The sequence below is a fragment of the Pongo abelii genome, chromosome 11 (genome assembly GCF_028885655.2).
Source record: "Pongo abelii isolate AG06213 chromosome 11, NHGRI_mPonAbe1-v2.0_pri, whole genome shotgun sequence".
In the NCBI taxonomy this organism is placed as follows: domain Eukaryota; kingdom Metazoa; phylum Chordata; class Mammalia; order Primates; family Hominidae; genus Pongo; species Pongo abelii.
Genome location: NC_071996.2, coordinates 140,597,795 through 140,669,883, shown reverse-complemented (window position 1 = coordinate 140,669,883; position 72,089 = coordinate 140,597,795). Strand labels below are relative to the sequence as shown.

General features: G+C 40.4%; 1 protein-coding gene and 1 pseudogene across 5 annotated transcripts; one reads left to right on the top strand and one right to left on the bottom strand.

Annotated features, from left to right (window-relative positions):
* Window positions 1-29,647: 29,647 nt before the first annotated feature.
* On the bottom strand, window positions 29,648-50,291 carry COPS8 (COP9 signalosome subunit 8). Of its 5 annotated transcripts, XM_009238271.4 has the most exons (9): window positions 49,744-49,826; window positions 48,993-49,057; window positions 48,598-48,668; window positions 47,154-47,202; window positions 45,823-45,955; window positions 41,640-41,747; window positions 39,950-40,012; window positions 38,959-39,006; window positions 37,140-38,177 (listed from the first exon to the last, which is right to left on the bottom strand). In XM_009238271.4, coding segments are annotated over exons 3-9 (483 nt in total). In that variant the 5' UTR covers window positions 48,600-48,668; window positions 48,993-49,057; window positions 49,744-49,826; the 3' UTR covers window positions 37,140-38,097.
* A 13,337-nt stretch (window positions 50,292-63,628) lies between these two features.
* Window positions 63,629-72,089, top strand: part of LOC112132413 (uncharacterized) — a 22,150-nt pseudogene continuing 13,689 nt past the window's right edge.

Here is a 72,089-nt window from a genome sequence, read left to right as displayed (position 1 = left end):
GAGGCAGCTTCCTCCGCCTGTAAAAGAATACCTAAGCCGTGGGCTTCTTGGAGGACTCAATGACAGAACACTTGGAAGCATTCAGTAATGCCTTCACTAAACACCTTTTCCTAGTTTAGGGTGTGGGGTTTCTTCTTGCCCTCTGTTCTTCATTTTGTGTGTCCATCTCCCTGCCTTACCGTGGTAGATGAGAAACATCACCTCCCGGGCAATGAAATCGTTAGTCCTCCTGACCAAGGCAGAAATGACAGCTTCACCCAACTGGAAAATAGAACTTGAGACTTTTATAAACATCTCCGGAATTAACAAGGAATAACCCCTGACAAACAAGTAGGTGTGGTCCCCTGAAAAAAAAGACGGTTTTGTGGAGTCTCACAACCCACTCGGACCAGGTTGGCAGAGGAGGCAGGGCTGAGGGTGGGGAAGGGAGCAGGGCCAAGGTGACCACTGATTCTGTAGAACTGATGGAAATTGGGAGCAAGGTGAAACAGTCTTGTTTCAAAGCCTCTCCCTGAGAAAGTAGTTTGGGAGAAGGTAGAGGAAACAGAAGGAAGCATGTGTGTGTACATACACACATGTACACATGCACACAGACATACACGCACACAGACTCTCACAGACACACACATGCTAACACATCTGTTCATACTCTCACACGTGCACACAGGCACACATACTCTTACACTCATGTACGTAGGCTCTTACACATAAATTCTCACTGATTTTCATGCACACTTGCTCACGCAGACCCTTTGACACCCATATACATGCATACATATCTGCACACATAAATGCACATATGCACACACACACACTCATATGCACACGTACACCCATCACTCTCACAAACTCTTTCATGCACTATCACACAAGCATGTTCACTCACACTCACACACATCACATCACACAGATTCGCATGCACTCACATACTTGCGCATACATCACACACAGACATGCATTCACACACATCACATGCATACTCAGAATCATACACTCACAGACTCACTCGTGCATTCGCTCACACATCACATACACACTTAGACTCACATGCACTCACACACGCACTCACAAATATCACATGCACACTCAGACTTACAAGCACACACTGACACTCGCACATCATATGCACACTCAGACTCATGCATTCACACACTTGCATATCACATGCACACGCACAGACTCACATTCACTTGTTCACATATCACGTGCACACTCAGACATACATGCACACAATTACACTCACATATGCACACTCACAGACTCACATGCACTCACACTCGCCCACACACATCACATGCACACTCAGACTCATGTGTCTTCACATGCTTACACTCACAAACATCACATGCACACTAAGACAGGAACACAAACACATCACATGCACACAGACTCACATGCACTCGCAAACTAGCTTACACACAAACATTGCATGCACACTCAGACTCACAGGCACTCAAACACTGACACTTGCACATCACACGCACACTCAGACTCATGGGCTCCCACACACTTGCACATCACAGGCACATGCAGACTCACGTGCACACACACTCTCATTCACACAAATCACAGGCACACACGTACTCACACAATTACAATAACATATCACATGGACACTCACAGACTCACATGCATTCACAATCACTGACACATCACATGCACATTCACTTATGCACTCATACACTTGCTTACATTCACAAACCACTCATGCTCACGAACATGCACTCAGAAACTTGCTTACACTTACAAACATCACACTCACATGCACTCATTTAAACTCACACAACACATGCATACTCAGACGTACATGCAGTCACTTACACACACATCACATACACACGAACACTCATGCACTCACACACTTGCTCTCACACATACTGAAACATGTTCACTTAAACACACATCAAACACAGAGACTCACATGCACTTGCTCACACACATCACATGCACACTGACTCATGTACTCATACTTGCTTACACTCACACATCACCTGCAGACTCGTGCACTCATGCTCACTTACACACACACCACACACAATTCACACTTGCGCACACATATCACATGCAGTCACAGACTCACGTGCGGTCACAGAATTACTCATGCGCATTACATGCACAGACTCACATGCACTCACACACTCACTAAAACACATCACACACAGGCATGCACTCACACACATCACATGCACACACAGACTCATGCACCCACACACACTCTGCATGCACACTCAGACACATGCACTGTCACACAGGCTCATGCACTCACAGACACATCACATGCACACCCACATGCACTCACACACTCGCTTACATATATCACATGCACACTCACACACTCAGATGCACATGCACTCACAGTCATACACACACATCACATGCACACTGACATGCACTCACCCACTCATACACATCACACACACTGACTCACATGTGCTCACAACTTGCTTATATGTACATCACACCCACACTCAGACACATGCACTCGCTAGCTCACACACATCACAGACCCACATGTACTCACACACACAGATCACATTGACAGACTCACATGCACTCACATGCTTGCTCACACACATCACATGCACACTCAGATGCACATACACTCACACACATCACACCCTCAGACTCACATGCACTCACATACACACATCACATGCACTCACACAGATTACTTGCACACTCAGACACAGGCACTCACAGACATCACATGCACATTCAGACATGCATGCACTCACACAGTCACACTCAAACACATCACACACTCAGACTCATGCACTCACACTCACATCACATGCACACTCAGACACATGCACTCAGAAACTTGCTTCCACTCACATCACACACACTCGGACTCACATGCACTCACACTTGCACATCACATGCAGACTCATGTGCTTACACACATCACACAGACTCACACTCACACTTGCTCACATCACACAGACACATGCACTCAAAAAATTGCTTACACACATCACATGCACACTCACAGACTCGTGTACTCATGCTTGCTTACACTTACAAACCACATGCATTCACACATGCTCTAGCTCACACATCACAGACACATGCACTCACAAATTTGCTTACACTCACAAAAATCACATGCACACTCAGACTCCCATGCACTCACATGCACACTCCGACACATGCACTCACACACGCATCACATGCACACTCAGACACATGCACTCATGCTCACACATCACCTGCACACTCACATACGCATGCACTCACAAACTCACACGTGCATCACACACATGCATTCACAAACTTCCTTACACACCACATGCATACTCAGACTCACATGCACTCACACACTCGCTTACACACACACCCACTCAGATTCACATATACTCACACATTTGTTCACACATGCCATGCACACTCACATGCACTCACACTTAACACACAGACGCTCACATATATTCACTCATGTCACATGCACCCTCATGCTCACTCTCCCAAATATCACACTCACATGCACTCACACACTTGCTCACAGAGACTCACATGCACTCACAAACTTGCTTACACTCACAAATGTCACACACATGCACTCACACTCATCACACACATGCTCACAAACTTGCTTACACCCACACATGCACTCACAAATTTGTTCACACAAATCACACACAGACTCATGCACTCACACTTGCTCACACACATCAGACTCATATGCACTCACACACACACATCACATGCACACTCACAGACTCACATGCACTCACTCGCTCACAGCCTCCTCAGTTTTCATCCCTGAGGACGCCACCCCTGCTGCCCTGTGACTCAGAGGCTCAGAAGGAAGAGGCACCACATGACGGATCTGGCAAGGTCCCTCCCCCTCCCGCCACCCCATGCTGAATGAATCACAGCCTCCTGTTTATTTAACCACTTCAAGAAGCTGGGTTTCTTCCAGGGGCTTTCTCAGGCAGCAGGGGGCATGCAGGGGAAAGGGGTGGAAAGCAGGGTCCTCTCTACTAGTGACGTAGAGACGGGAATGCAGGGAGGGTGTGCAAGGAGCGTCCGTGGGGAGCTTGTGTCCCCGTGTTGTGCGTGGGACTTGGGCATACAGGGCCCATGTCGCAGCCCTCAGGGCCCCGATGGGGCCTCCTACATCCAGGACTGGAGAAGGGCTGCCACTCACACAGGAGTGTGAGGCTGCACTAAATAGGGGTCCTGGCCCCAAATAAAACAAGAAGCTAGTTCAAGCCTGGTGCCCACACAAACCCTTTATCTGCCTTAAAAGTGAAACTGAGGCCACGAGGCTTTCAGGTGGGCTTCAGCAGCTCCCAATGCTGATTCACACCTGCACCAGGCCTGCTGAGGGGGCTGCTGTCCCAGAGAGGGTGCAGCTTCGGGTTGTGCTTTAATGCACAGACAGCAAGGGTACAACAGGACGAAAAGATCCTGTAGGGAGAGAAAGAAGACAGGGGAGGGAAAGAAGATTTGATTCATGATTTCTGCCATGCAGTCAGTGCTTCCATACACAGATGTGTGAACAGGTATATGTACGTAGGTCTTGATTTATTTGAATATGAGCACATTTAGAATTTGGATGACACCAGAGTGGCTCAAGGCTTGCACTCCAAACTTGAAAGAAACAAATCTTTTTTTGGCTAGAAGAATTTAGCCAATTAAACAAAAACACCAGTTCTATTTTTTTTTCTTGTAATGCTGAATAAATCCATTTTGAGACTTGGGCATTTTTAATTTTCAATTTTCCCAAGTGCAGCAAATTTCTTTTCAGGGATTGACATTAAGGATATGTGGAGTGTCAGAATTCACATATGCAATGGTTCTTCAATTCTATTATGAAGCTAGAAAACAGATGAAGTACTTAGTGCCCCTCCCAATATTTGTCTAGACCAAACTAGACACAAAAAATGGCAACAAAATAATTCAATTAACCAATACTTTTGAACAATGGAAAAACCTTCAGTTATTTGTGTTTTTAATTACAGGATGGGTTTGTAAATGGCAAAGGTTCTGAATGTATTTTGAAGTTAATTCAATGATTAGTTTCTCCAATAAAACTTTTGCTCCCCTGGCAAAAGGAGTAGAGGGAGAAAGACGACCCTTGCCTTAGGGGTGACAAATGCTGGCATCTATGCACAGCCATTTGCTCTCATTGTCCCTGAGTTCTGGTTTCTCTTACCAATGTTTGCACATCTGAGTTACAGAGAGAAAGAAAGGAAAGTGCTGTGGCGGGAGCCGGGCTGTGATTTAGGCAGATCATATTCAGGTTGGTGTTAGCCAAATTCCATAAAATGCAGACCCCTGGAGATAGGAAAAGGAGCACGGATTCCCCGAACAACTGATTCAACACACCAGCTCTGTTTGCAAAGCATTTCTATGCCCATAAACAGACCTGTGGATCCAGCATCCCAGCACTTTTACTTAGATGGAAAAAGTCTATGCTCTCATTCCAAGCAGGCACCTCCCTTCTTTCCTGTCCTCTGAGAAGACACACAGACAAGGGTGCTCGGGTGACAGCACAGGAGGGGTCGGAGTGTGCGTGGCTGGCACGTAACCGTCAGTGACTCTGAAAGGATATCTCCTGTCCGAGCCTTCAGCCTTGCCAATGTGCATGGGGCAAGCCCAGGGACTCTGCCAGCCCCTGGTGAGGGTCTGTGGAGACAGGGCCAAGAAAGGGCTAGAATAGCCTCTCAGCCTCACTGCTGAGCCTTGGTATAAGCAAATGTAAGGGGCGTGTGGCTGGTCCTGTCGGAGCCAGCAGCCGGGGGACTCCAGGGGCCTTCCACAGCCAGGCCAAGCACCTGCCCAAAGTAGAAGACACAGAACAGCCTGCAAGTCTCCTCAGCAGGCAGAAAAGTTGCTCATGGGCCTCTTAGCAAAAGAGAAGATGCTCACCAAATGTGCTGTTTTGGCTGAAGATATGAAAGCAAACCCAGTGTACCTTTGGAGGGAGAATATAGCTTCAAGTAAATAGCCAGTAGCTTTCTAAATGTGCTCTCCACAGCTCTGGGTTTCCTGAAAGTCCAGGAATGAGGCAGGAGCTTGGAGGAAATGTTCTTTGGTTTTCTATGCATGCATTGGTCTCTGAAGGGGCAGAGCGGCTCTGTGGCGCAGGACCCAAGACCTTCGGATTGTGGGTGGGGAGAGCCTGAAAAACAATAGCACGGAGCTGGGCAGAGCTCCCCTGGCCCAGCTGCTGTCTCAGGTTGAACGTCTGAGACCTTGTGAAATGTTTTTAGGTAGCCAGATGGCCTTTGAAAGGATCTGGAGAAAAGGTCCCTTACATCAGTGTAAGGAAAACTCTGGGTTGAATTTTTCTACCATTATCCCTGAACTCTCAACAAAATTGTATTAAAATATGTAGACTGGTTTCTGCTGTACTATGTTGGATTTGGGAAACAGGAGATGAGGTAGATCAATGTATCTGCCAAGGCCAGGGTGATGGCAGGACCAATGTCACTGAGGGAGCACAGCTTCACGGAGGAGCATGGTTTCATGTCAGGACAGCAGGGCAGCAGGTGGTGCTCCAGACACCACTGGGAGACCTCTGTCGGGGTGCTGTGCTTACAGCAGGCTGGCTTAGTTAGAGCAGTTCAAGGTAGCTCTGGAGGCAAGAGTGATCTGTTATATACAAAATGTGTAGAGATGGAAGGGCAATTAAGATTAAGATGATGGCAGGCAAGATAGTTCAGATAGTGATTCTTTTGCTTTAAAGACATTTAAAACAATGGGTTTCCTTTCTAGATATCTTTCTTCCTACTCTAAGTTAAACACCAAAGAACAAATTCAACTGGAGAAGTGCACCATCAAAGCATGGCTGTCTCTTTTCAGACGTCTGGAACTGGTTGGGGAATCAGGGCTCTGGGGGAGTATGGATGGAAAATCATGCGAGGAGTCATCGGGTGTCTGAGGCTGTTTTTCTAAAACCATAAAGACTTGGGTTCCCAAAGATGGTTTTGGAAGTTGAAGTATAAACCAGCCAAGGCTGTTAGAAGCCATGCTTCAGAGACTAGAAGACACTGTAATTTTTCTGCATCATTTTATAAACATATGCACATTGATTTTTAGGTCTGTCATACACACAACAGGAGTCAGAGGACCTGATGTCCCCACACCAGAAAGCCAACTCTTCCCACTCTGAATGTCCCCACATTCTCGGGAACAAACCTGCAGCAACGACCCTAAATGGTTTATCTCAGAGGTTTATTTTGGAACCTGAAGACCAGAAACTAGTTCAGTCCCTGCTCATCTTTCTCACCCTGAAACCCTCTCCAGAGGAAGAAGAGCCCCCACTCATGTCATCCTCACACACTGAGGGAGGCTGGGTCGGGTCCATCCCTCCAAGATCCACTCCACCTGTGTCGACTCCTCCGGGAATATTTTTCACAAGAGCAGCAGCTGCTCCTGGGAGTACATTTTCTCCCAGACATACCAGTGAGGGTCACCTGCATGAGTGGAAGCAAGACCATGAGATGCAGAGGAGGCAACCAAAGGGCTGCCCTTTTTCTGCACTGGCTCCCTGGGCAGCCTGTGGTGCAGCCCTGCCCTCAGCAGCAGCTCCTGAGACATCGGACATTGCCTCTGTCACTTTCCAGAGTCCAGACTGATTATAGTTCAGGACTTCTCCCTTCTCTCCAATGCAAACAACACAAAGAAAAAACGAACTGACTTGCTATTAAGTAAGAAGGAGGGGTACAGATGTAGCTCCCAGAATCAAAGAAAGGGCTCTGCATGAGCTTCCAGTGCTGCTGTAACAGCTACTACAAATGCAGCAGCTTGACAATATCACATTTATTCACTTACAGTTCTAAAGGAGAGAATTCAAAAATCAGTCTCAATGGGCTAAAGTCAAGGTGCCAGCAGGGACATTTCCTTCTGGAGGCTTCAGGGGAGAATCAGCTTCTTTATCTACCATGGTTTCGAGAGGATGCCTGTATTCCTTGGCCCCTGGCCCCTTTTCTGTCTTTGAAGTGCATTGCTCTGACCTCTACTCTGCTCCCATCATCACGTGGCATTCTCATTTCTCTCTTCCTCCTCCTGCCACCTCTCATAAAGAACTCTGTGATTATGCAGATGACCCACCTGGATAGCCCAGGGTCTTCCTTTTTTTAAGACCCTATCATAGTCCATTTGTGCTGCTATAACAAAATGCCACTAACTAGGTAATTTATAAATAATAGAAATGTATTTCTCACAGTTCTGAAGACTGGGAAGTCCAAGATCAAGGTGCTGGCAGATTCGGTGTCTGGTAAGAACTCCCTCTTTGCTTCCAATATGGCATCTTGCTTCTGTATTCTCACTTGGCAGATGGTGGAAGGGAAAGAGGGACAAACACTGTGTCCTCAAGTGGCAGAAGAGATGGAAAGGCACTTTTGTAAGGGCATTGACCCATTCATGAGGGGCTCTGCTCCATGACTTAATCACCTCCTAAAGACCCCATCTCTTAATGTTGTCACATTGGTAATTAAGCTTCAACATATGACTGTTGAGGGGGCACATCCAGGCCATGGCAGATCCTTAACTTAATCACATCTGTAAAGTCTGTTTTGCCGTGTAAGGTCTCATAGTTACAGGTTCCAGGATTAGGATACGGACATCTTGGTGGGCCACTGTTCAGTTAACCATAGGTTCCGAGGTCAGAGATTTCAGGGACTGGACTCAGACACAGATCTCAGAGTCCCTGTTGGCAGGGGTCCTTCTGTTTGTCCCCAGTTTGCTGTTTCTCTGTGCGCGTTCATGATTTACACAGTTCTTGTACCCATTTCAGATTCTCCTGGCCTCATCTGTCCCTGCCGCCAAGATGGATTATCTGCAGGAACTTGGACCAACTCCACAGAACCTTCCTTATGTTCTGTTCATACTGCCCAGACCTGCCCTGGCTTCCCTGTTGCTCCTGAGGCAGAAGAGGCCTTTGGACTCACTCAGCCCCACATCTGTACAGTCCACAGATGCTGGGGAAATTAACATCACAAAGGGTTGACTTTAGATCAATGTGAGACAAGTATTTCAACTATGATTGCATATTTGTCAGTGCCTCTTTGTAATTCTGAGTTTTTTCCTTCATTTATTTCATAATATACTGTATGATAATGCGCATTTTAAATTCCCATGTCTTCCTGGCTAACATTTTTATTTAGTCCTGATGCCGTGGGCTTCTTTGCTGGGGATTATGGTGTCAGCATCCTTTTAGGGATCATTATTCTGCCTACCACAACTATGATTAACTTTTTGCCAACAATTTTGAGAATATAGGTGAAGTGTGTATTTTCTTGGGAAAAAGCTGGTTGCTTATTTTAATTGGTAATACAGTAACACTTCCTTTTTGCTGATTCTTGATCTGGGATGTATACATTTCTTCTTTTAATGTTCAAATTTTCTTGTCATTTCATGTTATGTGTTTCTGTTGTAAAGTGTATATATATTTGAATTTTGTTTTATCATCCAATATAAAAGTCTGTTTTGTGAGTTTAGTTTCTTTATATTTATTGAGTGCTCATTAGCTTTGATTACTTGATACTTCCTTAAGTTGTGATTTCTAATGGCCATGTTTCTTTTTCCACATTTTTTTCTTTCCTTCTTTTTTCCTTTTACTCCCTTAATGGTTTCAGAGTCACACACATTCTCTTGTCTACTGTATTATGTTCAGCATATTTGGTTCCTCTCTCTGCAGAGCTTCTGCTTCAGGAGGATTAGACTTACTGGCTCTATTGAGCCAGCCATAGCTGACTTTCTCTGGCCAATGAAACATCTGTGAAAGTGATGGTGTCACTTCCAAAGAGAAGCATCAAGAGCCAGCACATGGCTCCCTAGGTCTCTTCTCCCTCTGCTGAGTGGCACAGAGAGGCTGCTGGGTGGCCGGCATCCTAGAGTGATGCTGACAGAGAAGACAGCCTCTGCTGACCCCCAGTGGACAGGCAGCAGAAGCGTAAAAGAAGCATTTGCTAGTAGTGTAAAGCACCAAGATCTGCAGGCCATTTGTTAGCTCAGCGTGGCTTAGCTTATCCTGACTGGTATGGTAGTTCCCATAAGCAAGTAGGAGGATTTTAAATGCCTTTATTTCACAATCATCTTAGATTGCTAGTTTAGACCACTAAACTTTTAAATATAATTCAAGTGCTCTACAATGATTTTTCTGCTTCTAATAAATGTTTGACTATATTAAAATTGTTTATCAAAAATAAATTTGAAACTGTTCAATAAAAAGAGATTGATAGTTTAAATAAGGGTAGGGTTCTAGATTTACAGTGATTTTCATTCGTCCCTGAATCTCAAATATCTTTCCAACAGCTACCACTAATATTAACTGTTATGATTACTTATTGGCTGCTTCCTAAGAACCCATCATTTTGCTAAGAGCTCCACATGTTTTCTCATTTAATCCTCACAACAACTCAATTTAGCAACTGAGGAAACTATGACTTAGTGGCAGGTAAGGAACATACATATGAGCACAGCTAGTCAATATTAATAGCAGAGCAAGAACTCAAAGTCTGGGCTGCCTGATTGCAAAATCGTGTGCCATGCTGTTGTACCAATAAGCCCCTTCCACGGTACTCTACTGAAGAACAATGTGTGCCAATGCAAAGCAAATCTAGATCACAGTTGTTATTTCTATGATCACTCATCAAATATATACTTGCCTCTGTCTCCCATTATGAGTGGAGTCTACTTCCCTGCCCTGTGGGTTTTTCCCTTGTTCCTGTGCTTACAAAGAGCATGGGATGTCAGCAGTCTTGTGAGGGGAGGATTGGCACAGGGCTGTGAGGTTTAGCTTGCCCTCCAGTGCATGGCTGATCCACTGGGAGAAGAATGTGGCCAGACAGCTGTGGAGCAAAACTGAACCCAGAATTGAGCTCAGAGTCAAGTCCAGCTGAAGGTTAGGCTGAAGTTGAGCCATCCACATCCTGCCCCATCAGCCAAGCCATGGCTCTTGTGCTCACCCATGAGCATGAGAATAAAGCTTTTTGTTGTAAGCCATTGAGTTTTGCCTCCTTTACAAATGTTATTTTAATTTTTTAAGTAGCACAGCAATGATTATTCCTGTTCCCAAAATTTTTTGTCACATTTTAGATTACTTCTTTAGAAAGATGACTAAGAGAAAAAATCCTGGGCCCAGTGAATGGGATTCTTGAGGCATTTAATATGCTCATTTCATCTGAACGTTTGATACTAAGGATTTCAAGATGTCTCTGTTTTCTTTCTGAAACTTCATGTCTAATTGATCATTATTATCCATGGCCTCAGGCTCAAGGAAGCTCTCTGATCTCTTTCCTCTGTGTCAGTTCAGTGAGAGAACTAAGATCACTAAGGTCACTGGCTTTGCCTTGATGCATCCACCATGCCACTGCGGGAACCTGGGCAAGCAAACACCTCACTTCCGCCATTTACAAAATGGAGACACACAGCCCCACAGTTTTGCGAGGATGAAGTCACATATATTGAGAACACAGCAGTGTACTAAACTAAAATAAAGAACTTAATTCAAGCAACACATACACAGGCAAAAACCACCAGCTCTCAGAGTTGGAGTCTCTCTTCCCCTTCTGATGACAAAAGGACTAATGACCACAACCTACTGGTGCACATGGCATATTCACACCTGACTCCCAGCAGCTGCTGTCAGGGTGGACGTGAAGGCCAAAGGCTGGGGCTGAGAAATTTAGCATGTGGTTCTTTGAGAAATCTCACAAAAGCTTCTTTTATCACTTGAGGACACATCACCATCATCACCATCAGAGACGACCACTAGTTTTCATTAATGGCATTAATATATTAATATATTTCCCCACTTGCTTTACAAAAAATATGGAAGGTAGTTACCGAAAAACATTAAGGAGAAAGAGAATTAAGTACAAGAGCTGGGTGTGTGGGCAGTAAATAGAGGGAAAGGGGAGCTGGCAAGTTGAACAAGAAGGAAAATGAATGTCACGTGCCTGTGAACAGCTGCTGGGCTCTGTATTCAGTTTGAGCTCTCTACAAGCCAAGGCAAAATGATGGAAGTAACCAATTGTAAGATACACAGTATCCACAAGGCCCTCTCTTGACACCCATATCAGAGAGCAATTTCTCACTTAAAACATTACTTGGTGATACAGGGCACAGCCCTTTCCATATTTCAACAGAATACATGGGTCGTTTTCTCTGCTTCCTTCTCATACTGCCTCCCCAGAGGCACAGGCCCCAAGCAAGTGCACAGTGAGGGTTGAAATGGAGGACTGTAAATCCTCAGAGCTTCTGCCCCAAGCATCACGGTGCTCAAGAATCACTGGGGTCTTGTTAAACGCAGATTTGATTCAGTGTGTCTGGACTGGGTCTTCCAGGCGATGCCCAACTTGTGGTCCAGGAAGCACACTTTGAGAATATTTTTCACAACTGAACCTTTCATAAAACCTGGATACCAGAGTGCTTGGGGTTAATTTTCTGATGAGAGCTGGGTGGTCTCATATTCTATGAAGCAGTCAAAGGCGGGGCCACATGGTTTGAATGTGCAGGGCCAACCTAACGGTCTCTGATGATATTAACAGGCTGGACCAGGGCTGGAGCTTGCAGCTAAAGCCACTGCACTTCTCCAAGGAGAGGGGCCATAGCGCTGCTCACCCCCCAACCATTCCCTTATGCCAACACTGCAGGTGACCGGCTTTTATTCTTAGTCAATGTCCAGGATAATTTTGTTAGATTTTGTATATTTTAATTTTTGCTTAAATTTAGCAAACGTGGATTTGATCATCTAAACTAGTGAGTGACAAGTGTGTGACAAGCCCCTAAAATAACGCCTTGGCTGGGTCTTTTAAATAATTTTTGTTCTCTTCATCCTCACAAAATAACTAATGGGTACTACGCTTAATACCTGGGTGATGAAATAATCTGTACAAGAAACCCACATGACACAAGCTTACCTATGTAACAAACCTGTACATGTACCCCTCAACTTAAAATAAACGTTAAAAATTGTTCTTAATTATTAGGAATTCAGCCTCTAATTCCCCACAGGTTTTCTTCCTTGCCAAGTCTTAGTAAACTTATCCATTCCACTCATATGACAAAAGAACTGACGACTCAAGGGCCAAACAATTTAAACAGCAAGAACATGAAGAAAACCTCTCTTCAAAAATATCTAATAACTCAAGAGCACTTCTTCAGCCCTTAGAAAAGACTTATTTAAGCCTTTGCAGGGACTATGTTTCAGCCAGCAGTGATGGTGATCGGACATGCAAGGAATGAAGTGGTAGGAATGACCCTACACACCAAGTGAGTTATGGCAGCACATTGTAAACAAGACACCGGGTGACAGCGAGGAGTGAGAATCAAGCAGATGTTTGGCTCTGGCTAAGCACATGCTTTACACATCTCAACTCAAGAGGGTTTTCAAACACAGCGTCAACCCCACGTGTTTGGTTTTCCTTGTCAGAGCCCTCCTGCTATCTTGAGGAAGGGATGGGTGGAAATACAGAAAAGCTGCCCTGCACAGATTGCTGCATCTACATCCACAGCTCCAGTCACATGAAAGACACCAGACGCAGCATCAAAACATTTAGCCAAGATAATGTTGACAATGTAAGATAATGTTGAAAACTAAAGCTTCCTAATCTTTTGAAGTTGGTCCATATTAAATTGCCTCAGGCAAAGTTAAAGCAGTTGAGGCCACACTCCCATATTTCCATTTACATTCTTTGTGTTTTATGACAGAAATACATTGAAAATCCTGTTCACCAGTCTGCTAAAAATCAGGGTTATAAGGGGAGGCATCCAACAGGCTTAAGGCTCCCAAATGGATTTGGAATTTTTTGGACCTTACTCGATTGACCTCATTCACTGCCCAACCTCACAAACAACCTAATTCAGTTTTCAAACCATGTTATTTAACCGACACAGGATAGCCATGAAGAGGTTCTTATTACCTTATGCATTATTTTGCATTGGGCATTTTGCCCTTTGTCCTGAATTGCTCTTCTTAGAGATCAGGTGCAGGTGCACAATTAGGAGAACATTATTCAATCAAAACTGTTTTTGGCAATTCCTCTCATCATGTGACTCACAAGTTAAAAATGGTCCAGTTCCTCTTTCATTCAGAATGAAATCTTTTCCTGCAGCTCCACCCAGGAGAAAAAATCATGATTCACATTCAGGATGCACATATGCTGGTCAGGTGGGTGCACACAACATGCTCATTCAAGTCCACTCATTTCTTAAAAAGATGTCCAAGACACCTGGCTTCCCACTAGCTCAATTGACCCAGAAGAATGTCATCAATCATTTACATGAAATAAAATGTCCACCCTGGTTTTAGCTTGTCTTTAGATATTTGGATAAAACTACACAATCTTTTCCACTAATTTTGAAAGCTTCTTTTACTTAGAGAAGCAACAAATTCAGAGGAAGGTTACTACTTTGCTCAACCACAAATATGATGCAGATTACTCAAAGTTATTGACTCTAGCAAAATGGCAAACCCTTACCTTTCTCCAACTGCAGTGATAGCAAGCGTTCTCAGGTGAGAGGAAATCCAGGCATGGCATTTGTTAACAAGGAGGTACTTCACTTCATAGGCTGCTCAGCTAAGAGGCAATAGATGCCTTTCTTCCCCCTGCTTTTCAATGCAGAGTTTAATTGTGGGTTGTTGTAAAAATCCCCCAGACACACTAAAAGCTAGAAGACTCCTGGAAAACTGCTAATCTCTCCAGGAGGTGTATTCGCCCTTGCTGCTATCATTTGGGTGGATGGGGGCCGAAGGGATGGATGCTATCAGGTGGAATTATGTTCTTCCTGCTTTTGCTATAAAAGGTGGAGATGGGTAAGGGGAGGGGAGTCCTGGTAACTGTCCTAACTAACCAGTGCCTGAACATTCCTTCAAAACAGCCTTGATCAGTGGTTATTGAACTTGGCTTCAACGGTATCTGACTGATGGGATCCTCATGCTATCTGAGACCATCTAGACCACCACCAACTGATATGCACAAGTCATGTGACTACTGAGCACTTGGAATGTGGAAGTCCAAATTGGGCTATGCCACAAATGTAAAATACACATAGGATTTCAAAGATGTAGTATAAAGAAAAGAATGTAAAATATCTCATTAATATTTTTGTATTAATGACATGTTGAACTAATAATATTTTTGATTGGCTAAATAAGATTGTTGTTAAAATTAATTTTATCTGTTTTTCTTTTTCACCTTTTTACTGTGGCTACCAGAAAATTTAAAGTTACATATGTGAGGTGTGTCTTCTAACTCCGTTAGACAGTGCTGGTCTAGGCAGTTAAATAGCTCTTCTTTGTGTTGAGTCAAAACTGGCCTTTTTAACCTTCTTGATTTTGCCTTCTGAAGCAATAAACAAAATTCTTCCACATGACAGTTAGTCCAATATCTTAAGACAATCATCATCCCCACCAATCTTTTCTTCTCATGCTGAATAGCCTTTCCTTTTGCAAACACTCCTTCTATGACATGTGTTAAAAATTATTTATCCAAAACTTGGAAAATGTCAAAATGATTGTTATCTTTCTGAACAATTTCTTTAATAAGCCCAGTTGACCTTCATCGAGCTCTCTCAGGGAGTGTAACTTTGATTTTACAGGGCTGTAAAACATCTGGTTCCTTATCAGTTACGGGTAGTTGCTCCGAATTTAACTTGCAGAAAGTAGAGGGTGAGAAATGTTCTTATAACCTGAGATGAAAGGCAAAAATTCTGCAAATAGATTTCTGGGAATTATGTGAGGACATTAAACTGAGCTTCTTCTCATGCCCCTGCATCTAGCTGTTGGGGACCAAACTCCATATTGGTTGTGGCTCAGTTTAGTGCATATTCCACCTCTTGGAAGAAAGCATCCCAGCCCGTCATGCTAGTACAATTGCTGAGCCTTGAATAGGCCATTCCACCATTCTATTAAGCTAGATACTTCTGTGTAAGGAGAACTTAAAACCAATGAAATGGTCATGCACCCATTGTCACATCTCCCTGTTCATAAAATGGGTCTCTTGGACTGAGGTGATGCTCTGTAGGATTTATTGTTAATAGATGAGACTTTTGTATGTTCTTAGAAGGTGGTGCTGGAGAAGGCACTCACAGTGCATGTAAGGCAAACCCATACTTGGAGTAGGTGCCATTTCCAGTAAGGATGTGACGCTGTTCTTCCCATGGTAGAAGGGGCCAATATAACCAACTAATGGTATCTTCAGTGCTGCCAAGTGGTATCTAGTTTCTTTCTGGAACAGTCATAGTTGACGGCTTCACATCACTCTGCACTGACTCCAGGGCCACAGAGGAAGAAGCAAGATCAGCCTTGGTGATGGAGAACTCACGCTGCCTGGCCCATGTGTAAACACCATTCCTGCTACTATTATGTCTCTATTTATGGACACACTGTGCCAACACAGGGATGAGTGAAGACAGCCTGGCCCACAGGCAAAAGACAAGGTAACTTGTCCACTTGATAGATGACTTTTTCCTGTCTGGTGAGTGTTCTCTGGTGGGCATTAATGTGAAACACATAGATTTACTTACTGTGTGCCCACTCCTACAAGTCCATTCGTGATCTCTTTCCCAGACCTCTTTGTCTCCAATTTTCTGATCTTTCTCCTTTCAGGCCTCTGATCCACTAGCCTAGCCACTTGCCACTGTCTTAAAGTTCATTCTGTTGGCTGCTACTATCTCTGTTCAAAGTGAATGGCCAAATGCAGAGCTCAAAAATCTGTCCACTTGGAGTATTTTCCCTCACTGCTATCCTTTATGTCCACCACCGAGTGGGCTTGAAATACGGCAGCAGTGCATTTTTAGGCTTGTATCAATGTGTCAAGCTGACCTGTTTGTGAATCAGGCCTGGGTTTTTGCTTCCTCCATCAGCAAGTCAGAAGAAACCTCCGATAAAACTATACATGTGAGTTGAGAGATCGGTGTTGGTACAACAGAGGTAAGAGCTATGAAAGTCTAGGTCACCTGATTAGCTGTTTGTAATTGTACATGCTTGGATCTGCTATCAAATTTACCATTTTCACTGACCAATAAATTTCTGCTGTACCCACAAACTTTTAAATCTGAAAATAGCCAGTTACAGCCCACCCACTGAAATCCTAATTTTGTTTTTATTTTGGAGAAATTCTAGTTAATTCTTTTTCATATATGCCAGATATGTTTTGATGTCTCTTGCTCACTCTTCATATTTTAATGTCTTGACTTTTAAAAATATTTAAAAAAATTATTTAAACATAGATTTAAATAGTTTCGTAAAATAAACATGTTGTTAAACATGTTTTAACATACTTAAACATATAAAACATTTTCATTTTATAATTATAATTTCACACCCAATGTCTTTGAGGCTTTAATTCTATGGCTTTTAATTTATGCTGATTCCTATTCATAATGGCTTATTTATTATGCACTGTTTAGTTTTGGATTGTGAACTCATCTTTCTTGGAACCCTATCTATGGCAATTCATTCAGGCATTGAGCTAAGTATATTGCCAGATATTTGCTTTTGTTTCCAGCCAATCTTCTGAAGACAGACTTGTGTACTCATATCCCCTTCCCATTACTTCTTACTTGCTCCCCTACTGCAGAATCTTCTAGAGGGGAAGGATTCTTCTCTAGTTCATCTTTCCAGGGCATTATCTTTAAGATGTCCTACTGTATGTGAGTTGAGTGATCTTACTTACCTCATCAAACATAAGGTTTTGTCTCCTGCTCCCTTCATATCAGTGGCCTCAAATAACAGAGGTTCTAGGCCATCAAGATTGATGGCTCCAGTGCTAGAGTATAGTTGTTTCTGGCCTTTGAGAATATTCCTATTTTACTGTCAGCTCATCGATGTATATTTAAAAATAACTTTAATACTTTAAATAGCATTTTATTTGTTCTAGACTGGGAGGTTTTCTCCAGACATTTAATTAACTATATTAGCAGAAACAGATGTTTACCTTATATTTTAGCATGCACATTTAACTTAAAGTCTAAAATTAATTTGTATCTTTCCCCCTACATGAACATTTCAAAGATTTAGGATTAACATACTGGACAATAACAGTTACAAGTTTGGAGGCATCTTGTTTTTAAATGGTTCTAATTTACTAATTCTCAATCAAGGGTAGGGACGATGAAAATCTTCAGAAGACTTTTTCAAGTGTTACTATATGAATGAATGTGTCATATATATTAATAATATGAAGGCCAAACAATGTAAAGAATTCAGTGTTCTCATTGATGAAATCATCTTCTTATAAAATTGGCTCTAATATTTATTACTGACCTATACATCCAACAAAAATATATAAATATATACACAAAACTATATATATGTATATATTCTAAATTTAGTTTATGTTCTTAAAAGGAAACTTTCTTTTATAACCACAGTAAAATCAACAAAATCAGGAAAATCAGTGTACTATAAAATGATCTCATCCAAAGGCTGGAAAACTTTCTACATAGGGTCAAATAGTAAATATTTTAGCTTTTAAAGTACATACAGTTTGTGTTACAACTACTGAATTCTACTGTTGTAGTGTGAAAGTAGCCACAGATGATGCATAAATCAATGGGTGTGGCTGTGTTCCAAAAAAAACATTTGCAAAAACAAGCATTGACCTGGTTTGGTCCCACAAGCTATAGTTTGCCAACTCCTGATCTAATCTACAGAGTTAATTCTGATTTTGCTAATTTCCCAATCATGTGCGTTATAGCATTGCGTTGAGTTGTGCCTCTTTGGTTTCCTTTGATCTGGATAGTTTTTCAATCTTTCTTTGTATGTCATGAAATTGACATTCTTGAAGAATGCAAGATAGTTGTTTTGTAAATTATCCCTCATTTTGGGTTTGTGTGATGTTTCTTCATTATTAGGTTCAGGATTTACATTTTGGACATGGATACCACAGAATTGATGTGTTCTCTTCAGTGGTTTGTAGTAGAAAGCACATGACGCTGAAGTGACTCATTACTGGTAAAGTTAACTTGGTTAAAAGGGTCATCCACTAAAATTGTACTATATTCTTCTTTAGAAAATACTTGTGGGAAAGGAGTTTGGGTCTGCAAATATTCTTAATTCCCAAGCTTTAACCCACTAGTTTAACGTCCATTGATGAACCTTTCCTGTATTAATTATTATCTTGATGGTTTCCCAGTGGTGATATTACAAGTCCATTCATTCTACATCTGTTAGTTGGAACTGTCCTTCAGCGCTATTTATTTGTTTATATCCATATGGAATAATGAATTCTTATGTAACTGAGGTTATAATCCTTAACTATCATTTATTTTGATGCTCAATCTGTCCCTAATTCAGCCAGACGGATCCCCTTTCAAGCTGGCTCTAGTGTCCTGTTAGTATGTCTTCCAATTCTTTAAGTTCCTCCTTGCTTTCTGGCACAAGCTGTTTTAAGCGGTTCTCTACTTACAGACCTGAAACCAACTATTTCTCCAAGGAGTCCTGTGTCCTTTTAAAGAAATAGCCTTGGTTTCATTGATTTTCTTTATTAATTGTAAGGTTTTTGTGTTGTTTATTTCTGTTCTCTTCATTTATCTGGGGCTTAATTTGCTCTTCTTTTTCTAAGTTCTTAAGATAGAAGCTTAGATAACTGATTTTAGATTTTATTTTAATAAAATAAGCATTTTAAAACATGAATTTCACTCCAAGTAGGGCTGTAATCCCACAAATTTTGTTATGGCTGTTTTGATTTTCATTCATTTCAAAATATTTCCTAGTTGTCCTTGTAATTTCTTCTTTCACCCATGGGTTATTTAGAAGTACATCTTAAAATTATTGAATATTTGGGGATTTTAAATATATCTTCTGCTATTGATTTCTAATTTAATACCGTTACAATCAGAGAACACATAATGCATGATTTCTAACCTTTTAAATGTATTGACACTTGCTCTGTGGCCCAGCATATGGTTTATCTTTGTGAATGTGTATTCTGCTGTTGTTGGGTGGAGTGTCAATTAGGTTTGCATGGTAATAGCGTCGATCATGTCCTCTATATCCTTATGTATTTTCTAATGTTCTGTTAATTGCTGAAAAAGAAGTATTAAAATATCCAACTGTAATTGTGGCTTTGTTGGTTTCTCTTTTCAGTTCTATCAGCTTTAGATTCATGTATATTTGAGGCTCTGTTGTTGGGGGCTTATACATTCCAGATTATTATGTCTTCCTGATAAACAGACCACTTTATCATTTTGAAAGGTCTCTCTTTATCCTTTGTAACATTCCTTGTCCCAATATTGACTTCATCTGAAATCAACATAGCCACTCCATATTTCTTCTGTTTAGTGTTTCTATGACATATAATTTCATTTATTTTACTTTTAACCTCTTTTTAAGTATAATAGGTTTCTTGTACACAGAATATAATTGGGTCTTGCATTTTTAGTCAGTATGACAACCTCTTTTTGGTTAGAGTGTTTGTAATTACTCATATGATAGTTTTAAATCTCTCATCATGCTATTTGTTTTCTGTTTGTTTCATCTTAGTTCCTTTCCTCCTCACTTCTTGCCTTATTTTGAATGGAATGTTTTTTAAATTATTATTTCATCTATATCCAATAGTCAACTATTGGACTTATTTGTTATGTTTTCTTTATTGGTAGTTATTCAAGAGCAGTGAGGTCCAGTAGAATTTTCAGTAATGATGGAAATGTTCTATATTTATGCTCTCAAATATGGTAGCCACATGTGACTACTGAGCATTTGATATGTAGTTGGTGCAACTGAAAAAGTGAATAATTAATTTTATTTCATTTTCATTAATTAAAATTTAAATTTAGTCAGTTGTGGCTACTGGCCACCATATTGGACATTTCACACTAGGCTTCAATATCTTTTCCTTATTATAATTTAACTTTACTGTATTTTACCACTTACTATATAAGACCATTACAAAAGTATATATCCATTTCCCTTTTCAATTCTTCGCACTATTGTTGTCATATATTTTACCTTTACCTATTAAAAATCCTACATTATTTTTGCTTCAAATAGCTATCTTTTAAAGCAATGAAAAAATAAAGACATTTTACCCACATATTTACTATTTCTGATGTTCTTTATACCTTCATATAGATCTAAATGTATCTGATCTGATATGATTTTATTTCAGTTGGAAGAACTTCCTTTAACATGTATTTCAGTGCAGATCTCGTTGATGAACTCTTTAAGTTTTTGTTTGTCAAAAAAAAAGAGTTGTTTTTTTCCTTTGACCTTAATTTTTCAGGACATTTTTACTGGCTTTAGAATTCTAGTTTGACAGTTGTTTTCCTTTAGGCCTTTAAACATGTCATTTCATTATCTCATTGCTGTAAATTCTTATCTTTCTTTTTATGTAATGTGTCTCCGCCTACTCTAAGATACAGCAACTGCTTTAAAATTTAAAAAAATTTTTTTCTTTTTTGGTCATCCAGCAATTTTATGATGTACTTTTGTGCAACATATGTGTGTGTTTATTCTAGTTAGGGTTGATTGAACTTCTTGGATCTGTGAGATTATGTACTATTCATCAAATTTGAGAAATTTTTGGCCAATTCTTCAAAAAGCTTTACTTCATCTTAGCTTGTGGGGACTCCACTCTTGTATTAGACCTCTTGATATTAATCTACAAGCCCACTCATTTTTCTTTTCCTCTAAACTTGATTTTAGATATATCCTGTTCCTTATAATTCATTGATATTTTCTTTTGTAGGGTCTATTCTGACATTAAAACAATCCAGAGAAATTTTCATTTCAGATCTTGTATTTTTTTTAATCTGTAAAAGTTTCACCTTGGTCTTTTATATCTCTTCTATTTCTCTACTCATTGTGTTTATGTTTTCCTTTATATCCTTAAACAGTTAAAGTATATTTATCACATCTGTTTTATCATCTCTGTTTGCTATTTCCATCATTCCTTTCATTTTTGTGTCTGTTTCTAGTAAGTGATTTTTCTCCTAGTTATAACATTTTTCTTATTCACATAATGGCTAATAACTTTTTATTTGTTGTTGAGCATTGTAAGGTTAGGTTGTAGAGTGCTGAATTTTGAAGTACGTCTTCAAAGAGTGTTGTACTTTTTCTGGCAACCAATTATGTAACTTGTGGATTTAGCTGTTTTGAAGCTCTTTTAACCTTTTGTACAGAAGATGTATATTTACCTTTAATTTAGGGCTAATTTAGCCCCACTGCTAAGGTGTGGCCCTTCTGGAGTCTCTAGTGAACACTCCATTTAGTCAATGAGGTCTTCTTACTATAGATGAAGGGATCTTGAATGATTTCTAGCTCTTTGTTAATTTTTTTTTTCTCATAGTTTTCCAGTAATTGTTCTTTCCTTGGAAGCTATTCCTGCCCACCTCATGGGATTTCACCCTACACATGAGCAGACTGGTACTCAACCAAAGACTCAAGCAGATGCCTATGCAAATATATACAACTATTTCTCTGACTAGTCCCCCACCCTTTATCAAACTCCACCCTACAAATTTTAGCTCCCTCAGCCTTTTGAATCTATGCTCTTCAATTAGTAAGATTGTCAGGCTCTATTTGAGCTCCACTTTACTGAGCTGCAGTGTTATTTGCCCCCAGGCAGAAAGCATAGTAGACTTTAAGGCTTACCTTCTTTGTTCCTCCTCTCTCCAGAATTACATCTAGTATTTCCAGTTGTCTAATGTCAGAAAATAATCATTTCCTATACTGCATGCATTTTTAAAATTTACGATGGGAGGATAATTCTGAATCCTATTAGTCCGTCAGAGCCAAAGTGGAAGTATCTAATTCCTTTTAGTGGAAAATGCTTCTAGAAGCAAGGATCTGAGGGTTAGGTGTGCTTTTTGCTACACGGTCATCATTTTTGTGGTGATAGCACATAACATTGCTCTCTTTACATTTTTCAAGAATACAATATACCTTGCTGTACGACAGAGCTCTTGATATTTATTCCTTCTATCTAATTGTAATTATGTATCCTTTGACCAACATGTCCCCAAACTACCTTACCCTAACTTCCCCAGGCTCTGGTAACTGCCATTTTACTCTCTACTTCTATGAGATCACCATTTTTAGATTCCACATATGAACAAAATTATGAGGTATTTGTCTTCCTGTGCTTGTTATTTCACTTAACTTGATGTCTACCAGGTTTATCCATGTTGTCATAAATTTCAGTTTTTATGGCTAAATAGTATTCCATTCCACATATATACCACATTTTCTTTATCCATGCATCCACTGATGGGCACTTAGGTTAATTCCATATCTTGGCTATCGTGAACAATGCTGTGATCAACAAGAAGGGCAGATTTTTTTAACATACTGATTTCATCTCCTTTGGATATGAACATACATACTATTTTACATAAAGCTGTACCGTTTTACACTCCCACTAACTGTTTTTAGGCAGTCACTTTTCTCCTCATCCTCATCAACACTTGTTATCTTTTGTCTTTTTGATAATGGTCATTTTAATTGGGGTGAGGTGATATCACTTTGTGGTTTTGATTTGCATTTCCCTGATAATTTGATAATTAGTGATGCTGAGTATTTTTTCATACATCTGTTGGACCTTGTATGTCTTCTTTGAGAAATGTTTATTCAGATCCTTTGCCCATTTTTTAAATGGGCTATTTGTTTTTTGTTGTTGAGATCTTTGTGTATTTTGAATATTAGCCACTTGTCATATGTATAGTTTATAAGTATTTTCTCCCATTTCCACAGGTTGTCTCTGAACTCTGTTGATTGTATCCTTTGCTATACAGAAGCTTTTTAGTTTGATGTAAGCCCATTTGTCTATTTTTGCTTTCATTGCCTGTGCTTTTAAGGTCTTATCCGAAACATCCTTGCACAGACCAATGTCATAAGGAATTTCCCCGTGTTTTCTTCTAATAGTTTCATAATTTTAGATCTGACATGTAAGTCTTTAATCCATTTTTTATTTTTTATATGGTGGAGATAAGGGTCTCATTTCATCTTCCACATGTGAATATCCAGTTTTCCCAACCCCATTTATTGAAGAGAACGTCCCTTCTCCAAGTTGTGTTCTTAGAATCTTTGCCAAAAATCAGTTGGCTGGGCTCTCTGTTCTTTGTGTCTGTTTTTATGCCAGTACCATGAGTTTTTGGCTATTATAGCTTTGTAATATACTTTGAAGTAAGATAGTGTGATGCCTCCAGCTTTTTTTTTTTTTTCTGTCAAGATGCTTTGGCTATTTAAGGTCTATTGTGGTTCCACATCAATTTTTGGATTGATTTTTCTATTTCTGTGAAGAATGTCATTGGTATTTTGACAGGGATTGCACTGAGTCTGTAGGTCACTTTGGGTAGTATGAACAATTCAACAATATTAGTTATTCCAATTCATTAAACACAGTATATCTTTCACATATTTGTGTCTTCTTCAATTTCTTTAATCAATGTTCTGTAGTTTTTATTGTAGAGGTCTTTCACTTCCTTGGTTAAATTTATTCCTAAGCACGTTTGTAGCTATTATAAATGGGATTGTTTTCTTGATTTCTTTTTCAGATGGCTCACTAATAGTGCACAGAAATACTACTGATTTTTGTAAGTTGATTTTGTATCATGTGACTTTACTGAATTTGTTAGTTCTAACAGTTTTTTTAAGTGAAATATTTAGGGTTTTCTATATATGAGATCATGTCATCTGCAAACAGGGACAACTTAATTTCCTTCTTTCCAATTTTGGTGCCTTTATTGCTTTCTCTTGCCTAATTACTCTGGCTAGGATTTCCAGTATTATGATGAATAGAAGTAGTGAAAGTACGTATTTTTGTCTTCTTCTAGATCTTAGAGGAAACATTTTAAACTTTTCCCATTCAGTATGCTGTTAGCTGTAGGTTTGTGGTATATGACCTTTATTGTGATGAGGTACATTCTTCTATACCTAATTTGTTGAGAGTTTTTATCATGAAGGAATGTTAAATTTTGTCACGCTTTTTCTGCATCTATTGAAATGATCATGTAGATTTTGACCTTTATTCTTTTAATGCGATGTATCATATTTATTGATTTGCATATGTTAAACCATCTTTGCATCTCTCTTGCATGAATCTTACTTGATCATGATCTTTTTAATGTGCTTTTGAATTTGGTTTGCCAGTATTTTGTTGGGAATTTTTGCATCAGTGTTCATCAGGATATTGACCTGTAGTTTTCTTTTTTTATTCTATCCTTGTCTGATTTTGGTATCAGGACAATGCTGGCCTTAATAGAATGAGTTTGAAAGAAGTTTTTCCTCTTCAATTGTGTGAAATAGTTTGAGTACAATTGGTACTAATTTTTGTTTAAATGTTTGGTAGAATTCAGCAGCAAATGCTTTTCTTTGATGGGAGACTTTTTATGCAATCTCTTTACTCGCTATTGGTCTGTTCAGATTTTCTGTTTCTTCATGTTCAATCTTGGTAGGTTGTTATGTGTCCAGGAAATTATCCATTTCTTCTGGGCTTTCCAGTTGGTTGATACATAATTGTTCATACTAGTCTCTTATAATTCTTTGTATTTCTGTGACATCAGTTGTTATGCCTCCTTTTTGTAATCTCTGATTTTGTTTAGTTGGGTATTCTCTCTTTCTTAGTCTAGTTAAAGTTTTGTCAGTTTTATCTTTTAAAAAGCTCTTCATTTTGTTGCTTTTGTATTTTTTAACCTCTATTTCTGCTCTGATCTTTGTTATTCCTTTTTTCTGCTAATTTTGGGCTTAGTTTGTTCTTGTTTTTCTAGTTCCTTGAGGTGCAATGTTAGATTGTTTACTTGAGACCTTGCTTTTTTTTGGTGTAGGTATTTACTGCTATAAACTTCCCGCTTAGAACTGCTTTTGCAGAGTCCCATAGGCTTTGGTATGTTCTGTTTTCATTTTCATTTACGTTTAGACATTTCTAAATTTCCCTTTTAGAGGCAGAGGTTGCAGTGAGCCAAGATTGCACCACTGCACTCCAGCCTGGGCGACAGAGCGAGACTCCCTCTCAAAATAATAATAATAATAATAATAATAAAATAAATAAATAATTTCCCTTTTAATTTCTTCATTGACCCATTGGCTGTTGAGGAACATGCTGTTTAATCTCCATGTATTTGTAAAATTTCTGAGGATTCTCCTGTTATTGATTTCTAGTTCTAAACCACTGTGGTCAGAAAAGACATTTGCCACGATTTCAATCTTCTTAAGTTTGTTAAGACTTTTGGCATACCCCATGATCTTTCCTGGAGAATCTTTCATGTGCAGTTAAAAGAAGGTGTATTCTGTAGCTGCTGAATGGAATGCTCTGTAAATGCCTATTTGGTCCATCTGCTTGAGAGTGCAATTTAAATCTAATGTTTCTTTGTTGATTTTCTGTCTGAATGGCCTGTCCATTGTGAAAAGAGGAGTGTTGAAATCCCCTATTATTACAGTATTACAGTCTATCTCTTTGCATCTATTTATATTTGCTTTATATATTTTTGTGCTCCCATGTTGGGTGCATGCATGTTTACAATTGTTACAGCCTCTTGCTGAATTAACCCCTTTTTCATTATACAATGACCTTCTATCCCTTTTTACAGTTTTTGACATAAAGTCTATTTTATCTGATGTAAATGTAGCTGCTACTTCTCTCTTCTGGTTTCTATTTGCATGGAATATCTTTTTTCATCCCTTCATTTTCAGTTTATGTGTGTCCTTACACGTGAAGTGAGTCATGTGTAGGCAGCATATAGTTGGGTCTTTTTTCTTATCCATTCAGCCACTCTGTCTTTTAATTGGTGAATAATCTATCTACATCCAAGGAAATTTGAATAGTTAAGAACTTAGTACTGACATTTTTTTAATTGTCATCTATTGTTTTGTAGCTACTATCTTCCTTTCTTTTCCTCTTACTGTTTCCCTTTGTGGCTAAGTGATTTTTTTCTAGTAGTATGTTTTGATTCCTTGGTTTTTATTTTTAATGTATCTACTATAGGTTTTTGCTCTGTGGTTATCATGTGGCTTACAAAAAACATAACAAGTTTTTCAAATAAATAACAACATAACTTTGATCACTAAAAAGAAAAAAATTCTACACTTTTAACTCCACTGCCCTCATATTTTGAATTTTTGATGTTAATATGTATCTTTTAATATTGCATATTCCTTAACAAATTATTGTGGTTATTATTAATACATTTGTCTTTTAACCTTCATACTAAAGATAAATGATTTACACACTGCCATTACATTATTAGAGTATTCAGAATTTGACTGTGTACTTACTTTTACCAGTGAGTTATATAATTTCAGTTATGTTTCTGTGATGCTCATTAATGTCCTTTTCTTTCAGCTTGATGAACTCTTTTTAGCATTTCTTGTAAGATAGGTCTAATGGTGATAAACTTCCTCAGCTATTGTTTGTCTGAAAGAGTCTTCATTTCTCCCTCATTTCTGAAGGACAGCTTTTACTTAAGTTTTCTACCCCTTTCTCCTTTTCAAGGTTTGAGGAAGTACCTCTTGAACATTGATACATTTGCTCTTTTGATGTTATTCCATAAGCGTTCTTCATTCTTCTTTCTTTTCTCTCCTCTGACTATATATATTCAAATAATCTGTCTTTGAATTAACAGATCCTGTCTTCCACTTGATCAATCCTGTAGATGTTCTTTATTGCATCAAAGCTGTTGATGCTCTCTATTGCCTTTTTCATTTTGTGCATTATATTTTTACTCCAAGATTGCTGTTTGATTATTTCTTATTATTCCAATCCCTCTGTAAAGATTTTCTGATACATTTCTGATTTCTCTGTATTCTCTATAAGTTTGCTAGGCTTCCTTAAAACAACTATTTTAAATTGTTTATCAGGCAATTCTTCCATTTCCATCTCTTAAAGGTCAGTCAATGGCATCTTATTTTGTCCACTTAATGACATCACGTTTCCTTGATTATTCTTCTTCCTTGTGGCTGTGCATTCATGTTTTCACACTGAAGTGGATACCTAATGCAGTCCTTGCAACTGGACTTGTTTTTGAGAGAGTCCTTCAGCAGTTAGCTTATCCAGAGACAGAAGGCAGGTCTATTAATGAGGTCCTTAAGCCCACGATTGCTTCAGCTGTTGAAGTGCTAGGAGGCTTCCTAAGACCAGGACTACCATGGCTGGAATCCCATGGCTGCCAAGGTTGATGCAGAGCTGGATGGCACCAGAAGCCCTCAACAGCTGAGCCGACTGCATTACTAGGGTACACCCAAGGTCCACAGCTTCTAAAGTCTGCATACAACTAACCCTAAAGTCTGAGGGTTATTCAGAGCCTGAGGCCCCTGTAGTCAGTCAGTGATGGCATTGGCTAGAACTTGATTCTATCTTGTTGGGGACATGGATTCCCACCTGGCAACAGGCAGGGTCTAGAGGCTCTGTCCATGAGCACCGACATGGAGTCAGGGGCTATGAGGTTCTCCCTCATGGGGGTGTTTTACTGTGGCAGTCCTGATACTGAGTTCCAAGGCAAAGTCTTATGCTTACCTCTCTCTTTTTCCCTCAAGTAGACAGTGTCTCTCCATGTCATGCTTCTGGGACTGTGGTAGGAGTAATGTGGACAATGTGAAACTGCCCTTTCTACCCTCTTCAATGTATGTTTTCTTATTATTATGTCAAAATCAGATACTATGATCTCCCACCTGTTTTTCTTGGCTCTTGAGAAGTCATTTTTGTGCTTGAATAGTTGAATAGTTGTTCAAATTGATGTCTCTGTTGGGGGTGGGGAATAAATGAAGAGTCCTACTCCACTATCTTGCTTTACTTTTCAGACATTCTTATAGATAAACATTTGTTTCCAATATTTTACAACTGCAAACAATAGTGAAATAAATAACCTAGTGCATGTGTACATTAATATTGTGGGAGTTGTATTTTCAGGATAAATTCCTGAAAGTTGTATTGCTGGGATAAAAAGTAAACACATATGTAATTCTATAATATTGCCAAATTCCCTTTTAGAGGGATTGTTACAACTTGCATTCCCACCAGTAAAGTGTAAGAGAACCAATTTCCCCAGAGTTTGGCCTAAGAATGTATTGTTACACTCCTTAGTTTTGCCAGTTGACAGGATCACAAATATTAACTCAGTGTATTTTTCATTTGCATTTATCTTATTTTATTGTAAATGAAGTTGAACATCTTTTTCTATGTTTAAGGACCACTTCTGTATTGTGTGTGTGTGTGAGTGAATTATCTGTTAAGATCTTTTGTCATTTTTTTCCATTGGTTTTTGTTTTTTAATTCCCTCAGTTTTTGACTTCTTTTTATATTAGAAATATTACTAGCCCTTTATGTTGTAAACATTTTCTCTCAGTTGCTAGATTTCTATTTAAATTGCTTGTATTTTTGGCCATGCAAAATTTATTTTTATTTAGTCAAATGTATTCTTCTTTTAAAATTTATTTTATTTTTTAATTGACAGATAATAATTATACATATTCATGAGGTACATAGTGATGTTTTAATACATATAATGTACGATAATCAGATCAGGGTAATTAGTATCTCCATCATAACACATATTTATCATTTCTTTGTACTGGGAACATTTAATAAACTCCTTCTAGCTGTCTGAAACTATATGATATGTTTTTAACTATAGTCATCCTACAGTGATATAGAACACTAGAATTTATTCCATCTAGCTGTAATTTTGTGTCCTTTTATAAATATCTCCTTATATCTCCCTTTCCCTTACCCTTCCCAGCCTCTAGTATCCTCTGTTATTTTTTTACTTCTATAAGATCAACTTTTTTTTTTTTTTTTTTTAGCTTCCACAGAGTAGTGAGAACATAGAGTGATTAACTTTCTGTTCCTGGTTTACTTCACATAACATAATGTCCTTCAGTTCCATCCATGTTGCTGTGAATAACAGGATTTCATTCTTTGTTGTGGCTGAATAATATTCCATAGTATATCTATACCACATTTTCTGTTGTTGAACACGTAGGTTGATTCCATATATTTGCTATTATGAACAGTGCTGCAATAAACATGGGGGTGCAGATGTCTCTCCAATGTAATAATTTCCTTTCCTTTGGATAAATATCCAGTAGTGGAATTGCTGAATCATACGGTAGTTCTATTTTAGTTTTCTGAGGGACCTCTATACTGTTCTCCACCGTGGTCGTACTAGTTTGCATTCCTACCAACAGTGTATAAGAGTTCCCTTTTCTCTGCATTCTCACCAGCATTTTTATTTTTTACCTTTCTGATACGAGCCATCCTAACTGGGGTGAGATGATAACTCCCTGTGGTTTTGATTTGCATTTCCTTAAAGATTATTGATGGCCAACATTTTATTTATCTGTTGGACATATTTAAATCTCTTTTTGAGAAATGTCTGTTCAGATTATTTGACCATTTTAAAATCAGATTGTTTTCTTGATATTGAGATGTTTTAGTTTCCTGTATATTCTGGATATTAATCTCCTGTCAGATGACCAGTTTGCAAATATTTTTCCCATTCTGTGGGTTGTCTTTTCACTCCACTGATTGCTTTCTTTGCTGTACAACAGCATTTTAGTTAGATACAATCCCATTTACTTTTGCTTTTGATGCCTGTGCTTTTGAGGTGTTATTCATTTTTCCCAGACTTATATCCTACGTTTTACTCTGCTAGACCAATATCCTGAAGTGTTTTCCCTCATGTTTTCCTTGCCTAGCTTTGTCATTTGGGGTCTTACATTTAGGTTCTTAATCCATTTTGAGTTGATTTTTACATAGGGTGAGAGGTGTGGGTCTAGTTTCAGCCTTTTGCATATGGATAATCTAGTTTACACAGAACTATATTTTTAAAGAGACTATCCTTTTCCTAAAGAGTGTTGTTGGCACATTTGTCAAAAATCAGTTGGTTATAGGTATTTGGATTAATTTCTGTGTTCGCTATTCTGTTCCATTGCCCTAAGTGTCTATTTTTATGCCAGTATAATGCTGTTTTGGTTACTAGAGCCTTGCAGGATATTTTGACATCTGGTAGTGTGATATCTCCAGCTTTGTTCTCTTTGCTCAGGATTGTTTTGGCTATTTGAGGTATTTTGTGATTCCATACAAACTTTAGGACTAATTAAATCCAGATTGGGAGCCAGAGAAGCCTTTCCTTTGCCTAGGTTAAAGAGGAATTCACCCATTTTTCTTCTAGTACTGGTATGGTTTCATTTTTGTTTGTTTTAACATTTTCTTCAAATTTTATTTTACATTTTCTTCTTCATCTTTTGTTTTAGGTTAAGGGGTACATGTGCAATAAATAGTTATTATGATTAATATAGGCTAATTTAATCTTTGCTTGTATGGTCAATGTTTTTAGCATTTATCCTAAGTTTGGAAGAATATTCTCCTGTTTTCCTTAAAGTGTTAATAATTTTATGTCTATAATGCATCGGAGTTAAAAAAAAAAAAAAAACCTGTATTATTCTAAGAGATACCTAACTAAATAGTACAATTTATTAACATAAATAATCTTGTCCCTCCCTACTCCCTGTATTGCAACTTTACCTTTGACAACAAAGGTCAATTCTGGTGTGACTTTATTTGGGGTCTGTTTGGATCTTTCTATATTCCACTGGTCCCTTTGTTTATCCTACATATGTCTTCACTAATGTAGCCTTAAAAGTCTTGATCTCTGGTGATGTAAGTCATCTAACATCCTTTGTGAAGGTTGCCTTGGCTATTTGTGGTCTCTTATAGTCATCAATAAATTTTAAATTCAGCTTGTCAGCCTCCCAAGTAGCTGGGACTACAGGCACACGCCAGCATGCCCGGCTAATTTTGTATTTTTTCTTTTATTAGAGATGGGGTTTCGCCATGTTGGCGGGGCTGGTCTTGAACTCCAGGCCTCAGATGATTCACCCACCTCGGCCTCCTAAAGTGCTGGGATTACAGGCATGAGCCACCACACCCAGCCCTATTACCAACTTTTTTGCTTTTTCACTACTGCTGTGTATAATTTGTGTTTTCTCCTTATTATTCTTGCTAGAGACTTAACAATTTTGTTTCTTTTCAAAGCCCCAATCTGTGGTTTTGTTGACTTATTTCTATTGTATTTTTATTTACTATTTCATTGATTTTTGGTGTTAATGTTTCCCTCCAACTTTATTTGTATTTGATTTGTAATTATTGATTTTCAGCCTCTTTTCTAGTAATTGCTTTTAACTCTATACATTATCTCCAATCTTAGCCTTGGATGAATTCCTTAAATATTTCTAATTTACATTTTCTTTTGTGTCTCATAGGTAATTGAGAAGTATACTACATAATTTCTTTCTTTGAGACAGGGTCTTACTCTGTTGTCCAGGCTGGAGTGCAGTGGCATAATCATGGCCCACTGCAGCTTTGACCTCCCAAGCTCAAGCGATCTGCCTGCCTCAGCCTCTCAAGTAGCAAGGACCACAGGCATGCACCACCATGCCCAGCTGACTTTTTAAAATTATACTTTTGTAGAATCAGGGGTCTAGTTTGCCCAGGATGGTCTTGAATTCCTGGGCTCGAGTGATCTTCCTGCCTCAGCCTCACAAAGTGCTGGGATCACAGGTGTGAGCCACTATGCCCAGACAACTACATGATTTCTAAGCAGTTAAGAGATTTCCTAGTAATCTCTATGGCTTTATTGATTTCTAGCTTAATCCCACTGTTTTCAGAGAATGCACTCATTTTGATTTCTACTCTTTGTAATGTATTAGGGCTTTATGGTCCTTTATGTGTTCAATTTTGGTAAATGGTTTATAGAGCATAAAATGAAATTATATTTTGTCATTGTTGGTTAGTGTTTCATGTATCCCAATTAGATCAAGTCTGTCACCTTTGCTATGTTCTTCGTGATATTGTCTGTTCATGCCATCAGCTAATATGAGAGGTGTATTGTCTTCCAGTATGATTATAGATGACTCTTTTCTCCTTTTAGTTCTGTCAACTTCCACTTGATTATATTTTGAATATAAAATTAGAATTGCTACATATTCCTGTCGCCTTTTGGACTGATCTCTGTAGAATAATGGACATCCAAAAATGTCTATATTTGAATCTGTAGAATTTCAGGTTATATGGGAAAAGGAAATTAAGATAGCAGACAGAACTAGATTGCTAATCAGTTCACCTCAAAATAGACTGATTATCCTGAGTTTTCACGTGGGCCCAATATAATCACAAGGGTCCTTCAAAGTGGAAAAAAGGAGGCAGGAGAGAGAACCAGAGAGCGAGCAGTGTGAAAATAACTCTACCCAATGTTGCTGGCTTTGAAGGTGGAGAAAGAGGGGCATGAGCCAAGAAATGTGGGCGGCCTCTAGAAGCTGGAAAGGGCAAGGTAACAGCTTGTCCCCTAGAGCTTCCAGAAAAATATGCAGCCCTATTGACATAAGCCCAGTGAGACCCATTTCAGATTTCTGAACTGCAGAACTGTAAGATAATACATCTGCGTTGTTTTAAGCCATTAAGTTTGTGGTAATTTGTTACAGAAGGAAACTATATGCAACCTTTTTCATTAAAAATCACTTTCTATCTCTAATAATGCTTCTTGCCTTGAGGTCTACTTTGTCTAATACAATCACCCTTCGATATTCACAGGGGATATACTTGGCTTCAAGACCGCCAAGTACACAAAATCTGTAGATGAGAGTCCTTTATATAACACAGTATTTGCAAATAACGTATACACATTCTCTCATATACTTTAGATTTAATACCTAATACAATGCAATGTATAATGGTTATGCTGTATTTCTTTAGAAAAATTTCAAATATTTTTGAGCTGCAGTTGATTGAATCACAGATGTAGAACCCACAGATATGGAGGGCCAACTCTTACTATCAAAGATGCACCAACTTTCTTTTGGTTAGTATTTGCAATGGTATATCTTTTTCCAACTTTTAAATGTAAGAACACGGGAATATTAAAAGAGGATCTTTTGTATATAGCAGTTAGGATTTTTTCTTTCAACATGTTAAAAATGCCATTTCACTGTCGGCTTTACCACTACTTCTTTGAAGATAATGACCCCCTGGTCCTCCCTCTGTGCTTTTAATATATTCTCTTTGTCTCTGGTTTTCAGTAGTTTTACTACTGTTGTCTGGGTGTGGTTTTCTTTGCATTTATCCTCTGTGGGGGTTTTCTGAGCTTTTTGAATTTGTGGATTGATTTCTTTCATCACTTTCAGAAAATTCTGGGCTGGTACTTCTATTTTTCCACTCTATATTCTCGCTCTTCCTTGGATTCCAATTAGATAAATGGTAGATCGCTATGCTGTGTACCACGTCTCTAACACAATTGCCAGTTAAGTTCCCGTTTCATTTCTGTACTTCAGCTTATTTTATATTGACCTGTCTTCCAGGAGCAGTTTTACTAATATTCTACTTCTGGTTTATATTTAATAAGCCAACACCTTTCCCCACCCAACAACCTTGTTTAACGGAGCGCTGACATAGCAAAACTCCAGGAAAACGGAATTGTTTCTCAAAGGTTTTTGACTTGCTTTTTGGTCTCCTACCCTAGACAGCTTAAAAGTTCACCAAATGTTTTGAAGGGTCAACAGTGTGGTTTAGCCCTCTCAAGTCTCCATTGTTATCACCCCAGCCCTTTGAAAGTGCCCAAATTCCACAGGTTGTTAGGTTATTCAGCAGCAGACCCCTCACCAGGCAAAGCTGGAATCTTGCTGTGCCCAGTGGAAACAACAAACACCTGCCACTGACCCCGCAAAGAGCTGCTGCAGATGACCTCATTGCAGTACTCTCAAATCTTAGCTCCACATTCCTCATTGATTTAGGGGCTGATGCCTCTCAAGGGATAAGTGTGGGTATTCACCTATTACAGTTATTGACACAATTCTGAGTTGGCCTCAAGGTACTTCAACCCAGGAACAGAAATTTTCACACTTACCACCACCCCCTGACTTTTTGTCATTTATTTTTCAAGCAAACTCACTAATCCTGTTAAATTTCCCACATTCTGGAACCGGCTGATTGTTTCTTAGTGGGATGTTTAACTTGTTCCATTAATTCTCACATTTAATGTAAAGTAGCAGATCTAAAGCTTTAAATATATATATGTATACGTATATATATATACGTATATACGTATATGTATACATATACGTATATACGTACATATATACGTATATATATACATATATATACGTGTATATATATATAAAATTAAAGTGCTTTCAGTCTGATTCATGTGTCACACACTTCCCTTTGATTTGACTAGGTCCCTGATCCCCGCCCCAAGGCAGAATAGCATAGGTATGTAAAGATATGTAGACATATCACTTCTGTTGATCTCCAGGAACAAGAGACAGGGAACCAGGAAAAGTAAAACAAGGAAGGAGGAAAAAACAATTGAAGGCTGCATTAGAGAGCTTATGACCATGGGACACCACAGCTCAATTTTTTGGGGGTTCTTTTTGAGGATCTAGGCATAGAACACATTGGAAATAGTCTGCCCTGAGACAAGGAAGACAGTGTTTATTCACCATGTCATGTTCACAACTGCTGAACGGCTGCCCAATCAGGTTTGTGAGAGCATCCTGATAGTAGTGCCAGGGTAAGTCCCAGAGCAAATTTTAGAGATATCCAATGGATCTGAAGCAGAGTGCTGTCAGGCTACACTTGTACGCAGATGGCTGGCTCAGAAATAGCCAGAGCACAAAGACAGGCTGATAGATGTACTGGACATATTTCATGCTCAATCTCATTTTCTTACCCTGTGGTCTCAACAGCATTGATATATATTTCCATGATCCCTTCTTTGTTTCATTAAGGGCTGCAAGTACTGTTTTTCTAATTTTTATCTTTATTAGGTGGAATTTTCCAGCATGAGCTTTTTGACTACCCTACAGGTTCAATTTTTGTTGCTTTAGAGATCGGTAGCATATCAATTTGTCCTGAAAACTGATAATAAAGGGAAGGGAAATCAAGCACTCATCCTGCCTTTCTTGTACAGTGATGAGGTTATTAAGAGTTAAAAATAGACACATATACAAATATTTCATGCTCAAACTGTCTCATTTTTACATGGCCTGTAGAAATCCCTTCAAGTTGGCTTGTATAACCCTTTGACAGAGTCCCAAGTCTTTAAGAGCCTCCTTGAATCCTGGACATCTTGTACCACATATGAACTTGTACACTTACTGCCCTAGACCTATTAGCTGTTTTGCAAATAAGTTCTTATTCCTTTTAATTGCAAATGAAAATGAAAGAACACAATCTGGGTACTAGTGGTGCTCATTGTTACTGAACTGTAATTACTCTAGACCTTTTCATGTAGACAGGAGTAAGAAATATTTACTGTTTACAAAGAAAAATAAAGCATATAATGAGGTTTCCATGTCAAATTTAAGATTACTGGGGTCTAATGTTACATGATTATTAATTTAATCTATAATATACTTTTAATAATAAAGATATCAAGATTTTGTGAAATTAATCATGAAAAACCACATTCATTAGTCTAAGATTTTTTTCTGTCCTTAGTGTACATCCTACTGACAATGTAAAATTGAAATATTGTGTTTGATCACTTGAGATTATTTTTTCTGTATGTAGTAGTTCACTGTCCTCTCCTTCCTCTTTAGGGAACTATTTTATTCATTTTGTATATATCCCCCAATTGCTTAGTTTTGAAATATAAGGAAATACGTACATATATATAATTGTAATCATTCTCCTTTTGTTACCCTCAAAATAACCACATAAACTACGTGTGCTTTCTATGTTCTCACTCTAGAGATCATTCCAGTTCAGTATAGAGATCTTCACTCCTTTTACACCTGCGTAGTCTACACTGTTGTTTATTCAAACAATCCCCTATTAATGAACACTTGGATTGACTCTAATCTGCTTTTAAAAAATAACCATGGATACAATTTGTACTTAATACCTGGAAGTTAAAAAAACTGGCACTGTCATTCTCTTGATCATTCTCCTGATCCTCTGACTTCTTGAATTCCCCTTTCCTCAACTGTAAAACAAGGAATTTTAATATAACTTACCTATCCGGGTTAAATAAAATTGCAATTCAAAAAGTATTCCCATATATGTTAAGAAAAACTGAAATAGCCACTAAAATGCAGTCAAAATAAATAAATTATATAATTATCACTACACAGATTCACCATACAGCTCATTTCTACTTAAGAGATTCATATTGAGACAATGACAAAATAGATTGTGTCCACAGAAAGATCAAGAGAGTGAAATTTCCAGAAACTATCTTAGATGAAATAATTGAAGAATTCAGTTAAATATTTATTGAACAAATGCAGAATAAATGAACTAAGGGCTGTTATAACCTTAAGTTACAACAAACAACTTCAAATATTCAGAGGGCTGTCACACACAGAATGAAAGACTTGCTCAGTATTTCTCCAAAGGGCAGAACTTGAGCCAAGGGATAAATATAAGCAACCAATGGGCTGCAGGATAGTTGTACAAAGTGTATCATATATCTTCATAGCTTCTTTGCCCATACAATGCATTCCACACTTAAGTTTCCCCTTCTAAAAGGGGACAGCACAAGTTAATATGTCTCATGAATGTCTTAAATAAGTTGCATTTTCATGGCAAGCCCTCCACTGCCAGCAATGGATATACTCACACTATTGGAAAAAATCTAAAGTTAACAAACTGGTTTAGTATGGAAATGGTCTATTTGTTCCTCAGCTATGTTTCTGTATTTTACATTAGTGGCTCTCAGGAGGTGGGGGGTGAAAAGAGAGCATGTTCTCCAAAGAGGGTGAATTATAATCCCCAGTGATTCAGATACTGTGCCTGGGGACGGTCTTTCTTCAAGTCCAAATGAATCATTATAATTATCAACCAATGGTACATATAAGAGTATGGCATGTGCTGGGACAGAGAAAGACAGTTGACAAACACTATTCTACATGAAACAGGAAATCTTATTTTATGAGTCACTAGAAAACAAACTAACTGTAATACTGACGGGCTCCATCCAGATTATTAAATATTACAAAATGAGAACTGTTTCAACAACTATTCAGCATAATGTTTAAGGACAAAATGTATATAGTATATTTTATATTCTGTATGTATTTTATCACATACTCAGTAAGGAATGCTGAGGTGCTTAAGCCATCCAATAAATTGAAAATACAAACTTTACATTTCTATATTTGTCAGTATACAGGATTCTGAAGATGAATCTTGAACTCAGAGTGATAAATCAGTTTTCAAGAAAAGCCACATAATCCGTCAGTCTGGCTAACTGCTGCTCATTGGGTATTGGGGGAACTGGAGCAGGCTCTGTATGTTAAAGAAACAAACACACTTCAAGTTACATACCATGGTAACAAAGCTTTGGCCCCAACACCTTCAATTTTTAACAGTAAGTTAACTTTCTTAGATTTGTCCTGGTTTTAGACAAAATCTTACATCATAGAGGCTTGGACATTTTTGAAAAGCAAGCCAAGAAGTCTCAACTTTTATGAGTATGGTTTTACCTAACTGCTAGTAAAGGCATGTCTGATGTTGTTGTTACTGAAGTATTCTATGTAAAGGTTAAAGACACTTTTATCATGCAACATCTCTCTTAAAAGATCACAGCTCTTCTTGAAAACATCCTTACCCATGCAACACTAAATTCAAGAAATAATTAAGAGTGCTTCCCATGCCCCAGGCAACACTGAAGAATATTAAATTGTCAATGAACCAAAAAAAAAAAAAAAAAAAAAAGAAAACCCATAAAGATCTCAAGGAATTTACATTCCAACATTTAAGTTACTACGCATCAGCCTGGGGACGCCTTCTGAATAACAGTACTGGTGAACAGCTCTGGCAGGCCTCCCCGACATGAGAATAAGAAGGCTCTGCAGCTGGCCCAGAGGAAGCCACCGCCTCAAGGCAAGCTCTGGGGGAGCCCAGTTTCACTCTTGTAACCAGATGTATTACTACACATTTATGAAATTTAACCTCTGTTTACAAGGTAAGAAATAGATACACATTGACACACACACATACATATATACTACAAAAAAGAAATTAGGAACAATGAGACATTAAAAAATGTGCATATGAAAATACACACCTGATAAGGGAATAAACTTGTTAAAGGAAACATCCAGGGCCCCTGCAACTAAATTAAAAAAAAAAAAATGTACAGCTCAATTTACAGAAGTCATTGTAAAGATCTTTCATAGAACATGCTATTTTCAGCACAACATGAATTTATGGCCATTTATTTCTCAAACAGGGATAATAACTGTGCTCTATTATAAGTCTTTATTTTATTACTCTTCCCCCACTATCTCACTTGACTGGGATCATGTCTTCCCACTCTTTGTAACTCAAAGGGCTGAGCACATTGAGAATCCTTTACTGTATGTTCAGCAATGTCTAAACGTAGGCATTCCGAGTAGGTGGAAGGAAATTTGGGTTGACGTGGATGAAGGCGGGTTTATGGAAGTAGGCGTTAAGCTTGGCTCTAAAAACCTGGCAGAAAAGGACACTCCTGGTCAGCAGGAGGAAGGAAGAGAAACTATCAGGTGGGAATGAGTGTGGCTCACTTCCAACAGCAAGACTGAGGGGCTGGGAATTCAGATAAAGACAATGAGGCAGGTCATAGAAATTAAGGCCTTAAAAGGAGGGCTAGAGAAGTTAACTCTGTGAAAGTGGAAGCCACAGGAAAAGTGCCCGTATGACTTGAGTGCAAACAGAAAAGGGGGGCAGTTGAATATTTAAACATTTTTTTTAATACAGACAACAGTTTGGATATGAAGGATAAGCTCAGTTACAAATGGCTCCATAAAAGGATGGAGATTAATATTTAGTAAAAACTAAGGTGTAAGGACCATGAAACACCTACATAAAATCATTTATATATACAGGAAATACGTTTTTAAGAGTTTAAACTAGGTGATCCTTTCTACCCTGTCTACTACACTTTATTTAAAATGAGTTATTTCCATTGTGTTAGTATAGCAGAATTTTATATCCAATTATCAAAAACCAAAGCCTGAAAACCTGAAGCAGTCTTGGAAGAGTCCAACGCTGCATAAATGGATGAAAGCTCCACCTACCTGGCTTTCTGGGCAGAACCATTCTTGTGGTGGAATCAGCTTGCCATCCTTGTTCTAATATGCCTTAAAAAGTATATTACACATAAAGATCCGGAAAGAATAAAACACCCCACAAAATCCACAACTTGTCCATCACATTAGTTGTACAGAAGACCTGATGTGTTTAGTATAACCCGTCATATGCATTTTTACTAGAAAGGTATATTACAAAGAGCATGGAAACTTATTATTGAAATATTTCTGAAACAGGTATCAAAGCCTCATTTTACTCTATTAGGCTGCTATAATCATTAAAAGATGGTTAGTTTTCTGTCAAGAACATATTATACTATTAACCTAATCAGTATTATTTAAAACAAACATAAGGAAAACGAATATGGCGCCTTTTGTGACCATCATATCAGTAATAACAAAGATGGCAATAATAGAAACAGCTTCCATATACAGAAGGTTTACCTGTAGGTACCAGACTACGTGCTTTTATAGGGATGATTTTATGTAATCACCACAACTCTATGAAGTGGGATATAGGGCCATCATTTGACAGGTATGGAAAATAAAGTTTAGGGAAATTCAAGCAATTTGTCCTAAGTCACATAGCCACTAGCATCAGGGATGGGTGGTACCAGCATTCACATCCAAGTGGTCAGCTGAGAATATGAGCTCTGAAGTATGTTATATATAGAAAATAAATGACGGACCAATTTTAAGAGCCAAAAGAAATAAATGTTTGTATGAGTAAATAAAAGTAATAACTTAGAACTTTCATTAACCTATCTTCATGTATCTACAACTATGCTAGGCCCTTAATTTAGGAGGTAGTACTTGATGATGCTCATATTTTAGCTGGAGAATCAAAAATGTCAATCATGGTAAAACAATGCAACGAGGTGTATAGAATATATATATATATTTTTTTGATATGGAATCTCACTCTGTTGCCCAGGCTGGAGTGCAGTGGCAGTCTCGGCTCACTGCAACCTCCACCTCCTGGGTTCACGGGATTCTCCTGCCTCAGCCTCCTGAGTAGCTGGGATTACAGGTGCCTGCCACCATACCTGGCTAATTTTTTGTATTTTTAGTAGAGACGGGGTTTCACCATGTTGGCCAGGCTGGTCTCAAACTCCTGACCTCGTCATGATCCACCCACCTTGGCCTCCCAAAGTGCTGGGATTACAGGTGTGAGCCACCGCACCTGGCCAGGTGTATACAATATTCTATAACAACGAGCAAGAGGAAGGATTAGTCTGGGCATCAGCTGAGAAATGAAAATGCGAAGTTACATTTGGAGAGACCAGCAGGTATGAGTGCGGAGCAAGCAAGCGCCTAGGGTATGGGTCAGAAATGGCAGGGAAAATGGGCTGAAAAGGGACGTGGGGATGATGCTGCCTTTACCAAATAAGGGCGAAATAAGGATTTCCAAATATGAGTAAAGAGGCCAATTAAGACATATTTTTGTAACCAACTGTGTGGATATTCACACATGTGCTTGCTATAGAACTATTAATATGCTTGACTGCAGCGTGCCCGCTGGGTGTTCCACAACACGTGTTTCATATCACCTCTCAAAAAACACAGCCTGGACTCCAAAAGCATATTCTGTTCCAAGTGTTTCAGAGGAGACTGTGAACCTACAATTCACACTTCTATTTTCCATTTTCCTTGTAAGTAAAAAGTAAGCCAAAAATACCTTTCACAGCCTCTTCTACAGGAAGTCCAACAAAGGCTGCAAAATCATCGGCGACGATTGAAGTATACGCTTGAGAGACCAGGGCAAAGGCGCGTCTCCTTGTTGCATCTATTGTGGGAGTGGAGGGTTGGCAGAGAGTGAACCAGGGAGCAGGCATTTTCAAAGCACATCGTTAAATCACACCACTGTCCTTGTCCCGTTTTCACAAGCAAGGCCAGATGAACTCAAAGATTTCTGTGCTTATAGACACAAATATATATGCCCAGTATGTAAGGGAGGTTCAAATATTGCTGAAAAAAAACACATTTCTTACACTTCCTCTTGAATGAAAAATCTCAGACAATGAAAATTACAAAGATGGAAAAAGGTTACTAAACACAAGTCTCTAACCCTAAGAAAATGCAGTATACTTTATGCAATGGGGATATAAATTTTACTTATCTTATTTCATTTACAAATGCTGGAATCAAAGGAGCAGAAAACTGATTTGCATAATCAGCTGTCCTTTTTCAAAAATGTCTCTAATACAGGACCACACCTGGGAGTTACAGAACAAATCTTGTAACTGGAGCATTCTTCCAAGTCTGCATCAAACTCTTGACTGAATTAAGGTTCAAAATCCTAAATTCCCACCTTGAAAGAATGACTCTAAGAAGGGACTGCCAAACAATACCAGCAATGAAAACTTTCCTGAAAATGGCATTTAGGATTGTCCCCAGGCTTACATACCCAATTAAATAAAATCAGGAGTACGGCAGAGTTGAGCACTGTGAAAACAGCTGGACTTTCTCCCTGGGCAGTGCTCTTTGGTAACCCAAGAGCTCCTCCACCTGGTGGTCAACATGCTTAGGAAATATTCTGGATTTTACTTTCCATATTTAATAGGCCAGTGTACATATGTAAAACAAACACCCTAACATATTTAAAATCTTCTCTCCATTCCTGGGACATTGTCAAACTACACCAATTCCCCCAGATACCCTTTGTGCCAAACTAGTCCACTGGCTCGCAGACAAGCCTTACACCTTCTCCCCCGGGGCTTTTGGTTTATGCTGTCCTGTCACCTGAAATGCCCTCCTGTCTGCTCTCTACCATGCCTAAGTCTGTTTATAATTCATCACGATCTCTGCCCTTCTCTAAACTCAGCAGTATTGTTTACACTTCTACCTTAACAAGCAACTTTCCACTACGGCAGACACTGCTCCACCTACCCCCTTCTTTTCAATTACATTCCAAACTTCTCGACAGGAAGGGGTATCTCTTTACAGTCCCCCAAACACCTAGCATCTCCGGTGAAATATATGCCAAATACATGCTTGTCGATGGCATCACGAGGACCAAAATGGGGCATGACTCCAACACTTAGGCTTTGTTTCTCAGATTCCTTAAAAACTGCCGACACTCCCATCCCTTCACCTGAGCCCGACATCCTCTCCAGCTTTCACTCAGCCACTGTCTGCTCTTCCTTCTGTGGCTTTACACTTATTACTGTAGGTTCCTTCCTTCCTTCAAGCAGCCTGTAACCTATCAAGACTTTACAACACCAAGAAACGTTTTCTATTAAGGCTGCACACATTCAATGGAAAAGAACTGAGCCAACAATGGAAAAGAAATATACTTTTTTTTTAGAGAAGTAAAAGTATACACCATAAAACTATATTCATTTGGTAAGTCAACTGTATTTCAAAAACATTTTTTACTTCAGTTCAAATATTCTGGTCATATTTTCAGAGTAGGGAATAAAACAGGAATACAGTAAGAATGGAGGAGATAAACAAAAGGGAGAGAAAAGTAAAAAGATACCACTGGAAAAGGAAAGAAAAACATGTGATGGGAGGAGAAGTGAGTTGACAAAGCAAAAATAAAGGCTAAGTGTTCTCTGTCTCAGAAGCTGCAATATCCACTTGGCATGAATCACATCTACATTCCGACTAGTCACTCTGTGATCCTCAAGTGGTGAAATCTGTAACCTCAGGCCCTAGAATGACACGCTGGAAGGTGGAATAAATTGAGCCAGCACCTAATATCTGTGGCAATAGTTGATGGAACACATTTTTGGTGAAAACAGAAATGCTAACAGAATGCAAACTCAGTTGTTCAACAAATACTCAAGTGCCGCTCATCCATCACTGTCAGTGCTGGAGACAGAAGGGAAGAGGAGCTAGTCACTCCCATCCTTTCGAATCCTCTTCTGTCTTTCCCAGCCATGCTGTATGCCAGGGAGGTTGGCCACCTGAGCTCTCTTGCTTTGGCGAATTGGGGCTCTACCAGGTCACAGGCTGGGAAGAAAGGTCAGGGAATTTACTTCCTATGCCCTTTCCCTGCCTTGCTCCAGCTGACCTTCTGTATCCATCCTGTGGGGCAGCCCCAGTAACACTGGACCCTCACCTTGCCCTTTCAAGCCTCAGATGAGAATGGCTACTGTCTACCTAGTTCCTAGGTACTTCCTCAGCCTTTGTTTCCTGCAAAAGTCGTTTTCACTAGCTTCTCTTAAGTCATTTTCAGTTTTCTAATGGGACTGTGCCTAATTTAGAATAGAATGGAAAGAGGTCTAAGAAAGTGATTGTTCTTAACTAGAAAATAAGTTTCTAATATGTTAAGAAGCAAAATGTTAAATTCATCAGTAAGACCAATCTGTTAAGAGACTATCCTGACCTGGCTGCATTTTACAAAGGAAACCACAGTACCATTCATGAATCTGGAGATTTGTAAAAGTCTCAGGATATGTTCAGGAATACTGTAGTGCTTTAGAATAAGGTACATGTTTATATATTAACTCATTCATAACCTGAAAAAGTACTATTTCTAATCACATTTCACAAATGAGGAAAATAAGACACTGAGGAGTCACCCTAGTAAGTGACAGAATCAGAATTTAAACTCCGGAAGCACGGACCCAGAGTTTAAACTCCCACATGGTACGCTATATAGCCTTTCCTGGGTTACTGAACTGCTTGCCGGGAATTCTCAGTCTCATGGAATTCAGTGAGAGGAGGCTCTGGGAAGGAATAAAACTACGGACCTGACGGTGCACAATAGAATGCTTGCTGAATGAGCAAGGAGTCCCCAAGCCCAGTCCTGCCAATGAATCCGCTGTAAAACACCGGGAAAAGGCACATGGCCTGTGACCGCCCCACCACAGTCAGTCACAAGGCTGAATCACGAGGATACTATGAAAGTCCACTATAACACCAATTCCTCAGGGCTTCTATGAAGAGGTTTCCGGTGCTACTTTCTGAAACTGCCCCTGCTATACCTGTGCAATCTTCTTTCATACTCCTCCCTTCCCATCTATCTGCCTGCCTTAGGATTCTGCTCATTTCATTCACATTTAAAGTAGCTGCCTCTTGTTTTGTCACTTACATTGTTATGTTTTATGCTGCTAAGAATTTTACCATTCCAAGGGAATTATGTGCATTTCAGAAACAATCTCTGCTGTCTGCTGCCCTGTAAAGCTGATATCCCTTAGCAGAGTGATGAACAGTTATTAAAAAATTCCTGCTCACTGACTTTCTCCACAGCAGGAAGGCATACAGTGAAGGTGGATATTAACTACGGAAGTAAGGGTAACAATAAGAAATAAGAGTACATAACAACATAAAACAAGATTATATAATTTTATAAAGAGTGAACCAGGAGGACTGGAAGCAAATGCTAGGGGTGGGAGACCGTAGAGAGGCAGGGAATGAGATTTTATTGTGGGATCAGTGCTCTGTCACACCAGGCTTGTAATCTTTCAAAGCAATTAAAAACACATTTGAACATCTATGTATTAAACTGATTAGTTATAAAATCCAGAAGCTTAAGACAACACCTATCAAAGGCTGAGGCTGACAAAATTCAAAGAGCAGTCTCTATTTTCACATCTCTACAAACCCATACCTTAAACTTATTAGAATATTACAAGATCTCATTTTAATAGCAAAAAAAAAAATCTCTTAAAACTGATGAGCAATTTCTATCTAGAATTAAGAAACAACAAAAGCACAGCAACCAACGTAATCTCAGGCAACAAAAAATGAAGAAGCATGATTACGGCAAATCTAAAAAATTCTGAAAACTGTTCTTTTCACCTATCAAAAATATCTACTTAAGCACACACCACTGATTTATTACTTCAACACTGCAGCACTTAGGGACTAAGTCTCATCTAATTTCATTTTTAACCACAAAGAAACACTACCTCTAAGTGCTTCCATAATTGGCTGGACCGTCTCAGACCACTGGTGAGCGTTGATGGTTGTATAGATCCCAGGGAAATCTCTCTGCCAGATTCTTTGTCCTACTGACCAAATTCCCCCAAGTTCAGAATTTGCCTGCAATAAATATCATTGCCTTAGAGGGTATTCACTCTGTAAATGCACCAATGATTGTATCTTAAAACAAAATACCAGAAATGATATAAAAACTTGTTAGCTACATCATTAAAACCTAATTCAACATTTATTTTAAAAGATGCAATTACTTTTTCAGCCCAATCACTATAAAAAGGTTTTTAAACACTATGAGCAGTAAGGTAAAATTTATTTTTAGGCCTGATATAAATTTATTACAATAGCAAATTAAGGCATGAGAAAGTAGTCAAAAAACATTTCAGAATTAAGCCTGGGGACTAATTAGCTTAAGCATTGTTTTTAAAGATGCTGTATTTGTATTTCATAGATATATTATGTATATATATTTAGGTCAAAAGTAATAGCAAAATGGTTAATAGAGACTCTCAATCTAAGATGTCATACATTGTAGCCTCTCTAAGGATAGAGTTTCCACTAATATCACTGAAACTTATGTGCATAATTTATAGTACTTCTTTATTTAGCCAAAGAAGCTGAGGAATATTCCAATCTTACTTAACAGAATGTATGAGGGAAAAAAAAAGTAAAAATACTAATCTGATCTCTTGATGAATATCGACAATAAACAAAAGTTTAGATGAATTCTTGGTAATATCCCAAGAATGTTAAAAATTTCACTTGACACTCATGTTAGACACATGGAATCATTTGACATTAAAATTGTACTTCACTCCACTTTGGAAGAACCTTTTCACAGGCTATTTCTTCTAATCTCCCAACCAAAATAAGAAATTTAAAATCCTAATTAACAAAAATAATCTTATTGCTGTCAATCATTACAGTATTCTTGTAAACGATGGCAGTTTCAAAATAAGTACCATTATACGAAGCAACATAAACCAGTTGAAAATCACCTCAGCTGCCTCTGCCACCTCCAGGACCTTCCTTCACCTAAACTGGCTCAGCTGTTTAACTAGGAAAGCTGCATATAAAAGCGTCTCAAGAAATCCAATCAGTAGCAACTGAGCACAAATTCTACACCATCCCAGCAAAATTCAAATTTCTGATTAGAGGACTCTGAAGATTTATTTCGAATCCTTAATACAAGTCTGATGACTATTTCTAGGACGTCAGATAGAAAACATAAGCTTATAAAAGGTTGCCATTTAAGGGAATGTCATTACATTAAAGCAATAAGATAGGTTTAAAGGATACTTACAGATTTTATAGCAGGTGGTATTCTTTTCCAAAGATATCTTGCATTATTCCTAATTTATGCCACCACAAAGAAGAATAATCAATTAAAAACATAATCATTTCAGTAAATGTTAAAAACTACCAGGTCCCAAGCCAAACATACAGAAGTATACTTTACACAACCCAAAGTAAAATTTAGTTTTATATAAATTTGTTTTGGGGAAACAATAGTGGTTTTCCAGATAAAAAGGACATGAAACATTTTTACCAAAGTAATATTTTGCCATTTCTAGTGTATTTTTTAAAAATAATAATCCATATCCTAAATTAAGGCAACAGCACACTAAAAACACAAGGACTTATAGACGGCCCAAATGATTTATTAGGATATAAAAGTAAATAAATTTATGTACTATCAAGGCTCTAGCATTCCCTGACAATAAGCATGGTACACAACACTTCTCTCCCGATTACAGCCCCTCCTACCAGTGGGTACACAGCTTCTGAGGCAGGAGTTTTTATGGGTTTGGAGGCTTGAACTACAACAAACATATAATGACAGTTTTACCAAAAAAAAAAAAAAGAATTTCAATTTAGTTTTTAAAAAGATATAAAAGAAAGGTTTTGGAAGAATTTAAAATAAAATGTTATCAGGAATCATCAGTGAGTCACAGAACTATAGGAGACTTTTTTTTTTTTTTTGCACAGTTATGCTTTCCTTTTGAGACAGGGTCTCACTTTGGTAGCCCAGGCTGGAGTGCAGTGGCACAATCTTGGCTCACTGCAGCCTCGACTTTCTGGGCTCAGGTGATTCTCCCCACCTCAGCCTCCCAGGTAGCTGGGATTAGAGGCACGTGCAACCACGCCCAGCTAATTTTTTTTTTTATTTTTAGGACAGACGGGGTTTCACTATATTCCCCAATATTCCCCAGGCTGGTCTCAAACTCCTGGACTCAAGCCATCCACTTGCCTCGGCCTCCCAGAGTGCTGGGATTACAGGCGTGTGCCACCGCACGCGGCCTAGAGTAGTTATGCTTTCTGACTTTTCCATGTGAACGTGAAATAGGAATAATTAAAAACAAAAAAAAAACTTAAGAAATCTCATACACGTTTGTAATGAATTCCTCTTGGCTGCAATCTTCTCTTTCCACTTCTTTTGTTTTATTGATTATATATGAAGTTAAGTAAATAGAGGTCATAAAAGTTTTTTAAAAAGACAAAAGGTTAAATGAATTTACTAATTTGTCATAATAAATTGAAATGTTTTCTAGAAAGTATATGTAAGACAATGACGACCCAATCATAATTCATTAAGCTACGATTCAATAGGAAATAGACGTAACAATTACTGTAATAAAAAAGGTAGCTCGTTGTGCCTATGTTTAGTGGTGCTACTTCAGTGCAGAAATATTTCCATATAACTTTGAGAAACCTGTTGCTCTTGGCTTTAGGTTAAACGTACTTACATGTCATTATGGAGCAAATATAAAGCTAGAAGCTGACCATACACTGGGGGTGTAGCAATTCCTCCAGGGGCCTAGAAGGCCAAAAATGAAAACAAAACAACACAAAATTTTAAAAACCTCATTTACCCTTTAATTTTCATTTTTAAAATAGTATTTTATAAATGCTAATTTAAAAAGTAAGCCTTTTTAGTCTAAGATTATAAGTAATCTTATAGTCCTATTATAGATTTAGAAACAGCTTAGAGAAGTATCAAACACGAAAATTCTGAGTATTAAGTTTATATTCGTCATCAGCTTTGATTTATCTCCCTTTGGGCCTCAGTTTCTTTATACATTCAAGAATATGTAAGTGGACCCCTTCCCCAGTTCTCAAATTCCCATTTAAATGATCTTACTATTATAAGAAACAAATTCGACAGATTCCTGAAGCATTCTGATTCTGCCCATTACATCAAGCGTCCTGAATAAGAGACAGAAAATCACCACAGCTGCGTTGCAAAGACAATTCTTTCAATTTTAACTCAATTGGAAAGTATCTATTATCTATTAGTGAGTTGCTTCTTCTGGATGTTGTCTCCTTTATTTAATTTTAAAACTAATGATATAAACCCTTTTTAAGTGTCTTAGAAAAACATTAACTTTAACAGCTGCATAACTTTCATCTGTCTTACTAAAGACAAAATGGCAAGCTTACTTGACAACATTACGAGAAAAGCTTTGTGAGTTAAAAAAAGGTTACAATGGTCACATCTTTCTTGGTGTGTGTGTGAGTTGGGGTGTGTGTGTTAGTGTGTGTGTGTATACCAAGATCTTTAATAAAACCCACATTACTACTCTCTTCCAACCCGATACTGGGAAGGAAAGATGTCTAATTAATAGGAGCTCATCGGTAGGTGCTGGAGCAAAGACGCACAGGGTTTTCGGGTTCACAAGCTGAAGACACATAACAAAAAGGTCCCGGCGAGTTCGGGGAGACCGCCGGTCGGAGCAGGCCGCGGCGGTCAGGGATCCACACTTCCACCTCCCGCGCCCGCCCCGTGAGCTCCCAAAGCCCGCGAGCCTCAGACCCCGTTACCCTGGAAACTGGTGCCGCCCCGGGGCCTAAGACTACTCCGCAGTTTCTTCCAGCGCGACGCAAACGGTTACCTCGAGCTCCTGGTTCTCGCACTGATCCAGCAACTTTTTGAAACTAAAGGCGCTTTCCGCCATCACCGCCACTGGCATCTTCGCGGCCGGTCTCGCCGCTGCACCTTCCGGACAGCCAAACCCCAGACTGTCCCTCGGGCGTCGCGCCCGAGATGACGTTTAAAGCCGCCGTTACCGCCGAGCGCCCCTGCGTACCAGACCGTCAGTTCCGGGGCGCCGCCAGACATCGCCGCGGCCGGGATAGGGGGGCGCTGCCGTTCTGGCCGGCTCTCTCGGTGCCCTGGAGGACCTGGCCGGCTTCGCGGGAAGCTGTGTTCAGAGCGCGCAGCCGCCCTCTGGCAGGGCGGAGTTCGTTGCACTTTTGAGGGTTCTTCACGAAGACATCCAATACATGGAAAACAAGTAACAGCAACAGTAACGAATTTTTAAATATTAAAATTGCTGGGGAACACGACGGATCCTGCAGCTGCTCGGCTGTCCTGGTCAAGTCAGTGACACTAGGGCTCCGCACCCTGCCCTGCATACCGTAGGTGCTCACGAAACGTTCGTGAGTTCCCTACTTTGAGGAGACAAGCTTAAAACCTCAGAATCTAAGGTTTGAGTCTCCCCAAACCTGCTTGTTGGGCAGCGTCCCCCGCCCGGGCTCGCTCTGCACGCCCCACGCCGGAGCCACGCTTCTCCAGCCCGGACCCCTGCCTCCTTCCAGGCTATTCTCGGAACCGCAGCCAGAGGGAATTTTTTTTCTTTCTTGAAACGTAGAGCAGATCTGGTTACTCTTCTGCACAACGCCCTAAAATCTAGGGCCCTTCCCATCCCTCAGAATTTACATCTAATTCTCAGCTCCCCTCCGGCTTGCTGTAGCCATCCTGGCTTTTGTTTAGCACAGCACTGATTGTTAGCGACATTATATTGTGTATTATTTATTAACATATTTGTTTTTTACATCCCTCACTAGACCCCCAGGAAAGAGGCTTTGATTTGTTGCCTGCTGCAAGGCTGGCTGCATAATTTGTGGGGCTCAGAGAAAAGTGCAGAGCTTCCTTGTTCAAAAAACAGAAGGAAAGTGACTTTAAGGTCATAAAATATAAAACTTTCTCTTTCCTCTCAGTTTCTCTCTTTTCATAGTGTTTTTATGTGTTATTTAATGTCATTCCAAGAAAAATTTAGACTTAAATTGTTAGCATGAAGTTTATCATCCATCTTTACGTTGTGCAATGCCAGTTTTAAAAACTAATACAAGTGCACTGAACTCATATGTGGAATCACAGAAATGATACAATTTGTACTTCGTAGCTTATACATGCATATGTATTTTGTTTTTACCAGAACCACGCTGGTAAAAACAAATGCTGCACAAAGTGAACTTGCCTGTTTTCATCGCACTTTATGTGCACGAATTCTACCTCCACTCTCGACCTGGGACTCAACGATGCGTCAGGAAGGACTGAAAAGCAAAAGAACTATGGACTGGCCTTTTGGCATAATCAGGTGTCTAATATAAAGAAGTGCATGAATAAGAAAATATATGATATGTGTGATGGTTAATACTGACTGTTAACTTGATTGGATTGAAGGATGCAAAGTATTGATCCTGGGTGTGTCTGTGAGGGTGTTGCCGAAGGAGATTAACATTTGAGTCAGTGGGCTGGGAAAGGCAGACCCACTGTTAATCTAGATGGGCACCATCTAATCAGATGCCAGTGCAGCTAGAAATATAAAGCAGACAGAAAAATGCGAAAAGAGAGACTGGCCTAGCCTCCCAGCCTGCATCTTTCTCCCATGCTGGATGCTTCCTGCCCTGGAACATCGGACTCCAAGTTCTTCAGTTTGGGACTTGGACTGGCTCTCCTTGCTCCTCAGCTTGAAGACTGCCTATTGTGGGACTTGTGATCATGTGAGTTAATACTTAATAAACTCCTCTCTCTCTCCTTCTCTCTCTCTCTCTCTCTCTCTCTCTATATATATATATCCTATTAGTTCTGTCCCTCTAGAGAACCGTGACTCATACAATATGGTTTCTTCATGCTTCTTAAGACACCATTGCCTTCTTTCTGCCTTCGAAACAAGTTTAGGCTCTAAGGGGAAAAGTATGGCCTTTCAGAGGTGTCAGCACCCAGCTCCCTCAGTTATAGATACAGCGCGAGTACCTTGTGCTCACTTTGAGTCTTGCTGGCCTCGCAACATCAGGGGTCCACAGGGAATTCAGTGTGCATGGTGCATTGTGAATGCTGTATGGAACATCAGTGGCCACACATAGAGGCCCATTTCCCTGGCTCATGCTCCATTGTCTTAATGGACCTCACTTACTAATCACAAGTTTACAGATAAAATTATTAAGCATTTCAAGACAGAAACAGCCATCCTTGATTTTTTTTTTTTTTTTTGCATAATCCACAACATCTCTGTGTGGAAATGATTGTTTAGTAATTCCCTGAATGAAATGTAAAGAAAAAAAAAACACTACAGTGTTCCTCAAGGAACTGCCAACATTAAATAGAAGGGCACATTAAGTAGTTAGCAGAACTAGAGAGATCTGGGAGTAATAAAGCAACAGAGTTTTATCCACGGCTGCAAGGAAGAGAAGGACTGAGGGCAGTATGATTCTAAGATCACTTGACAGAACTATGAGTAGCAGGATTTTGAAGCTTGTAATAATGGTCTCTAACCCTTTTGGGGCAAAGAAATATTCAATAGAAGCCGTGCTTGGCTATTTGATCATTTAAAGGGAAAACTATAATGTGAAAGCTTTGGCAGGTGCTTTGGACCTCTAAGAGGTGGAGACCTACAAAGGTGGCTCTTTGCTGAATAGGAAATCCCGGTGAGGCTTTCGATACATATCACAGGTTAGAGGTGGAGATGGGGTGTCACTTAAAGGACTAAGCTGTTCTTTAGAAGACCAGTACAGGAATTTGGGAGTTGGAGCCTGGGTGCCAGAGAGGGTAGGAGGAGAGTCCTTGGGGGGCAGAGAGGAGTCTCTGGGAGCAGTTGGGGTCTAAGGTGACACCCTGGCCTGGACACTGGGAACTCCAAGTGGCAATGAAGCACTGAAGCGTCTTCAGGGCTGTGATGGTTGACATTCAGTTTTAAGTTGTCACTGTACTGTGCTGGAGCCACCTTTCCCCCCAGACTTTTGATAGTAAATGAGAGAAGTGAAGGAGTACAGGAAAGGGCAGTGTGGCGTAAAAGGCTGTCATCTCCGGAGGTGCAACTCAGAAGAGGGATTGAGACTGGCAAGAAGCAAGAAAGTCAATGAGAGGCACCCACAAGGACCCTCTGTTCCTGGAGATGCTGGCATTGGAGTGGGAAGGACTGCGTTTCTCTCTGCTCTTGCAATGAGGGATGGGGGTCAGCGTGCTGAAGAGAAGCATGTACTCCGGAGGCTGTAGGATGGGGGTCTCAGACCCATTACCACACCTGGTCTTCCCCTTGTGCAAGATGGCCCTTTTTACATAACTCTTCTCTGGGAGAAGCACAGTGATTGAGGAGGTTGGAAATTGTACTAGGATGGCTGATGCAGTTTGGATGTTTGTCCCCTCCAAATCTGGTGTTGAAATGTGATCCCCAGTGTTGGAGGAGGGCCTCGTGGGAGGTGATTGGATCATGGAGATGGATCTTTCATGAATGGCTTAGTGCCATCCACTTGGTGATGAGTGAGTTTTCATTCTGGCGGTTCACGTGATATCTGGTTGTTTAAAAGAGCACGATATCTCCTCCCTCTGCCTTGTTCCCTGTCTTGCCATGTGACATGCCTGCTCCCCCGTCACCTTCCACCATAATTGGAAATTTACTGAGGTTTCACCAGAAGCAGAAGCCAGCACTGTGCCTCCTGTACAGCCAACAGAATCATGAGCCAAAATAGACCTGTTTTCTCCATAAATTACCCAGTCTCAAGTATTTCTTTATAGTAACGCAAAAATGGACTAGCACAATGGCTAACTCAAAACTCTGAAATTTGACGTTTTTTGGTCCTATTTTCTGCCCTTTCAAAGTCTTCTTCTCCATTTGCTCCTGGGAACTATAGAGTCATTTATTATGAATAAGGTCCCTGAAGAAGTGATGTCACAAGGGCCTCAGGTGTGCTCCCGCCAGTTTCATACTGGTTGCCCATTTGCTTCGGGATCACAGTTTCCATGGCCGGGTCTAGGCCCACGTGATCTGTCTGATTCATGTCATGAAGAAACCACAGCAAGCATTCATCAAGTGGCCCATCTCCCTTCCTGGGGATCTTTGGCCCATGAACCTGCTCTTGAAGCTCTGGGATGTGGATGAGTCAGCCAGTGTGAGACAAAGGGTGGGAGAGGAGAACGGACAATGAGCCCTGGTCACCTCTGTGCTCACCACACTCCCATTGTGTCGGTCTGAACTGTAGCAAGAAACATATGGAATGCTCATTGTATTCATCTGTTTTCACACTGCTATAAAGAAATACCTAAGACTGGGTAATTTATAAAGGAAAGACATTTGATTGACTCACAGTTCTGCATGGCTGAGGAGGCCTCAGGAAACTTACAATCATGGCAGGAGGGGAATCAGGTACATGTTACCTGGAGGCAGGTGAGAAAAGAGCAAAGGAGGAGTTCTCAAACACATAAAACCGTCAGATCTCGGCCGGGCGTGGTGGCTCACGCCTGTAATCCCAGCACTTTGGGAGGCTGAGGTGGGCAGATCATGAGGTCAGGAGATCGAGACCATCCTGGCTAACACGATGAAATCCCATCTCTACTAAAAATACAAAAAATAGGCTGGGTGTGGTGGCACACACCTGTAGTCCCAGCTACTCGGGAGGCTGAGGCAGGAGAATCCCTGGAACCTGGGAGGTGGGGCTTGCAGTGAGCCAAGATCGCGCCACTGCACTCCAACCTGGGCGACAGAGTGAGACTCCATCTCAGAAACAAACAAACACACACACAGATAAATCCCAAAACCGTCAGATCTCATAAGAACTCACTATCATGAGAACAGCATGGGAGGAACCGCCCCCATGATCCAGTTACCTCCCTCCCTTGACACATGGGGATTACAATTCGAGATGAGATTTGGCTGGGGACACAGAGCCAAACCATATCTTAGATTGGGCAATTTGAGGAAAATTTAATAAAATGGCTATTTACAAAGGTATTGGCAAGATACTGGAAAACTACAAAGGATAGTACCCCAGGGCTTACAATAGTGTGACATCATTACCACCCCTAGAGTTTAAAAATGCATGAAGGGGAGTTCCACTTCTGTGGACACACTTCCCACTGAAACAACCATAGTTGGAGAAAATAATTTCTAAGAAAACTTAAAAGTTTCTGGAAATTATCTTACAGGTATATAAAAAGTGAAAAAATTTATTCAATAAAATCTATCACAACTTGGTAAGAACAGAGAGAGTGTGTGGCATTAGAGCCATAATCTGCTCTTTCCCACCCTACACCTAGCTCAGCTTCACAGAAGCTCCACTGTGGGTGGATGTGGTCAAGAAGATGGGGCTTACTCTCCCTTCCTCTATCAAACAAGGGATAAGGTGTCTCACAAGAAGGTGAAGGTTGCAAGCATTTCTCATCCACTCCAACTCCAACTTTAAGGCTAAATTCCAGCTAACTGTGGCCAAGAGGCAGGAGGCTCCCTTCCTCCACCAAGCTCCCACTCATGGACGGAGACTATATACTAGGCATAACAGGTCTGGAATACAGGGGTCCTAATTGCCCTCACTCCAGCTTGCTTTCTGGGGTAAACATATATTCTGTGTCCAGCAGAAAAGATGAGAAGATCAGAGGCTACCATTCCTGCCATGTGCCAGAGTAATGGCTCTGGCATCCAAAAACCAATCAGTGTAATAAGCCATATCAACAGAATAATGGATCAAAACACACGTTCATCTCAATAGATGCAGAATACATATATAAAACAAAATCCAACCTCCTTTTATAATAAAAACACTTACTGAACTAGGGAGAGAAGGGAACGTCTTCAAACTGATAAAAGACACCTATGTAAAACCTGCAGTTAACATTACATTTAATGGTCAATGACTGATGGCTTTTCTCTATGATCAGGAAGAAACAAGAATGTCTGCTTTTGCCATTTTTATTTAACAGTGTACTACAGGTTCTAGCCAGTGCAATTAGGGAAGAAAAATAAATGAAAATCATCCAAATTGGAAAGGAAGTAGTAAAGCTGTATCTATTAAAGATGACGTGATCTTGTATATAAGAAATTCACCAAAACAAACAAACAAACAAACAAACAAAAGAAAACAGGTAGAACTAATTGTGAAAGGAAAACAAATCTTGGTATCCTAAACTTACTAAGCCAAAGGGAAAAGTTAAGCTGGGAAGTGGGTCATGCAAGCCTGCCTCCCATTTTGGTTCCTAAATAAGATGGCTACACATATGAAAAGCTACACGCCTCCCCTGTGGGCCCCAAGATCTTTACCCTAAAGCATTTCTGTTAAAGTTCACCATGGCAATGTAAATTAATAGCTTATCTTCACAGGTGCAGGGACATAGGGCATAACTCAAAGCTATCCCTCTGCCCACCTGAAACAAATGCATATCTGATTTTTTCCTCTCCCCTATCCTCTATGTTATCTTAAGTAAAAATGCATATTCACAGAGCTAAAGACATGAATGACTCTTTTCTTCCCCCCCAACATGAAAATTGTGCATTTCTCAATATCCCACGCTTTCCCTTTTAAACATTGAAGCTCTCGAAATCATCTCTCAAAAAAGGCATAGACCTGTCTCCCAGGCACACCCTTAACTTTGGCAAATACACCTCCTTAAAATGATTGAGAATTGCTTTGGTCATTTTTCTTGATTGACATAGTATTGGGTCCAGCGAGGTTGCAGGATACAAAATCAACATGCAAGTATCAATTTTATTTCTGTATATTAGCAATGAATAAACCAAATACGAAATTAAGAAAACAATTTCACCTGTTGTATTAGTGTGTTCTCACACTACTATTAATATAAAGAACTGCCTGAAACTGGGTAATTTATAAAGGAAAGAGGTTTAAGTGACATAGTTCTGCACACCTGGGGAGACCTCAGGAAACTTAATTATGGTGGAAGGTGAAAAGGAAGCGCAGACCTTCACATGGCAGCAGGAAAGAGACAGCAAGAGCAAGAGCAGGGAAAACTGCCTCTAAAACCATCAGATGGCTGGGCACAGTGGCTCACACCTGTAATCCCAGCACTTTGGGAGGCTGAGGCGGGCAGATCACCTGAGGTCAGGAGTTCGAGAACATCCTGGCCAACATGGCGAAATCCCTGTCTCTACTAAAAATACAAAAAAAATTAGCTGGGCGTGGTGGCACGCGCCTGTATTCCCAGCTACTCGGGAGGCTGAGGCACCAGAATCGCTTGAACCCGCGAGGCAGAGGTTGCAGTGAGCCAAGATCATGCCACTGCACTCCAGCTGGGGCAACAGAGTGAGACTCCTCTGAAAACAAACAAATAAAACAACAACAGCAAAAGAAAAACCATCAGCTACCTTGAGAACTCACTCACTATCACAAGAACAGCATGGAGGTAACTGCCCCCATGATTCAGTTACCTCCCTCCAGGTCCCTCCCATGACACATGGGGATAATGGGAACTACAACTCAAGATGAGATTTGGGTGGGGAACACAGCCAAACCATATCACCTGTAATAGTATGAAAAAGAATAAAATACTTAGAAATAAATATAATAGAAGAAGTGTAAAACATAAACTCTGAAAACTACTCAACAATGTTGAAGGAAATTAAAGACCTAGGTAAATGGAAGACATTCCTTGTTCATGGATTGGAAGACTTTTATTATGATTGCAATACTAAAATTGACAAGCTGATCCTAAAATTCTTATACAAACTTAAGGAATGCAGAATACCCCAAAACAATCTTGAAAACAAAGAACTATGAGGATTCATACTTTCTGATATCAAAATCTACTGTTAAGCTACAATAATAAACATTAGATAGACATTTCGGTAAATCGATAATAACAGTAGACATAAAGATCAATGAAATAGAATTGAGGATCCAGAAATGAGCCCTTGCATTGAGAGTCAATTGATTTTCAACCAGGGTATCAAGACCATTCAGTGGAGGAAAGAACAGTCTTCTCAACAAATGATGGTTGAACAACTGTATAGCCACAGGCAAAAAATGAAGTTGGACGTCTATCTCAGACCACCTACAAAAGTTAACTCAAAATAGATCTAAGATGTAAGTGTAAGAGCTAAGACTATAGAAAAAAAATAGGATAAATCTTTATGTCCAGGCATTAGGCACTGATTTCTTAGATATGACACCAAAAGCACAAGGAACAAAAGAAAAAAATAGATAAATTGGACATTATCAAAATTAAACTTTTGTTCTTCGAAAGACACCATCAAAAAGTGAAAAGAACCAAGAATTGAAGAATATTTTTACAAGTCACATGCCAGATAAAAGACTTGAATTTAATATATATTGATAATTCTTAAAACTCAAAAATAAAAAGGCAAATAACTTGATGTTAAGATGGAGTAAGGATTTGCTCAGACGTCTCTCCAAAGAAGACAGATGTCCAAAACACACGTGAAAAGATGTTCTACGTCATTAGTCATCAGGCAAATGCAAATCAAAACCACAGTGTGATAGCACTTCACACCTACTTGGGTGGTTATGATAAAAAGGCAGCAGCAAGTGTTGGTAAGGATTTGGAGAAACTAGAGCCCTTATGCCCTGCTGAAGGACTATACCATGGTGCTGCTTTGGAAAACAGTCTGGTAACTCCTCAAAAGTTTTCATAGAGTTGCCATATGTCCACTTGTAGGTATATCCTGTAGGTATATTCCACTTTCATTCCAAGAGAAAGGAAAACGTATATCCCCACAAACACTTGTAAGTGAATGTTCATAGCAAGCTTAATTCATAATAGCCAAAAAGAAGAAAAAAACCAAATGTTCATCAACTGGCGATTGAATAAATAAAATGTGGTATATCGATGCGACAAAATATTATTCACCCGTAATGAGTAATGCTGTGCTGATACATTCTACAATATGGTTAAATCTTGAAAACATATATTAAGTGAAAGAAGACAGATGCACAAAGCCCGTATTGTATGATTTTATTTACATGAAATGTCCAGGATAGCAAGTCCATAGAGAGAAGCAGATTGGTGGTTGCCATGGGCTGGGATGTTTGGGGGAAACAGGAAATTACTGCTAATGGATCTGGGGTTTCTTTTTGGGGTGATGAAAATATTATTATTATTTTACAGTCTCACTCTGTTGCCAAGGCTGGAGTGCAGTGGCACTATCTCGGCTCACTGCAACCTCTGCCTCCCAGGTTCAAGTGATTCTCCTGGCTCAGCCTCCCAAGTAGCTGGGATTATAGGCATGCACCACCACGCCTGGCTAATTTTTTGTATTTTTAGTAGAGACAAGGTTTTGCCATGTTGCCCAGGCTGATCTGTAACTCCTGAGCTCAGGCAATCTGCCCACCTCAACCTCCTAAAGTGATGAAAATATTTTAAACTTCTATTGTGGTGATGTTTGTACAATTGTAAGCTTTCAGTGGGTGAATTTTTGTAAGACAAATGGAGGGAATATTTAGTAGAGCCCAGCAAAGACTGCTTGGCTGGGACTCTGATCTTTCACTGAAGGGCCAGCCAGGCAGTGAGGGAGTGAGGAATCAATACTCAGAGGACCTTCCTCCCCTCTCTCCCTCTGACCTCCTGCAGGGGATCCCCATTGGCTGAGCCCAGCCGGAAGCCGAGGGCAGGAAGTCTGCAGCAGTTGCTTATACAGCTGGCCTTCTGAGGCATAATGGGGAGGAGAGCATGGAGGGTGGATGGGAGGGACAAATGGAAGACACTCAGCACACCTAGTCTGGTGACTGTGTGGTTGGGGCCCCAGCGATGGTAGAGTGGCCTCTGTGCTGCAGGGCATGTGTCACCAAGCCCCGGAAGCCCCAGGCAGGAAGGTCACCTACAGAAGAGAGGAATGTGACATTAGCCCCTGCCAAACCCGCAAGAAGAAAAGTCAGCACAGATCATTTGCAGCCATGAAGTGTATCAGGTTTAGAGTCCAGCCAGGCAGGCAGGCAAGAGGTGGAGAGTTCATGGATATCAGTGAGAAAGATTTCCAGATGGTTCACCTGGCTGGAGGCAGCAGGACCTGAGGCTAGAAGATGGGCCCCAGGCGATGACGATGGCCATGCCAAAAAGGGTCTGTGTCAGAGTTGCTGGAAAGCAGCTGCAGAAATAGGCCCTGAGCCAGCCCTCCTTGTGGCCAGGAGTTCTGGGCTTTCTGCTTAGGGTGGAAACCAGCCCTGCCCCACAGCATGAGTGGCTACCTCTTGGAGCAGGGGTCACTGGGGTGAGAAGAACAGATAGGGAAAGAATGGGATACATTTATTATTATTATAATTATTATTATTCCTGAGGCATTGAACATTCAGCAGACTAGAGGAGATTACTAATTCTGATGAGTTGTCCTCTAAGGAACTGGAGTTTGGGGGGTGCTGCCATTGGACATTGATGTCCATGACCAGCGAATTTTCCAATGGATGTCTTGGCAACGTCATCCCCAGTGGCAGTAGATGCCACCCGTTTGGAAAGCCAGGTAGCAATACACAATGAGGGCAATGAAACAGACTTAGCCTTGAACTTAGTGTTCTGGCTCTGGGAAGTTATCCTGAGGAAGTTATTAAAAAGAGGAAATAAGCTACAGCTAAAAATGGGACAGCAGCATAAAGTACAATAGCTATTAAATTCATAAATATCAAGTCTATGTAAAAGTAGTGTTTCTGAAGTAACTTTGAAAAAACATGAAAAATAATATTGTGTATACCTCTTGGTTATTATATATCATAACCCAGACTAGATTTATGGGGAAATGTTGAAAGGAAACATGCAAATGAACATTACGATAAGCTTAAAGAACTAGATTATGGGTGAAAAGTATCTCCTTACAATATTATAAAATCAGTGAAGATTTTGTTCTTCTAATCTTAGACAACTTTAACAATTCAAACTTTAAAAATAGGACACTTTTCTTTCTTTTTTTTCTCCTCCTTTTTACTAATGCTTGTGTTGGCAAGTGAATAATAAAAGAGAACATTTTTGCAAAACTTCAGAAGGGCCCTGGAGCTAAGGGCAGATACATGTTAGGGGAAATTTGGAGGAATAAAGAAAAGCCGTGAAAAATGATGGCAGTGGTAGAGGCAAAGGCAAAGGGGTTATAAATAAAGCATGGAGGAAGAGCACAGGCAGGCAGCGACCCAAGAGCAGAGTGATGGTGCTTCTAGAGCAGAGTGGCTTCCAGGCACATGACATCATTGAAGGCCGCTCTCACACTCATTAGCTGTTTCCTGAGTCAGGACATATGTCGTGGCTAACAGCGTGAGTCGAAATATAGAACAGGTCATTATGCTTTTAATTTCTTGGTTCATTTTAATTCTGTGATCTCAAAGAAGCTTGTATTATGAGCACTGCACATAGCAGGCGTTCCATAAGTGTTTGTTGAATGAATGCTGAATGTGCTCACTTTTCTTTACTTTATTCCCTGAGAACAGGATCTCACCTTGCTTTTACCTTCCTTGTTTTCCATCCACTCTTGCTCTTTTCCTTTTGCTTCTATGACTCAAGCAGTGGGATCCTGTATGATTCTGTTCTCGCACTGCTATAAATACCTGAGACTGGATGGTTTATTTTAAAAAAGAGGTTTAATTGGCTCACGGTTCCACAGGCTGTAGAGGAAGCATGATTCTGGCATCAGCTTGGCTTCTGGGGAAGCCTTAGGAAACTTACAATCATGGCGGAAGGCAAAGGGGGAACAGGTGTCTCACTGTGGTAGCAGGAGCAAGAGAGAGTGAAGAGATGCCACACACTTTTAAACACCCAGATCTCAGGAGAACTCACTCACTATCACGAGAACACCACCAAGGCAATGGTGCTAAACCATTCATGAGAAATCCACCCCTGTGATCCAACCACCTCCCTCCAGGCCCCACTTCCAACACTGGGGATTACAATCAGACATGAGATTTGGCGGGACAGATCCAAAGCATATCAGATGGGCTGATGCTTTCAGCTCCCATGGCAATTCTGACAAAGAGGACAAAAGCATGTCCAGATGCTGCTCTCCCCTCATAACTTGCTCTCCCAGATCTCAGTTCAGGGGCCGGGCCAGGAGAGCCAGGGACAGGACAGCCGTGTTGACCTCCAAGGAGTCCCCTTCTCTCTTTATAGTTGCCCTCCCCAGTATCATCTGTCTGCCTGAGACATCTGTTTTCTGTCCTGCAATACTTCCTACTTATTTATGCTGATTACTTCTATCTTCCGCATTCTTCCATGCCCACAGAATCACTCAGAACCCTATCCGTTCCCACTGGGTTCAGGCTCTAGTACTCTTATCTCGTTCTCTCGGATTTTCTCCTGTTGTGTTAGGTCATTTCCTCCAAGCCCAGCCTTTTGGCATAGTTTTCTTGTGTGCAGGCAGCTCTCTTCTAGTCAATCACAGCCGACTTTCCCGTGGAGCCTGGGCATGGCTTCAGAGTCCTCCCAACAAATAACTTCAGCCTGCTTCTACCAAAAGATTAGAGTGGGCATGCAAGAAGAAACTTGTCGGCATTTCTGTGCTAAAATGAAGGCTGCTACCAAACTATTTGTCCCAGATTTCTTGTGGTTGCCACATCCCGTGTGCTTGATAAGGCGCCCTAATCCTGAGCATTGCCCGTCCCTCCCCTCTCCTGCCTTCTGCTTACTCAGAGCTCTCCAACTCCCAGTACACTTTGCACCCAAGCCCGTCTGTATCACAGTGACCCGCCAAGCTTAATCCAGTTCTTATACTAGCGACACACATTGATTTCAAAGCTCGGAGCATCTCAGCGTAGCCTTATGTCAGAGTCACCAAAGTCACCTTAGGTTGATGCGAGCCTCCTGCCAGTGGACTCTTCCCACAGTGCCTAGCCCAGCCACCTTGAAAATAGGATGTGATCAGTAAGCTTTCTCAAAGGGATGACTTATACTTTCCTAGAAAAACTAGGCTTTGGAGTTGCTTAATGGAAAGTCAATATTCAGTGAGAAAAGAAACATAACGATGTTGGGAATAAAAAAGAATTAATCATGTATTTTGAGGGAACCAAGCAGAGATGGTCATGTTTTTCCTAGGCAGTTAATAGCGGTGCGTTTGAGAGCCCAGGCTTGAGAATCCTGGCATTGACCACGTGACCTTGAGCAAGGCCATAGCCCCTCTCCGAGTCTATGCCTGCACCTGTAAAACTATGGTTAACAGCCAGGCTGCAAGGTAAGGCTGTCTTAAGCATTGCGTTGGATTATTCTTGGCTCAGGACATGGGCAAAAAAATGGTGATTTTTGTTAATTATAGGAATGCTAGGTTGGGATGCCCACAACCTTATTCACACAGGGTTTTAAGACATGTCTTTTTTATCTTTGATAGTGGAAATCAAGCATTATACTTAACTTGAGGGAATGCAGTCTTGGGAAATAATTTCCAATGTTCTTCCCTCCAAAGTAGAGGTGAGAGGTTCAAGCCAGACATGGACGTCTGGAGAACTTCGGTGCAATCTCAGTCTTTCCCACCAGGGGGCGCTGTGGCACCATGCAGGATCCTTAATTTCCCACTGGCTGAGGGAACGAGGCAGGCCTTGGGTTGGGCATAACTTTTCCTCCTCTCTTTATTTTTCCTTTTCCCAAAAATTACTTTGTAAGTGGCAGTCCCTTTAAGTGTGCTTTCAGGGAGTCCCTCTCCAGGTGCTATATGTTTGTCTAAGTCTTGACAGGCTTCCTCGGGCTGCATCCCCTTCTTGGCTCCATCCCGAATCAGGTGGTCCAAGCCGAGTGGACCTCGTCCTTGTCCGTGAGGCTGGGAGAAAGGTCGTGATCAGCCCGAAGCATCCATGGGAAAACTGGATGAAGTTCCCGGGAGAGTAGGAGGGGAAGGTATCAGGAAGGCTTTCCTCTGGGCACCCCTAGGTCTTTGCGCTGGGAAGGGCGTTCTGGCAGGAAGCACAGTCCAGTCTCTACAGAAACGCCAGGCGCTTCTACGGCAGGTTCCCGGGGAAACAGACTTTTTGTTTATCATAACTTTCCACGGCGTTCATGGCCTTCTCAAAGGGGTGTGTGAGCCCCAGGGGTACTGAGTCCCTGGCCTATAGAAAACCTCCATGGCCATAGGAGAGGCCGACAGGAACCAGCTTGAGGCTGTTGCATGTCTTGGGAGGTACCTGTCTGATAAGAGTTGAGGACGCTTTTTAAACTGGATTTGGCTGGATTTGAATGACCATTTATTAAGCTACCTCATTTGATTCATCTGCAATACTCATGACACCAAATGAAGAACCGAGGTTCAGAGAAGTCAGATAACTATCCCAAGGTCACACAACTCTCAGAGATTTAAACTCAGGGCTCTCTGACTCCAAAGCCCATGTTCTCAGCAGCACTGCACAGATTGAGGAGGCCCCACAGCACCAATGAGTGTTCACCCCAGTTATGTCCAAACTCCTGGGGATCAGTGCCAGAGACAGCCTGGAAATGGCTTTATAAACCCAGTCACAGCAGAATATCTGAGGCCACACTGTGAATCCATGTTCTTCCTGATAACCCTTTCAATTTCAAATGGCCTCCACACTGGGATCCACTCTGCCTACTCCCCCATTCCAAGTTCTACTCATTCCCACCCATGTCTGTTTTTCTCCTTCCAAGAGCCATTTTCTTATTAAGCACCTACTGAGTGCCAGACCACTAAGTGCTGGGATACAGCAGCAAATACACTCAGCCCTCACAATGGAGTGAACCATATTGCCTTAAGGAATTCCTTTAGTTCTCTTGGGGTTTTCTAGAATTTACTAGTCTATTTCTTTATCAATTAAGATTGCATATCAATCCCAAAAATTAGCAGATTAATACAACAGACATGGGTTATCTCATGCTTTTTGTGGCTCAGGAATCCTTGTGTAGCTTAGTTGTGTTCTCTCTATCAGGGTACTCATGAGGCTGTGATTAAGGTGTTGTCTGGGGCTGTGGTCTCATCTCAAGGCTCAACTGGGGAAGGATCCCCTTCCAAGATCACCTATATGGTCGTTGGTAGGATTCATTGTACCCTTCCCCAGCAGGACTTCTGCTGATATTCTGGGGGAAGGGTACACAAAATGTTGCCGATGAAAAAGAGTCAAACTCTGTAAAATATTTGAAGAGATTTATTCTGAGCCAAATGTGAGGAATCATGACCTGTGACACAGCCCCGGGAGGTCCTGAGAACATGGGCCCAAAGCGGTTGGGTTTTATACATTTTAGAAAAACATAAGGTATCAATTAATACAGGTAAGATATGCATTTGTTTGGTCTGGAAAGGTGGGACAACTCAAAGCACGGTGGGGGTGTGCTTATATGTCATAGATAGATGAAAAGATTTTCTGATTGGCAATTGATTATTATATTATCTAAAGACCTGGAATCAATAGAAAGCAGTATCCAGGTTAAGATAAGGAGCTGTGGAGATCAAGGTTCTTATTATGGAGAATAGATGGTATATGTCTCTTATTAGGCCTTAAAAGGTGCAAACTCTTAGTTAATTCTCTCCTGGATCAGGAAAAGATCTGAAAAGGGGAGATGATTCTGTATAGAATGTAGATTTTCCCCACATGAAACAGCTTTCCAGGGCTATTAAATATATGTTAAAGGAATATATTTTGGGGTAAAATGCTTTGATTTCTTTCAGTGCCTGCTATCTGTCATGTGATGGTATATTAGAGCCAGGTTATCTTATTGCTACAAAGAGTCTGTTTTGTCCATCTTTTTTTTTTTTTGAGATGGAGTCTCGATCTGTCGCCCAGGCTGGAGTGCAGTGGCACAATCTCGGCTTACTGCAAGCTCCGTCTCCTGGGTTCACGCCATTCTCTTGCCTCAGCCTCCCAAGTAGCTGGGACTACAGGCACCTGCCATCACGCCCAGCTAATTTTGTTTTTGTATTTTTAGTAGAGATGGGGTTTCACCGTGTTAGCCAGGATGGTCTTGATTTCCTGACCTCATGATCCACCTGCCTCGGCCTCCCAAAGTGCTGGGATTACAGGCATGAGCCACCACGCCCGGCCCCTGTTTTGTCCATCTTAACATTCCTGTTTTAATGTTAATGCTGGCTAGTTGTGCCTGAATTCCAAAGGGAGGAGAATATAATTTGGCATGTCTGAACCCCCCTTCCCATTATGGCCTGAACCGGTTATTCAGGTTTACTTTGGCATGCCCTTAGCTGAGAGGGGGATTCAATTCAGTCAGTTGGGGGGCTTAGAATTTTAGTTTTGGCTTACCAAGGTTTCAGCTGTGGTACATGGGTCATCATTGTTTTACTCTTTGAACTTTTTTGTGTGTCTTTTAATATTTCATAATGAATGTTTTTAAATGAAAGTATTTTAAAAATAAACCTTATGGTATTTGTGCATGACTAGACAGACACATCAGTGGAATAGAATAGAAAGTCTAGAAATAACTCAAGTACATATGGAAATTTAGTATATGATAAAGATGACATTTCAAGTGCTGGAAAAGTGATTGGCTTTTTGATAAATGATGCAGAGAAAATTAAATAAACATATCTCACATGATACACAATAAACTCTAAATGAATTAGAAATGTAAGTGTAAAAGATGACATCAAACAAGCACTCGGAGGCAACATGAGTGAATTCATCTATGGGGAAAAGCTTTTTCATTATGACTCAAAATCCAGATGAGATGCCAAGAAAGGAAAAAATGAACAAAATTGGACATATAAACATTGCAAAGAAATTTATTGTCTTAGTTCATTTTCTGTTGTCTATAACAGAATACTTGAAACTGGGTAGTTTTTAAAGAAAAGAAATTTATTTCTTACGGTTATGGAGGCTGAGACGTTGAAGGTCAAGGGGCTGCATCTTGTGAGGGCCTTCTTACCATTGGGGACTCTCTGCAGAGGCCCAAGTTGGGGCAGGACATCACATAGTGATGGAGCTGAGTGTGCTAGCTCAGGTTTTTCCTCTTCTTCTTGTAAAGTCACCATTTACCCATTAATCCATGAATGGATCAATCTATTTAAGAAGGAAAAACCTTAATGACCCAATCATCTTTTAAAGGCCCTACTTCTCAATACTGCCATATTAGGGATTAAGTTTTAATATGAGTTTGGAAAGGACAAATATTCAAACCATAGCACCTATGTATGCACAAAAAAATTGCCATAACTACTGTTTTTAAAAACATAGTGGAAAGTAGCTGCAATGTATATCAGAGACACTGGGTTAATTTCACTAATAAATAAAGAATTCTTAAAGATTGAGGAAAGACAAGTGAGGAACTGCCATGCTGATGATAGTATAGTTTTTGAAACTCTCTGAATTCCCCCATAAGAATAGACAGAAAACTAGATACAGAATCAGAAAGCCGTGGATGACATAAACAATAAAGCTAGGTCACGAGGCATTCTTAGGAACATCAAAATATAAGCAGATGGGAATAAACCATTAACAACCTGAAGATTTGTAAGTTTGTGTGTTTGTGCACGAAATAACATAAGAAAGCAACAGGGCTGAGAAGGGGAGAACCCCAAGATAGCCCAAAGGTTTTCACCATAAAGCATATAAAGATGATTTGAGCACAGCAGCTGAAGCTGAGAGGGGCATTGCCAACTTTAGTAGCAATGATTGCAGTTGTCGCTGCTAAAGTTTGAAGGGACCAGAGCTGTCTAGACCCTGTTGACCCTCAAAATTACCTACTAGGGCTTTCTTCCGGGACAGAGCCCCATGCCCAGAAGAAACATCTAGGGGTGGAATAAACAGTTTGAAGAAAAGGGACAGTTGAGAAACAGGAAAGAGAGGGTTCAGATACGGCTGGAAGAAGGAAACAGCCAGGAAATTTCTAAAGCCAAGCTGCATGTTTTTAAAACACACCACAAAAATACACAGCAGAGGGAGCTCTGTGGTGTCAGAAAAGCTGGTGAGCCATGATTCTTTCTAAATGGTCCAGGAAACAACACCACATAAAAATGAACAACAGAAACAGATTAATGGAAAATCCCATACAGATTCTATATAAAAAATTGAGGAAAATAGACCAAAAACCCACTAGAAAGACGGGCAAACACATGAACAGATTATCCCCCACCAGTGTACAAATGAATACATAAGAAAAAATGTTCATCTTTATCCATAACATAAAAGACTGAGATATTGGTTTTCACACATCAGACTGGCAAAAATTCAAAAGCTTGACCACAAGCTGCATTACTGTGTCTGTGGGGACAAAGCTGCTCCCTTTCATCCTCGGGGGAGAGCAACATGGTACCGTTCCATGAAGGGGAGCTTGACACCATATAACCACCATATGCCTTTCCTGTAAGAGGTTGAAGAGTGTTTCCCCCCAAATTCATGCTCACCTGGAACCTGTGAATGTAACCTCATTTAGTTATAGGGTCTTTGCAGAAGTAATCAAGTTAAGTGAGGTCATACTGAATTAGGGTGGATATTAAGCCCAATATGACGGGTGTTGTAAGAATTGAAGAACAGACACGGACACACAGGGAGATGTTTATGTGATGACAGGGGCAGAGGATGGATCGATGTGTCTACAAGCCAAGGAATGCCCGGGATTGCTGGCGACACCAGAAACTGGAACAGGCAAGGAAGGATTCTTCCCTGTAAACTTCCTGGAGAGTACAACATGGCTGACTCCTTGATTTTGGAATTCTAGCCTCCAGAGCTGTGAGAGAATAAGTTTCTGTTATTTTTAACCACAAAGCTTGTGGCACTCTGTTACGGCAGCCTCAGGTAACAAATACATTTACCCTTTGGCCCAACAAACCTCTTCTACAAAGTAGCATTCACAATTTGATTCACTAAGGCGTTATATGTAATTGAAAACAGCCTAAATGCTGAGACATAGAAGATTGGTTGAACTATGGCACATTCTCTCAATAGAGTGCTATATAGCTTTAAAAAGGAGTGAACAATATCATCATCAGCTGTGAAAAATTGACTCGAAAGATGGTGCCCTATGCACGTGCAGCTAATCACATCAAGAGCCTGAGCTGACCTTGCATTTTACTTTGCCCAGTAGAACACAGAAGTGAATTCAGTTCTTTAAGAAAACTAGTCTCTAAAAGGACTGTCAACTTCTACCTTCTCTCTCAGATGTTATATGAAAGATGAGGAAAGATATGGAATATGGCCAGTGCACCTGTAGGGGTGGAGGGAAAGCGTTCCTTCCACCCTCTCTGAAGTTTCACTGAAATGACTGACAATAGACAGAGTCATAGGAGAAAAATGACTTACACATTTATTAAGGTGCATATGGCCATGGGAGTCCTACAAATAGGAGACTCAAAGAAGGGCCAGATGGTTGAGGCTTATATATCCTCTTCATAGGAGACAGGGAAGTGGGGGACTGTAGGAAATTTTAGAGGGGTAGTACATGATTTCTAAGGAAAATGAGTGTGCCCAAGGAATAGATAATAGTCTGGGACAAAGTTCTTCTGAGTTCTGGGGCAGATGGCAGGAGGGTGAGGGGCAGAACTACGCTGTGAACAAAGGTTGTCTTCTTATGCAGATAAAGTCTCCCAGGTAATCTCTTGGAGCTGTTCTCAGAAGAATAGGTGAAAAGTCTGTCTGGCATGGTGATGATTCCCAGTCTCTTCTCTACTCCAGTAGTTAATCTTTCCTGGTTATTTGATGAGATTCCTAGGAAGGGTGTCTTAGGACAATTACATCTCTAGCCAGGCACAGTGGCGAAACTTAGATAGAGAAACTCCAGAAAGAGTCCTTGCTGGTGCTTCAGGAAAAAAAGAGGATCAGATAGACTAGACAGGGGGTTGAAAGGAGACTGGAGAGAGACCTTAGTTCTAAGGCTTATTTTTGAGGCCTTTTAATTTCCTTTAACTCAAAAACCCTCAGCATACCAAAGTGCCATATTTTGGGGTACTGTTTTCTGAGCCTCAACTCACCCAAGAATGTCTTGAGGTATCATGGTCAAGGACATTGAAATCATGGTCTCTGGCAAGTGTAACCCTGAGGGAAGACAGAAAAGCCCCTGACTCTCCTGGCCAGGGGTAAGGAATGTGGTGGGGGCATTTAAGATCATGTAAGTCCTGGCAGGGCATGGTGGCTCATGCCTATAATCCGAGCACTTTGGGAGGCCGAGGTGGGAGGATCATGAGGTCAGGAGACCGAGACCATCCTGGCCAACATGGTGAAACCCTGTCTCTACTAAAAATAGAAAAATTAGCCAGGCATGGTGATGTGTGCCTGTAGTCCCAGCTACTTAGGAGGCTGAGGCAGGAGAATCGCTTGAACCCAGGAGTTGGAAGCTGCAGTGAGCTGAAATCACGCCACTGCACTCCAGCCTGGGTGACAGAACAAGACTCCATCTCAAAAAACAAAACAAAACAAAACAAAAAACATCATGTAAGTCCTTCAGTCCCACTCTGTACCACCCACAATGACCTTCTGGTTGGAAGTTGGTTCTCAGGAGGCCATCCACAGGCAGGAATGGACTGGTGGGAGGTGTCTGGTTAATCTGAGAACTGACATGGGTCTTCAGCTGCCACCGTCTGCTGAGGTTCTGTCCTGAGGCTCTCTGGAGGGCCCAGTCACACCCAGCCCTCCAGCCTGTGAAGTCAAGGTGCATTTCGTTTTCCTTCCCAGAAGGCTCAAATCCACATGATTTGAATTCTTTGAAGAGTTCAATCATTGGTGACATAATTTGGGTGGATAGTAAAACATTGTACCACTTGCCCAAAGGAAGAGGAAAGTGCTCATGTTTTTACAAACATAATAATTTCCTTTTAGAGCTACTTATTTTGCAATAGTCTATAAGTAGAACTTTGTGGTAAATGACTTTTCTGATATCCACCAGCAAACCCTGTGGCCCGCTCACACACATGCCAGCTTAGATGACTGTTTACAATGTTTTCACTTCCCTATCAAGGGGACAAACCAGGGTGAAGTTCTGAAATTGGAGATGATTGATAACATAGCTCTGGTAAAACAGATGGTCTTCAATGGAATATGATACTGATATTAATTATGGGATTGGAAAATAAAGTTCTTTACAGAAAGTGAGTAGGCCAAAGTGGCATTATACATACAATTTTAGGATTTTGATGATTTTGCTGTTTTGTTAAATAGCAATCTCATTGCAGAATTTAAATGTAATTGCTCCTATCCTAGAGCCCTGTTCTCCTAAAGGGAGGTCAGTAGCTGGTTGTGTAATAAGGATTCTGGTTGGCCTTTGTGGCAGGTTCCTCAAAAGAATCTCTAAACCTTAGGATTACCTCGCCCGGTAATCTAATCTGCTTTCTTTCTGTCAGTGGAGCTGGAAGGAGCCGAGAGGTCAGTGAGGCATTAGCCCGGCCTTGAAGACATCAGCTCCACCGAGCAGCAAGCGGGCCCCAGTGGTCAGTCTCTGCTCTGCCTGGAGGGGGAAAAGGGTGGGGATGTATTTTGGGGCTGAAGCTTACACCCCAGTGCTTCCCTGAGAAGCCCCGATGCTATGGGCCAAGATAGGGTCCCGGCTGCAGGCGGGCTTCCTGCGTGGGCTCACGTGAAGTCACACAGCTGGTGTCTCGTTGTCCATTGTTGACACAGTTTCCTCGAGGTTGGCTCCCTCTCAGACAGGCCCTCCGCCCAGTACTGCAGCAGTGACAGCCTCGCCTCTTCTCAGGCTAGTCCAGCAGGAAGGAGGGAGAGGCTCTTTCTGGGGAGTCCCAGCCCCGGCAGTGTCATGTGCCCACCTGGACCAGTCACTGCGGTGACGGTAGTGAGATGCTCTGATTGGCTTAGACCCAGGTCATGTAATCGACCCTGCCCAGAGTGCCCGGGCTTAGAGGCAGGGTGGAGTGCTTTCCCAACTTAAGTGTGGATGGAGTTACCAGGTGAATCCATCGTAGGCGTCAAGATCAGCGGATGACAACCAACATTTGTAGAGTGGTCACTGCCTGCAATAGGGATAACGATGTCCAACCTCCGAGCTGTTGAGCGAGTTCAATGAATTAATACGTGTAAAGTACTTAGAACAGTGCCTGGTGCACAGCAAGCTCTCAGCAAATGTCCACTGTTTGCCAAGCAGCAGTCTTAGCTCCTCTTGCACCATATTACTTCATCCTTACAGCAGCCCCATCAAGTGAGTGCTATTTTCTCCACTTTACAAATGAGGAAACCAGGGCTCAGAGGGGTTAGGTAACTTACTTGAGGTCACCCAGCTAGTGAGAAATGGAGTCAAGATTTCAACCAGGACAGTTTGACCTCAGAGTGTGGGTGCTTAGTCCTTCCACAGTGCTACTGCAAGAGGGATGCCCATTCTGTATAGATGCCCGTTCTATATATTAGAGCCAATGGC

Coding starts and splice junctions, on each gene's coding strand:
- COPS8 (XM_054548470.2), bottom strand. CDS start 49,821: ATGCCAGTGGCGGTGATGGCGGAAAGCGCCTTTAGTTTCAAAAAGTTG. Junction 47,203..48,597: donor TATTTGCTCCATAATGACAT/GTAAGTACGTTT, acceptor GGCATAAATTAG/GAATAATGCAAGATATCTTT. Junction 36,874..38,958: donor CAAGTTTATTCCCTTATCAG/GTGTGTATTTTC, acceptor CTTGTTTTACAG/TTGAGGAAAGGGGAATTCAA.